Genomic DNA, 70183 nt, shown 5'->3' on the forward strand with positions numbered 1-70183 from the left:
GCGATGAACGTATGTGAGCTCACTCTTGCTGTCTCACACCCCCCCACAGGTCAAGAACAGGTACCGCAAGATGAGGCGCTTGGAGGATGTCGTGATGTGTTCGTGAGAGGTCTAGGTCGTCGTCTCCCAGTCAACTTTGGGTTGCTGGACCGTTGTCTCCTTATAATGTAATTATTTATTTATTTATTTTGTATAGAACTCTTATTACATAGTAAAGATGTGACATTCGATCCTGTGCCACTATGCATCATATGTGTGAGACTTGGTCCCAGCACACCTGGTGTTTATGTTCGTGCCCGGGCTTTGGACCCCTAAAACCCGGGTGTGACAGAAGTGGTATCAGAGGAATGTTGACTGTAGGACGAAACCTAGATAGAACTGGACAACCATTGTCTACTTACCTTTGCTACTCTGATTCTTTTTCTAAACTTTCCTTAATCTTTCTCATCTAATTCCGCTTTACTCTGATTATTCTTACCTTTTCATTCTAAAGACAAATGTGGATTTCACACTTTGAAATCATGTGCCTAAAGTGACTTTAGGAATAGGAGACCTACTCTTAAGAACAAAAACAAAACTATTTTTATAGGTATTTGTATGCTTGAATGTTTGTTCTTATGATACTTGTTTGATTTGGATCTTTGATCGAGTGTGATTAGTTGTGGAGTAATGTCCACAATCACATCTGCATATACATATAGAAAAAAAACGGTTATAAAAATATCTAAATGAACTAGGTTATCCCTCATCAAAGAATCTAGCCTAGCAAAATCCATTTTATCTTGAAAAAGTCTATCCTACACTCATAGATCCATCTTATCCTAAAAAAATAGATTCTCATCTTATCTTGAAAAGATTTATCTTATCCTAATAGATCTATCTGACCTTAAAAGATTCTACCTTATCCTTATGGATTCATCTTACCCCAATAAGCATATTTATCCCCACGCTAGTGTAACAACCATGATCTAGCCTAAAATAAATAAGATCTTATCTAGTCAAACTAGTCACACCAATCTAACCTAGATCTGATCTAATCTAAAGTGACTTATCAAACATGTTAGATAATACTGATGAAATAGATTAGACTCTACTCCTATAGAACGAGTCTTAACTTAGTTCACCCTGCACTAAATTAAGAATGACAGATCGACTTGGCCATATGCAACTACCTTAACCATCCAATAGTTGCATAACCCCACAATTTTAACCTAGCAAGAGATTCTAACCTACCTACACCATACAATCCATCCTACTCACATATGTCCTTAACTCGGATGACAACTCCAAGAAATAAAGGCCAAAGAAGACCAACCATGTCAAAGAAGGATAAGCATCAACTCAAGACTTCAAAGATCAAGTTGAATCGCCAGCGGAATCAAGATCCATAGTTTAGGATGAAGTCTTTCCTTATTATACCCTTGTCGCAACCTCTACTTGCCATAACCGTACCTGACCAAATGAATATCTAGACATACAATATTCATATCATCTACTAACTGTTAAAAAAAACTTGAACAAAACTTTGATTCTCAAAACCAAATGAGAAACTAAAATTCTAGACCAAACCTATTATATCCCTTTTCTTACAAATCTCGAGGACGAGATTATTTTTAAGGGGGGTAGGATTTGTAATACCCAGAATTTTAAATCATAAGAAGAGGTAATGACCTTGTGTGTATTGACTATACCTGCTATCACATGTGAATAAACATCATCCAAAAAGGGATTAAATAACCAAAGACACCTAGATAAATCATGCATCATGCCGAGTTTTATTTGATTGCGCATTTGCAAATAATAAAATAAATGTTTCATTAACAATGTATTAATGGATCCATGGAATTTAACCCCTAATTGGAAAACAAATCTCTAAAGAAAAGTGGAAAGGGAGAAGAGAGGTACTAAAGAGAAAATATATAAAATAAATATTATAAAAGTGATACTTGTATACTCAGATTATGTGAAATAATAAATCCACAGTGAATTGGAATTCAAAATTTGGAATTCAACAGAATTATGAATAAAAGAAAAAACAGAAAATAAAAACAAAAGAAAAAGGGAAGGAAAGCTCAACTGGGCTCTAGACCTCATTTTCGGCCCAGTACACCTTCGCGCGGCCAGAGCCAGACATGCACCGCGCGCTGCCTGTGGGACCCACATCCTAGTGGAACAGCCTGATTCCACTTGCGCCCGCGCCTGCGCGGTGTTTCTCTGGCGCGTGGGACCACTGGTGCAGCTCGCTCTTCCTCCTCAACAGAAATCGCGAGTTCCCCGGCGAGCTCCTCTCCCCTTTTCCGTTGACGCCGTTGCTAGCTGGGCACCTCCATGGACCATATAACGGTTGCGCTCTCCCTTCCCTTTCCCCTAAACCCTCCTGTGTCGTTGCATACGCCGAACACAACTCGCCGCCACCACCCGCCATGGAGCCCTGTGTTCCGCCGTCGCTGACTTGAGCCATACGCGTCACCCGAGCTCCGGGTAGGGGTCTAGGGTCTTCGGTGGACACCGTTGATACTCACCGAGCACCAAGCGCAACAATTGATCGACTGCATCATCGGCGATTGCTCGCCGTCGCTGCGCTTCCACCGCCGCCCGCAGCTCACCGTGGACAGCTTCCCTGGCGCCATCTCTGTCTCCGGTAAGCCCCTCCCTAGGTTCGTCTCATCCTCTGCTTTGATTATCACCGGTCCAATCCCTGTTGTGGGTGCTTCGGGTGGGGAGATTTGATGCCACCGGTGTGCACCGCCGTGCGGTCTGTACGCGCCGCCGTGACTCGGTGCGGAGATAGGAGAAGGCCTCCTGGCCGTTGGATCGGAAAGGAGCGCCTAGGATTAGATCTGGGGGTAACCATTGTGCACCGTTGATTGGCATATCCACAGTTGTGGGGGAATCTGTCGCGTACCGCTTCGTTGTGGGATCTGGGCCGTCTATTCCAGATCGGGCGGATCCAACAGGGCCTCGGCTACTTAAAATCGGGGTCGTAGATCTGTTGATGAGCGCTCGAGATTGAGTGTAGGCGTGGCCGTTTCTGGGAGCGTAGGATCGCGATCCGACGATTGTGAGCGGGATATCAAGTCATAAGACCATAGATCTAATCCTAGCGGCCAGGTTTGGATCGGACGGTCAGATTCAACCCGTACCCCTTCGCGATGGTCATTTTTCTAAAGAGTCCTCGGAAAATAAGAAAATAGAACCCGCCGTCCCATATTGATGTTCACTGTGTCTAGGATAAGTTACCAGTGAGTCCCTGCAGTTTTCAGTATTTGATGCCCCGTCCAGAGAGTTATAAAATCAAGAAAATAAATTGAAAAATGAGTTTTTAATATAAAAACAATTCATATAATTTGTATAATTCATAGAAAATGCATATGAACTCCAAATTGGTCCATTCCAGTTCCTAAATTTTTGTAATAATATTGTCTACCCATTAGTGCCTCTGTTCTGACATGACAAACACATTAAAATTATTCTTTCACTTAATCTTGTATTAAGCACATAAAACATTAGAAAAATCCATAACTTAAAATATATAGCCCCAAATTTAATGATTCCAGTTCCTGTGATCTTATTTTAATGTCTAGATTATTACTGTGTATTTTATTTACATGCTTGGTGTAATGTTAATTTTGCCTATACAATGTTTGTTTGTATTGCTACGACTAGAGCGAGGACACGTGTCATCTGAAAAGCAAGTTGGTACCTGGATTCTCAAGTCCCAGGCAAGTTGTGCCCTTGATCACTTCTTTTTACCCACTCATGTTCTAATTAATCATAATGATCTGCATAGGTTAATTTTGATGGGTCCCAATAGGATACCCTAGTTTGTCTATCTTTATACCTTGTTTACCACTGAACTTTCTGGGTAGTACTTGCTAGTGCTATATGTGGTTTTGGGTATGGAGATACCTTTTATTCATGATTATATCTTTGTTATCAGTTGTTATTTACTGTTCATGATAAGATCATTATGTTAATTGGAACATGGAGAACCACCCGGGAAAACAGTGCTACCACAAGGGTTTATGGGACGCCCTTGGCTGATTAACTAGGAAAGCTAGTGGAGGGCTACCTTACCCGAAAGGGGCAAGGGCAGTAGGGGAGTGGTCAGTGTAGGGAGGTCCTTGGGTTGATTTTGCTGCGATGGCGGTCAGGCAAGAACCCTGCACTGGAGCTTCCTATAAACTGTAGCGGGTAGTCTGAAGCTAGTGGAACTTTGTAAAGGCCTCGTAGTGGTACCCTGCCTCGCTTCCTTGGTAGAGGTGTATGGAGTCTGATCAACTCCGTGGCAAATGGGTAACACGACTTGTGGGTAAAGATGCGCAACCTCTGCAGAGTGTAAAACTGGTATACTAACCGTGCTCACGGTCATGAGCGGCTCGGACACTCACATGATTAAATTATGGAACTTAAACTCAATTTGTCATATGCATTGCATCGCAGGTGAGGTTGTTACTTTTGTTCTACTACTTAATTGGGTTGGTATTTACTTATACTTAGTAATTGCTAATAAAATTTTGACCAACTTTAAAAGCAATGCTCAGCTCTAACCATCCTCTTTGGTAAGCCTTACACTTCACGTGAGCTCCCACCTTTGGCGAGTTCATGCACATTATTCCCCACAACTTGTTGAGCGATGAACGTATGTGAGCTCACTCTTGCTGTCTCACACCCCCCCCCCACAGGTCAAGAACAGGTACCGCAAGATGAGGCGCTTGGAGGATGCCGTGATGTGTTCGTGAGAGGTCTAGGTCGTCGTCTCCCAGTCAACTTTGGGTTGCTGGACCGTTGTCTCCTTATAATGTAATTATTTATTTATTTATTTTGTATAGAACTCTTATTACATAGTAAAGATGTGACATTCGATCTTGTGCCACTATGCATCATATGTGTGAGACTTGGTCCCAGCACACCTGGTGTTTATGTTCGTGCCCGGGCTTTGGACCCCTAAAACCCGGGTGTGACAGGACCCGTCGAAGAGGAGCATCCAGTGGGGCTCGGTGAAGACCGGACCCCTTCGCTTCGCAGATGTGGGGCCCGGATCGGGGTCCGGGCCCCCAGGGGCGCATGGGGGTGGAGTCCACTCCGTGATGAAGTCGGTCAGGACCTGACTCTTGATAGCGTGGTGGGGCTGGAAATCCAACTGGAACTCAGCGAGCCCTGCTGCCCATTTGGCGATGTTGCCAGTGGCGTTTGAGTTGTGGAGGATGGCCCTCAATGGAAAGGACGTCACCACCACAACTCTGTGTGCCTGGAAATAGTGACGCAACTTCCTGGACGCAACCAGGACAACATAGAGGAGCTTGTGTGTCTCGAGGAACCTGGTCTTTGCTTCATGGAGGGCCTCGTTGACGTAATAAACTGGCTTCTAGACAGTCCGGGCGCCCGACGCTGGTTCTAAGTTCTCAGGTCCCTGCCCTTCTGGTGTCGCCCTTTCGGTGACTAACACCATGCTCACTGCTTCCGCAGTCGCCGCAATGTACAGGTACAACGGTTCCCCTGGCTCTGGAGCGACCAGGATCGGCAGGGAAGTTAGGTGTTGCTTCAATTCTTGGAAGGCTTGCTCCGCCTCTTTGGTCCAAGTAAAAGGGCTAGATTTCCGTAGAAGCTTGAAGAAAGGCAGTGCCCTCTCAGCCAAACTTGAAATGAAGCAGCTAAGGGCAGCCAGAGATCCCGCAAGCTTCTGGATGTCCTTGACACGAGTGGGAGGCCTCATTATCTCGATAGCCTTGATCTTTTCTGGGTTAGCTTCAATGCCCCGGTATGAAACCAGGAAACCCAGCAGCTTTCCTGCGGAGACGCCGAAGATGCATTTCTCCGGGTTCAGTTTGGTGCGGGTTGCCCGTAGCTTGTCGAAAACCAGGGTCAGATCCTCCACTACGGTCGACCCCTTCTAGTCTTGACCACGATGTCATCGACGTAAACTTCCACCTTGTCCCAGATCAGATCCCCGAAGGTCTTACTCATCGTCCAAACAAATGTTGGCAAGGCATTTTTCAGACCATAAGGCATCACAACATAACAGTACAACCCATCTACCGTTACAAAAGCGGTGTGCTTCCTATCCTCCCTAGACATCCGGATTTGATGAAAACCGGAGTAGGCATCCAGGAAAGACAAAAAGTCTCACCCCGAGGTAGAGTCCACGATCTGATCTATACGTGGAAGTGGATATGGGTCCTTGGGGCATGCCTTATTCAGGCTGGTGTAGTCGATGCACATCCGGAATTTCCTGTTCGCTTTTGGCACGATGACCGGGTTGGCCAGCCACACGGGGTGATGGACCTCTTTGATGAAGCCGGCGTGCAACAGCTTCCGAACCTCCTCACGGATGAAGTCCTGCCGCTCCAAGGACCGCCTCCAAGGCTTCTGGCTTACCGGCTTGGCGTCCGGATAAATCTTCAGATGGTGCTCAATCACCTCCCTGGGGATCCCAGGCATCTGCGACGGCTCCCAAGCGAACACGTCGGCATTTGCTCGGAGGAAGGTGACGAGCACGAGTTCCTATTTCTCTCCCAGATTTCCCGCGATGCGGGTGGTCCGGGATGGGTCTGCGCCGACCTGGATGGTCTTTGCGGGCCCGCCGTCTGCTTCGGTTAGCTGCACCTTCGGTGCTTTGGCACCGGAGGTTGAGGGGCTTTTCCCTCCACCGTCCGACCGAGCGGTCTCGGCCGCCAGGGCGTGTAGCTTCTCAACGGCCGCCAGAGCGGCGGTGCGGTCGCCCCGCACGCTGAGGACTCCCGCGGGGGATGGCATCTTGAGGACCAAGTACCCATAATGGGCAATGGCCATGAACCGGTACAAAGCCGGTCTCCCGATGATGGCGTTAAAGGGGAGGTTAACCTCCGCGACGTCGAACTGGACATTCTCCGTGCGGAAGTTTTCCTCCGTCCCAAATGTAACTAGGAGCGCAATGCTCCCGAGGGGATACACGGGTTGCGGGCCTACTCCGGAAAATGGGCGGGAGGGTCCCAGCCGGGACCCCGGGATTTGCAGCTGCCTGAACGCCGCATGGCTGATGACGTTTAGGCCAGCCCCTCCATCGATCAGCACGTGATGCAGTCGCATATTGGCGACAATGGGGGCGGTGATGAGCGGTAGTACGCCGGCCCCCGCCATGTTGTCGAGGCAGTCGAGTGCCCCGAAAGAGATGGTGGTGCTCCTCCATCATTGGTGCGGAGCAGCTTTAGGGACTCCTGGGACTGTCGACAGGACCTCCCGTCGCAGGGTCTTGACACTCTAGGGGGAGACGAGCTCTCAGCTTCCGTCGTACATGACATACAGCTTCTTGCGGCGGTCGTCGTCGTTGCCGGAGTCGGTTTCTTCGGCGAAAATGTCCTTAAGGTTTCTCTCGGGCGACTGGTAGCCGAGGTCCTGTCCCCCCACAGCCGCAGCCCTTTCGTCGGCCTCTTCCTTGTGAAGCCAGCGACGAGGCAGCGAGCTGTCCTTGGAGGACTGCTCGCGCCGCTTACTGACGCGCCTTGCGAGTTTGATAATCTCACGGCAGTCTGCGGCACTATGGTGGCTGTTGGGGTGCACTGGGCATGTGCTGCCGTTGCCTTCTTGGGGCCGTGAGCGCTTGTTGCACTTACCCTGGCCTCCAGCCGCAGCAGTGATGACTGGAGCAGCAACCTGTTGCTTCTCGCGGCCGCGACCCTTGTTCCTCTTTTTCTTTTTGCCATCGCCCTGGGCATCAGCATCCAAACCGCCCGTCTGGGTGACCCCAGCTTGTGGCGCCGAGTGCCAAGCACGGCCCTCAGCGGCCCTGGCACATTTATCAGCCAGGGCGAAGAGTGTGGTGATGTTGTCCACATCGCGCGTGGTCAGCTTCTCCAGCATCTTTTCATAACGCACCCCCTAACGGAAAGCTGCGATGATGGAAGCATCTGAGATACGAGGGATTGTCCCGCGTACCTTGGTGAAGCGGGAAATGAACGCCCGGAAGGTTTCCCTGGGTTCCTGCCTTACTGCATGGAGGTGTGCTTCTGCACCATGCTGCTGGTAGGCGCTGGCGAAGTTTGCCATGAACCACGCACAGAGCTCTTCCCAAGAGTATATGGACCCTGGGGCTTGGTTCATGAGCCAAGTCCGGGCTGGCCCAGTCAGAGCCACGTGGAAGTAGGTTGCCATTACGGCGGTGTCTCCACCTGCCGCTGTAATGGCGGTGACGTAGACCTGCAGGAATTCTGACGGGTTTGTCGTACCGTCGTACTTTTCTGGCAGGCGTGGACGAAACTTGGTTGGCCACGCTGCCGCGCGGAGGTGGTCCGTTAGGGCGGCGCAACCTACTCCGGCCAACGGAATGATCGTCTGGAATCGGGCATCTCTTGGGCCCTGCGGCGCGTTCGCGGTGAAATCTTGCTCGAGGTTGTGACCCCCGAGGCTCCGGCGGCACTCACATGCCCTTCCTAAAGAGAGACGGGCATTCTTGCCCGCCTGCCTGCGGTTGAGCTCGTCCCGTAGGTCTTCTGGTCTCTCCGGGGGGACTTGTGTATCTTCTGCTGCTCGTCTGCGATTGAGCTCTGCTCGCAGATCTTTGGTCGGCGCAGCCCTCACCGAGGGTGAGCGCACCAAGGCCGACGCCTCGTACTGGCGTCAGGACGATTGAGGCCTGGGCCTGACCGAGCCAATGTGTGCTATACCAAGGAGGCGATCCACGTCGTCGCGCCATTGTCCCATAGCCCCCAACGAGGCTGTGGAGCTTGGTGGGTGACGTAGCAACTCCCTGGCTGCGGAGAGCGCTCCGGCGGGAGCGACCCCCGATGGAGTCCGGGACGCCTGCGCCAGTGTGTTGCCGTGCGGGGCGCACAGCTGCGGCATTGGGCGCTGGGCAGTCGGAATTCTGCGACGTAGCGGATGCGGTTCCCTCCTCCAAGAGGAAATCTTCGGAGGTCTCATCTTGGTGCTCGGCGATATGGACCATGATGTCAATCGAGTAACAAGCAAAAATCTAAAAGCCTATGCCTGGCGCGCCAAATATCGGAGGGTAAATCTCTCCGGCCGGGTGTCGGATTGCACCCGCCCTAATTCCTAAAATGAGGAGGGGCCTAAGCGCCTTGCTTGTTACGAGGTTGGTGGATGAACACACGAAAGCACACGAGGGTTTAGAGTGGTTTAGGCCGGCGGGGCGTAACACCCTACTCCACTGTGTAATGTATTGTGAGTCTGAGCCTGCCTCTGAGCTTGGGTCTCTTTGTAACGCCGCATGCCTCCCCTTTTATAGTTGAAGGGGGGCATGCACAAAGGAACTGAGCCCCGACATGTGGGCCTAGGGTCATAATGAATATAGCGCTCGGGACTACAAATATTTGCTGCTAGGGCAATCTCCTTGTGTCCTGTCACCCGAGATCTGTGTATCTTTGGCGTGCAGGGGAAGCTTCTTGCAGAAGGGATAATGAGCGCGATGCGCCGCATGGCACGGGCGCATTGTTCGATGATAGATTGGACAGGCGCGTCGTCTGACGTTGTCTGCCAGCGGAGTGGACTGGACACATTAAATGCCGAGGGGCACATCATCCGTCGGCTTGGTGGCAGGCGGCGCGTCCTCTCCGCAATAAATGCGGAGACCGCGCGACCTCAGTGGCCTGACGTCAGACTCCGTCGGTCGGCTTATGTCATGAGCCACAAGCCACGCGGCAGCAGCGGGTCTCTGTCCGAGCGGGGAGCGTGGTGCAAGCCCCGGACACGTGCCAACACCGGACCCCTTCCAGGGCGGGGCCCGAGTATTCCCTGCCCCAGAATCCTGGGACCCGGTGGTTATCTGTCCGGACCCCACACAGAAGGGTCTGGGATCCTTCTCGGAGGTCCGCTCGTTATGCACGGGGTCCGGTGCTTTCCACGTGGCAGGCCCGGACCTACTGCGTGTATCCGGAGCACGCTTTTTCCCTTGGCCGTATGGCGACCCCAAGGCGGCTGATGTTGCACGACGGTAAGCCGTTTGCCACGTAACTAGAGGCTTTACCGCCGGCACGACGTCTATACCTTGTAACCAGGGATACCCCTGTTTCAAGATACCGACATGTTTAACAAAAAAAAAAGTACTAACGTTCAGTAACTAAGGGGTCCTCTGATTTTGGGGTCCGGTGCGGCCTCATACTCTGCAGCCCTCAGTTACGGTGCCCTCAGTATAGACGATATGCAGCCATAGCCTAATACGTGGAACCAGCAAGTCTTGATCCTTGAGTGATCAAGCTCCAAACTAATTAGAACTCGTCACGTTTCCACCGCTGACGAGTCCGGCTTCCCATGCTTGGGGCTTGGGCCCTCCAAGTCCAAGGTCAGTCCCACTTGTCAACGGTCTATGCCTTCCGCCGGCTAGAGTATCGTACTTCGCTGTTCGCTCTGTGCACAGCGCACCGCCTATCGCACAACAGCGGGCTAGAATCGTCCAGGCTCGCGGAATGCAATACGGTTTTCTGCTACCATCTCGGTCCCGCCGTTTACCTCCAGCGGTCTCCCGAGAGTAGATCCTGCACCTGGTCCACGATCCCGACACTGTCGAGCTCCGCACAGATCTGCCGAAACGGTCTCACGAGTTCATCCACCGGGTCCAGGTGCGCTTGCAGTCGCTCACGCCGTCTGCGTGGCCGAGACGTTTAGCGTGCAGGCCGTTATTTCTGCCGTCACCGAGCCCCTACGTTCCAAGTCCAACCAACCCATTCCCCAATTCAGTATCAGGCCTTTGCGAATTGCGACAGCGAGAGCGGGAAGAGGAAACTCGAAACTCGGCGAGCGGGATGGCAACCGGCCCGGAGCACGTGGCGGCGGCGGTCGAGGAGACGCCGGAGAAGAAGGCGGCCAGCACAACCGAGCTCCCCGCACCCTCAGGCTGGACGAAGAAGGTTTGCCTTTACTTCCCGCTTGGCCGGCCCCTTCCAATTTCCCCGCATGCTCTCCGCCCGCTGCTTGCTTCGGGCCCGGGTGTTGCGGTTCCGAGGACTCCAGGGGCCTGCTAGCGCTCGGATCCGTGGGGTTCGGGCTCCGTCTCTGCGAATTCCGTTGCGGTTCTTCCTCACCGAGCGGTCGGAGCTGGGGGCGTCGAGTTCTAGGGTTTCGGGCTCGATTGATTCATGTCGTTCGCGGGGGCGTTTCTTGTTTTGCTTAGTCTTAAGGTCATGCGAACACAGCTATAGGTTAGGAGCTTGATTTGAGCTCACTGTTCGAGTTTGTGATTGGCTTGCAACATCCGAGTCCCAACCCGTGTGCGGGTGCGAGTGCGAGTGTAGTAGACTGGAGTTTTGTAGCTCTCCCTATTGCAGCATCTGATTCTGAGTCCATTTCTGTAGATGTATTAGGTTCTCCATGCCGTTGCCCGTTGGATTGGGAGCCGATTTTTAGCTGTAGTCCGGGATGCTACGTTTGCCCTTTGTTTTTGGACGAACAGAACATGGCCGTTTTTGCACTGTACAAGTAACTTTAGACTTTATAGCTCTTGATAGTGTGTTTTAGTTCTTATTTGGTCCTTACAAAGCAGTATGGGTGGATCCTAACATTGTTTGCCATCGCTGTGCAATCTATTTTATCTCATGTTATGTCTCTTAAAGCCTGTTCGATGTTCCAACTTCCAACTATGGGCTATCCTCGGGACTCAGGTGATTTGATTGGATAAGTTTCTATGATTCTAACTCCAGCAATTTCTTAAATTTATGACAATTTAAGGAAGCCTCTGTTCAATGCTTTCTTTCCTAACTCCTAAGTTTTAATCAGCGCTATACAACAATGAGTTGGAATGAAGCAGCATAGATGAACTTGATGCAGGGAATTTTAGCTTTTAAAACAATGTCTTTTTTCTTGAAATGGCGTCAAAACAAAGTTTGTCGTTTTCCTCGGGTTTTCTTCAAGAAAATCATGAGATTTCTTGCTGCACACGCCTGGAAACCTCAATTCTAAGCCACCAGTCAGATGCGAATAGGTCTAGTTTCTTTCATTTAAAGCCTTAAAGCCTTAAAGGAAACTGGAAATCATGGGCTCACCTGTAATCCTCTATACTGGCCTTCTCTGGTATGTGGAATGCAAATAACTTCATTGTAGATTTAGTTAGATTGTAGGTTTTCTAGTCATGTGTTGCTTTTGCTTATTTGTACGAAAAATTGCTTCCACTATTGTTTTCTATGGTACTTTGTTTGGTGGTTTGCCGAGTCTTGGTTAATATTTGAGTTGGCTGGCCTGCATTGATGTATTTTGTTCAACTGATATAGATAGATGTTATTAAGAGACAATATCTCAATGACCAGCGTTAATGGAACATTGTGCATTGACTTGTGTTGGTCTGTTGGACACCAGAGGCCATGTTCTATGCCACAAAGGATATATGGAGGTTGATGCAAGCAATCCGTTTTGGTACTCATTGGTGAAAGATGATGTCTCGGGGCGGGCTTATGGGCGACACAGCTCTAGTGCTTGTGAGATCAAGCTAGTGGCAGCTCTGTGCTTTTAGTCCTTTGATCTTGTAGAGTTAGGTCAGCCACAACAAATGAAGAGGTGGGCTGTGTGGGCCAGTAAATGGTAGCCTATCTCGCCCTTCTTTCTGGTTTTTCTTCTATATCCCTTCTTAATCTTGCATTATTGAATATATAATTACAGTTAAGGCTCTAATCTGTATCCTCTTCTAATATACTAAGGAAGATGCAGAAATGTACTTTTTAATATTCCTTACATGTATATAGTAGGTTTAAGAAAGGAAGATAACAGTAATATTTGTTAGATGAATCTCTGTACCTATTTTTGTATAGTACACTGCATCAGACACTGCACCTGAGTTGGACACTTACACCTGCACCTGTGATCCGCCAACACTGACAACTTGACTAGACTATACCCAATCGATCATGAGTTCATATGGTCCTTAGCAACATTTTAACTTATATTGACACCTTCTTTCTTGATTTTGGCTTATTTGGTTATATGATTTTGACTTATTTGGTTATACTGTGTACCTTCTTTGATTTTATTTAGTTTATGTGTGAAAGCTTGGTGCCTTCAATGCTCTTAAGGCGGCAAGGCGAGGCGAGTGACCCCCTTTCAGCCGCCTAGGCGATGCCATATAAACATATTAATATAAAAGTTAACTAAAAATCCAGAAGCAAATCAGACATTAATATTGCCAGTTCTTAGCATGTAATACAATAATAAATGGTTCTACTAGACGACTAGTGCACAACATCAAGTAGTAAGATAGCAACTCTGAGATCTCTCATCTCTTGATGGGCATAAACTAGTGACTAGTGGCATAATATAACTTAATTAATCGTGATGCACCGCTGCTAGTGCAGGACATATGTAAGTAGTTTAAGTGCAGAAGCAGAACTGAAATCTCTAGTCAATGTCGTCTAGGGCCGCTGGCTTTCTCCTGCTGGTTTTCAAGTCATCTCTCATCTCCTTTCTAATTGGAGTAGTCATTGCGCATTTTTTTATGTCTAAAGCCACCAACTAGATATTGCTTCAACCTTTTTATCCCTCCACAAAATGAGTGACCACATAGGGTGCATGACACCACATCTTTGTTAGAAAGGTTTGTCCAGTAGCATACTTCGTCCCTGGTTCTGAACTTGTCATTGTGTTATCAACTGAGAAAACAAAGAATTGAAGAACAGAATAGCAGCCAGTATGATTAAAAACAGAGCAGCAGAGAACAGAGGGCAGGAAGAGCGAGAGAAGAGACATACAGTCGGTAGTTGGGCACCTTAACGAACATGGGACCAAGCTTCTGGCCGGTGAGGAGACAAGGATGAGCAATCCTCCATTTGTCCTAGCTGTGGACTGTGGTTCCGGGCAGACGGCGCAAAATCAACGCTGCATGTGGACTGGAGGACAAGGGGATGCGTCTGCGGGAACTTACTGTGGGGCGTGCAGGGAAGAAGCGGAAAGCAGGACATGTTGCCTGATTTTCTTCTCTCCTTATTCCATCTCTCCCGACCCCCTCTTCCCGCGTGTTTTCCTTCTGCATGTCCCACGTGATTTCCTTCCCACATGGCAGGCGCTGCACCCGCGTGGGAGTTTTGCTGCTGGGGCCCAGACCTTTTTCCCTGCATGCAAGGCGACCGCCGCCGTCTCCATGGCAATGCCCTGGATGCCTAACACGAAAGGTGGACGCCTAGGAAGGCAAGGCAGGGACACCATATCTAGGCGATCCTGGCATCTAAAGTTTTTTCTCGCCTGTAAGACTTGGTGACATCTTTAAAACACTAGGTGTGTGGCCTGTGGATTGTGGTGCACAGGAGCTGCTAGCCTACTAAGAATCTTCTTTATTTGATTTTGCATCTACTATGAAATAAAATGATAAATAAACAATTAAACATAATATGGAGTGTTCCCTAGCTGGCTGGATCCTTCACTTGGTTTTATAATGCTGATAGTACAGATAAGCTCCTGGGAACATCTTAGCACATTGTTTTCAAATTTTCTTCCATGAACTGAAATACAAACTTTTCAAGATTTATTGGATAGACACAATTGAATATGGTCCTACTCTTCTGGCTTAATCATTTTCTGAAGGTTGACAAAGGTCTTCCTCAGATGTGTTCATTTTCCAGTTGTCTAATTTTAGAATGACTGTAGCTCTGTCCCACCTGCGACAGTTAGCTTGCTCTTGTAGATGAATTTGTTGAAATGAATATACTTAGAAACTGGCACACCGTATTTCATATCTATAACAAGTTGGCCCTTTGCTATGTTTGTCATATTCTATCAGAACACCACCTGCAGGCAGCTTGAATTAGAGTTCAAATTGACCCATACCATGTTTGATTGCTTTAGTTTCATTGCATATTTTTAATGCTAACTTGTTCATGTTATATTGCAGGTTGCTCCAACTCGAGGTGGACGATTTGAGGTTATTTTTGTTTCCCCAACTGGTGAGGAAGTTAAGAGCAAGAGACAGCTAACCCAGTACCTGAAAGCTCATCCTGGAGGCCCTGCATCCTCAGAGTTCGATTGGGGAACCAGTAGGCATCTAGTTTCATCATTTTTTTGTCATCTCTTCTTAGTTCTCGTTTGGTACTAGTAGGTTTCCCAATATTCAATGTCTTGCTGCTGCCTCTAAAAAGCTTGTAAGCAGGTGATACTCCCAGACGCTCAGCACGCTTGAGCGAGAAGGTCAAGGCAACTGAGAGCCCAGAGGGTGAGAAGACCCCTAAACGGGGAAGATCAAGTTCTAAGAGAGGCAAAAAGGAGGAAAAAGAAGACACAGAGGCTGCAAATGAGGCTGGAGAAGATGGTGCTTCGGAGGAAGGTAAAGGTACAGATGTGGAGATGAAAGATGCTGAAAACGCTGAAGACGAGAAGAAAGAGGTCCCAAATGCAGATGCTGCAGAGAAGACTGAGGAAGGTGAAGATAAGAAAGAGGAGGCCCCTGCTGTAGATGCAGCAGAGAAGACTGAGGAAGGTGAAGATAAGAGAGAGGAGGAGGCCCCTGCTGTAGATGCAGCAGAGAAGACTGGTGAGAAAGAGGTGGCCCCTGCTGTAGATGCAACAGAGGAGACAGAAAAAAGCACCGAAGGCCAAGCACAGCCTAATTATGTTGCTGCCCCAGAATCTGAGTATAAAGGAGACGGAAAGCCAGGTGAATCCGAAGCAGCTCCCCTTGCATTTGTTGATGAAACAGCTCCCCATGTAATTATTGGTGAAGAGAAGAAAGAGGAAAATACTGAGAATGAGAACAGTCAGGCAGCCGAATCTGCCGTGCCTTCCCTGGCATCTTTAGAGGGAGAGAAGAAAGAGAATGGTGGTGCCCCTGAACAACCAGCCCTGCCTGTAGCTGAGACGAAGGCAGATGCTCCTCCGGCAGAGGCAGAAAAGGGGGCTGAAAATTCAGGCCAGCCGAATACCGGCTCTCAAGAACCGAAGGCAGCAAACTGCGACGAGGGGCAGATTCAACCTGGTGCCTCTGCTGTGAGGTGCACATAAGGGAGCTTGATCTCAGATGGGACTCTGTTGCGTTATGTCTTTAGGACGATACCTCGCATTTGCTTTGAGAATTGTAATCGTGGTTAACCTGACAGCGCTGTGTAGCACTAGGCTGCCCAGCACGTAGTTATCCTTTCGTTTCTTTTATAACGGTGGTGTTGCAGCATGGGTAATGGGCCGGCCTGTGCTGCCTCAGCCACCACTGCATACCCAGTGTAAGTGTAACTCGTTATTAGCGTGGTCGACATTGATCTGTGGAGAGGACTGCAGGACAGTACTGTCCTCGACAGCTGTAACGTTACGTTTTGTGTGTTCCCTTGTGTTATTGAACTTATATTATGATCCATAAATAAAGCCATAAGCGTGGCAGGGTCATTCCCTGACCACCTTCAGGCATCACCATTTGTTGGCCGTATTTACAGTACTCAGCTTGCTCAGAAGCATTGTTGCAACAGTAGTAGTGCTACCAAGCAAGCTAGCTGACTAGGATTAGGCAATGTTTGGTTTGAGGGACTAAAAATATTAGTCTCTCTATTTTAGTACTATTTAGTTTCTAAATTACTAAACAGTGAGACTAAAATATGGAGTAAATTGTTTTAGTCTTTAGTTCCTCAATGGATAACTAAAATGAACTAAACCATATAAATTCATCTTTTGTCTATTCTTTATTTTAGTTGCAATAATGACGTGAAAATACTAAGGTGTATTTTGGTCCTTTTATTATTCATTTAATGTGTTTTGAATATTTTTATTCTTTAGAACCTAACATGGTAGTGACTAAACTTTATTCTCCTAACTAAACTTTAGTCCCTGAACTAAATGAACCAAACGGACCCTTAAAAATAGTTTTGGTTGGTTTCAAATGTTCAGAATGGAAGCAAATCATCCGCAGTTATTTAACTCGCATTTGGATCAATGTGAGTTCAGTTCACCTGTGATCCAAATGCACCCACAGTGATCCAAATGCAGTTTTTATTTTTCACGAGTCGTTAAGGTTCTCTTAATACTTCTTCCGATTTTTTATTTGTCACATTTTAATTAAAAATAAACTACCGGTGACAAATATTGAGAACGGGGGCAGTAGTTCTTTTGGTGCTAGATGTTCAGCCCTAGCTATAGACTGTAAACCTCAGTTAACCGTTGCTCGCCTGTTGTTGCTTTGAACCCCTCCTTTCTAGCCGTTGCAAGGCACCCAACGGCGCACGCACCCTGGAGTCTGCGCCCCCACACCCAGAGAGAGAGAGAGAGAGAAACGTACAGACAAACCGATCCGCAGCCCCCTTTGCTTTGCTGCCCCATCCCACAGAATCTACCAACGGCCGGCAGCTGGCAGCTGCGACTTCCGAGTTGCGATCACAATCACACCACAAGGCCAGAGTCAGTCGGTGAGGTCAGTGAGAGGCGAAGGAGGAGAGGAGAAATGGGAGGGCTCAGATCGAGGATCCTCAGGACCTTGCAGTCCTTCCCCAACGCCGCCGCGCAGTCGTCCAACCTCCTCGCGCTCCCTCCCGGTGCCGGCCCCTCGGCCCAGCCGCCTGCGACGCCGTGCGGCCTCCTCCAAGAACCGGCGCCGCAGGAGGCGCTGGTCGATGAAGCGGGGCCTGCGCCCGAGGTGCCCGGCCGTGGAGGCGATGACGGCGGCGGCGGCGACGACGACAAGGAGAACGTCTCGCCGGGTATCACCACGCGTAAGGCCAAGAAGTTGAAGCTCAGCTCGGATCACCGTGACAAAAGCTCGGGCCTCGGGGCGGAGCCCGCTGATGGCGACACGCGCTACCGCCGGCCGGACCTCGCCTCGGCGACGCTCTTCGACCCGGACCTCCTCGCCGCCTTCCGCCGCGCCGTAGACGCCTACGCGCGGGCCCTCGAGATGGCCAAACGCCGCAACGGTGGCGAGGACGAGGACCGGGACGGCGGCGAAGGAGGACCGGGCGTCGCGGATGATCCCCTGGAGGCGTTCGAGCTGCGGTGCCCTCCCGGCGGCGAGCGCGCGGTGGTGCTCTACACCACGTCGATCCGCGGCGTGCGCAAGACGTTCGAGGACTGCGCCCAAGTGCGCCGCCTGCTGGAGGGTCTCCGCGTCGCCTTCCTGGAGCGCGACGTCTCCATGCACGCTGCCTACAGGGAGGAGCTCCGGGCGCTGATGGCGCGGGGGCAGGAGGACGCGTTCCCCGTGCCGCCGCAGCTCTTCGTGGACGGCCGGTACCTCGGCGGCGCCGAGGAGGTCGTGGCGCTGCACGAGCGGTCCCAGCTCCGGTCCGCGCTCCGCCGTGCGGCGCGGCGCGGCGCGGGAGAGGGCCCGTGCGCGGTCTGCGGCGGCGCGTGGTTCGTGGTGTGCGGCGGGTGCGGCGGCAGTCATTGGCTCCATGACGCCGGCGGCGGCGGCGTCGCGGCCACCGGCCGCGTGCCGTGCTCCGCGTGCAACGAGAACGGCCTCGTGCCATGTCCTCTCTGCAGCTAGCGGAAGCGTATAGTATGTGCACTTGTGCAGCAACTTGATGAGGGAGGCACATACAATTTTTTTTGTTTATTTTGTCTTGTGTACAATATTCCAATCCTCTAATCCATATTCGGTGTTTGGTTTTTCCGACTAAATCTTAGTCTGGGTATTTAAATATCAATTAGAGCATCTCCAACAAAAAAAAACTATATTTAAGTTTTAAGATTTGAATAGAATCTGATTTAAATTGTTTAGAGCCATAAAAACATTTGCACCTCCAATACCAATAGTTGACTTCTATATCATATTATTAGGAAATAGATCATGTCATTTAGTAAACAAAATGTTAAAAATGGTATACAAAACGAGGATAGGGTTCCAGCATATGTGGTCCAATATTTTTTGTGAAATACCAGGTCCTATAATTGTTTGATGATTTTTTGTGAAATAGGACTTTTGTTGGAGCAGATTTTTTGTGTTGGAGTCCTACATTTCAAATTAAGACCCCATTTATGACTCCCGTTGAAGATGCTCTTACAAGTACTAAATATAATTCAATTACAAAACTAATTACATAGATTAAAGACCAAGAAAAATTTATGAAGCCTAATTAATATATACTTAGAATTGTTTACGGTAGCGAATCATGGATTAATTGGGTTTAATATATTTGTCTTGTTGTTTAGTTCTCATCTGTACGGTTAGTTTTATAATTAGACTATATTTAATACTTTTAAATAGCATTCAAATATATTTGATATGACAATAATTAATATTTAGTAGTTGTATCTAAAAATTCGTTGTGAAAAAGCGAAAAAAAAATCATTGTGATTTTGTTTATTATCAAATATACTTTACATATGGCTTAATTTTTTAAATTTTCTCATGATTTTTTTGAATTAGATGAGTGGTCAAATTGAAGTTGAAAAAATCAAACGAATTATATTTTAAGACAGATGAAGTAACTATTAGGACATAGTTGTCATGCCCGGGTGACACTGCTGGGCTGCTGGCTGGTGTACCTGCATTATCAACCTCAAAAAATACTTAGCTAGACTGACCGAAGTCTTTTCTTCAATAACGGAAAACAGCGTTCCGAGTCTTCCGACCTATGCCCCTTTGGAACGCAGACGTTTCTTTCTTTCTGTTTTCTACTCTTTTTTTCAAGTGAAAAATAATTAATTCACGTGATATTCCTATAACTGCGTTCAAAAAGGCACCGGCCACTTCTGTCTGTTTCAAGTGGCTCTATACGCTTGTAGCCAGTAAGTTCTGTGATCACTTTGCTCAGCCACAAACGCTGCTTCCGCTAGAGTAGACAACAAAAAGGAATTAAATACACGGAAGCTTGTAAGAGTATGTCACGTAGGCGGCCAGCATAGCATGTACTCTTATGTTTATTTTTCTCTTTAGGGATTTTCATTTTCGAAAGAGAAATTAGTTCATTTTTTTTATAAAATTTCTTTAGAAATTAAGGTTTCTAAACTAGCTCTAAAAATAGAACCCCCCCCCCTTTTGTCTTTCCTGCGTCTCCTTCCTTTGCTATTGCAGAAGTTCACATGGCTGATGCCTCATGAAGTAGCATCATCGATGCCCATGATTTTTTTTAAGGGGAAGTAAATTTTAAAGGCTAAATATAAAAATACATGGCACGCTAGCAGCTAGCAGGCGCTATCAATAAGAAATGTTCATGTGTTTGATATAGATATACGTGGTACACCACATAAAGAAGTTTAGAAATACAAAAAAAATATGTTTACAAAGTTTAAATGACCGTCGGTCTATTGAGCTCATACAAAAAAATACAGTGGAAAAGAGAATTCACTGCACATTACTCTTTTTTTTTTTTTTGAAAATCACCGTGGGGTTTGCTGCACTACCTCTATATAAGGCGCGGTGGTGCACGCCGTGTTCAACACTAGAACTAACTCATCTCTTCCTCTCCATTGCATTTTCTTCTTCCTCCAAATACGTAACAAACTTCTACGTGAGCGCCAGGGCAGTTGCGCCCATGGGAAGGCATCCGCCTGTCGATGAGGCGATGGACTTCAACGGCAACGGACGGGACGAGGCAAACCCGAGCGGCTCTGAGGCGGGGAACCACAACGAGCACCGCGGCGACGACCCCTCGCGCGTTGGCCAGAGCCTGCCCGCCGATATCCGCCAAAATGGGCAGCCAACCCTCGGGGAGGAGATCACCGCGCCGCTGTGGGAGGAGTTCGAGGCGCTCGGCATCCACGTCCGCCGCTCCGAGCCCGTGTTCCCGCCGCGCCCAGGGTACGGCGCCGCGGGGACGCCGTACGTCGTCAGGGCCAACCTCTTCCTCGGTCGCCTCGTCGACGAGGCCCTGCATCAGTACAACGTAAGTGCTCGTACTCTCTCGTCCAGTACTTCCCGTTGTTGGTTTTGATCTGATCTAACCGAGCGTCATTTCCGTTGGTTCCCGTGTTTCGATGCACTTGTAGGTAACCATTTCGCCCGAGCCGACGCCCAAGGCCGCGTACAGAGAGATCATGACGAAGCTGTTGTCCGAGAACCAGCACACGGATTTCGACGGCCGCTTCTCCGTGTACGATGACGGTGACTCGCTCTTCACAGCCGGTGCGCTGCCGTTCGACACCAAGGAGTTCGAGGTCCCCCTCTCTGCAGGCGGCGACGAAAAGTACGTAAGCTCTGCTTCTCCTATCTCATGTGGTCCCTGCGGAGAGTGATGCAAATGCTCGACGAATTGTGCAGGATGGACAGGAAGTACAAGGTGATGATCAACCATGCCGCAACGATTAGTCTGCTACAGCTGAGGATGCTGTTAGCGGGCTATCCCACGGACATCCCCGCGCAGGCGCTCGTGGTCCTCGACACCGTGCTGCGTGACGTCTTCAACGAACGCAATGACATGGAGTAATTAACGAAACATTCAGTCTCTGATTATCTTACTATGTTCATGATTTGGGATGACAATGTTATTCGTCTCTGGGCTGTGAACAGATGCGTCGTGATTGACAAAAAGGATCGCACACTGGGTGTTGACGCATGGAAGGGGCTCTATCTGAGCATCAGGCCAACACAGAACTGCTTGTCTCTGATTGCAGGTCAGATAAGATATCACCTCACCTCTAAATCTGGGTTTTCCTTCTAGTTGTGTACAGTATGGTCAGAAAAACAGACAGGATGTTGAGATGGCAGAACTGGCAAATGGGAAATCTGGGTATAATTCTGTACTTGTTTAAGTTAATTTCATGTGGTTGGTGACTTTGTACAAATCATATTTAGTTCAAATCAAGTGGACACTGTAGTTTCAGGTGATATCTTGAAAGAAAATCTTGCGAGTGCACATCTACATGGTTGGTCATATTGCAGTTCAGATCTGTCTTTGCCGAATTTGTAACTTGCAGTAAATTTTCCATTGCAGACGTGTCCTCATCTGTATTCGTTCAACCCCTGCTATTGATTGAATTCGTTCAGAAGATCCTAAAGATAGATGCCGTGGATAGGAACTTGACTAAACCTGAGTATGACAAGGTATCCATGCTTTATCCTGCCTTGATACAGAATGCACTGTGCAAATCAAAACTTCAGATGTATGTTGCTTTCTGAATTTCAGCTCTTGAAGGCCCTCAGGGGTGTGAGGATTCAAGTCACACACAGAGATAATAGACGCCGAGTATGGTCAAAGAAAAAAGATAATAGACGCCAACTCTCTACGTACAGAGTTGCTGGCTTGTCAGTGAATCCTACTAATGATTTGAGGTAGGATTGTTCTCATTTTCATTTATGTTGAACTTTCAGAAATACATGGTACCATCAAATTCTGTCAGCGGCACTTCTTCTAATCAAATCTTTCATGATTCCTTTAAAACATCAGTTTTGAATCAAAGGTTGGAGTCACAACGACTGTGATTGATTACTTCAGAGAAATATACGGCCTGGAACTGAAATACAAATATCTCCCATGCGTCAATGCTGGCAGCGAGCAGGATCCAATCTATTTTCCTATAGAGGTTGGTAATTATGTGCTTCTCAACTTCAACATGATATCTTATTCTTCTGTACTTCTTAGCCTTCCACGCTCTTCTGCTATTTCCGAATGTAAAATTGAATTTCAGGTTTGCAAGATAGCTCCCAAGCAGTGTTACCAGAAGAAGCTGGAAGGTAGTCAGTTTTCTACTCCAAGGAAGTCAGCCTGGATCCATCCTGAAGCCGAGCAATCCTGTCCTCAGGTTCATGATCTCACTGCACTTTGTGTAATACTGTGTCACCTGCAAACTGATTAACCTGACTTCCACTTGTATTAGATTGTTGAGCAGAGGCAGTACAAACAAACCAAACGTGCAAATGAATTTGACTTAGAATTTGATGGCAATCTTACAACAGTTGCTGCTAGAGTTCTGCTGCCTCCAAATGTACTCCTGCTTCCATGAGTTATGATGTAATACTTTTAGGTCTGAAGAAGATTGTGATGGTCTTATATGGTTTCCTTTTGTTGCTGTTGTAGCTTAAGTATGATGATTCTGTATCACAGAAAACATGGTTTCCACTGGATGGGTACTGGAATATGAAAGACAAGGTATGTCATTAGCTCCTAAACCAATCTTAATGTTACAGCTTCATTGAAGATCCATTTTAGGAACCTTTCCAGTAGTGTCAGGCTATCATTTGCTTGCTATTATGTTCTTCATTGAAGTAATGAATCAAGAAGAAGTTTCTTTAATTTTCCATGAACTTTGGTGGTGCATATATTTGTTCTTAATCTATAACCATTGCTTGAATATTTTGTTTGCAGAAAGTAATAAATGGTGCCAAGATCAGAAACTGGGCATGTCTTAATTTTTGTGAAGATTTATCCAAGGAAGATATTAAGAAGTTTTGCTTTAAGCTGGCTGAAATGTCTCGTATTACTGGACTGGTAATATGCTTTTTCATCGTACCTTTTTACTGTCTCTAGGTCCAGACTGTCTTGCCTACCCTTTTTTTACTTTAATTTCAGGACTTTGCCGATTTGAAGCTCCCAATATTCACTGCACGTCCAGATCGAGTTGAAGATGGTATTCGTAGGTGCTATCAGGAAGCGAAGAACAAGCTAAGGGATCAGAAGATTGATTTACTGCTTGCTATACTACCAGATAAAAAAGACAGTTTATATGGTAGTGTCTACGATGTCAGACATAATTTCTTCACTTCTATTACATATATGTGATGCCTAATATCACTTCAAACCTCAGGAAATATTAAAAGGATCTGTGAGACAGATATTGGTCTTGTGTCACAGTGTTGTCGAAGGTCAAGAGTCTTAGTGAATAATAATCAGATATTGGCAAATATTGCTATTAAGATCAATGCCAAGGTAAACCTCAGCTTTGCTTCTTCATGTATATTGTTTTAAAAAACTGGCAGTTCAATGTGATATGAAATATTTACCATCTTGATAGGTTGGAGGAAGAATCTCAGTATTCGATGACGTACAGAAGAGTTTACCGGTTGTTTCAAATAAGCCAACAATTATATTTGGTGCTCATGTTTCTCACCCTTCTGTTGTAGATGGTTCTACTGGCCCTTCTATTGCTTCTGTAAGGTTTTCTTTTGTTTAGTGAATGGACTGTGACCTTTTCATTTTCATTTCATGAAACTAACAGATGCTGCTTGAGGTTTTGTTTAGGTCGTTGCATCCCAAGACTGGCATGAGGTGTCTAAGTATAATGGTGTTGTTCGTGCACAAGGTCACACTGAAGAGATCGGTGGCCTTGAAGACATTGTCAAGTAAGACCTTCAATCTATGTAGTTATTTGAAACGTGCATGCCACCACATTGGATTGCATTTTAATTTATGAAACCTTTGAAGGGAGCTCCTTCATGCATTTGCAAACGAGTCCAAGGAGAAGCTCCAGCAGCTGATATTCTACAGGTTCATATATCTCATTTTGTTCTGTGATGCCACCACATGAGTGCTTTTTCTCTCTATGTTCTTTTGTTATGTATTTGGTTACTAGGGATGGCATAAGTGAGGGTCAATTCAATCGAATTTTGGAGAAAGAAATCCCAGCGATAGAAAAGGTAAAGTGATCTGAGGACTGACGGCAAATAGTGCTGGCCAATATCATATTATGTTAGAACATTTGGTAACAGCTTTTTTTTCACCAGGCTTGGAACGCACTGTATGACAATGAGAAGCCACAAATCACCTTCGTTGTTGTGCAGAAGAGGCATAAACTGAGGCTGTTCCCCGTGGACGACAACTATAAGATCCGTTCTGCTAAGAAGAAAATTGTTGAGCCTGGTTAGAACTTAGAAAACTGTTCTGCTAAGATTATTCACAACAGTCAATTTATGGTATCCTGTTTCATAAGCCATCTTAACCACAAGTTCCTCGAAAAAATTGCAGGCACAGTGGTTGATAGTGAGATCTGTCACCCAGCAGAATTTGATTTCTTCCTTTGCAGCCAATCTGGTGGTATCAAAGTAAGATGTCCACAACATCACAATAACTTGACCGACTTCTTCCCAATTTGTATCCTAAGGAATAAAGATTTTGAATGTCTATGGAAATGCAGGGCCCAAGGCGTCCTGTGAGGTACCTTGTACTGCGAGATGATAACAACTTCACGGCAGATGAACTGCAGGCTCTCACAAATAACCTGTGCTACACGTAAGCATGCTCTTACTTGCTGCTTTCCCCCTCTTCTTTTTTTTTTTGCTGTCTGTGCTGTTCAGGTTCCTGACAGTTTGTCCTGTCTTGTCTCTCATCAGTTATTCAGGCGGCAATCGTTCGTTGTCGGTCGGTATGTCATTCTTCTCTGTATTCACAGATAATTTAACCTGGTTAAGCACGGCATACATCCAGACTGCAGTTGGTGTACTTCATAAAACTGGACGGTTCTGGTTGAATCTGTAATCTATACATCCATGCACAGAAGCAAAAGCAATTTTGCAATGTTAAAGTGATGCTATGCTGATTCTTTGTAATGGCAGCTCCTCCCGCATACTACGCCCAAAAGCTCGCACATCGGGCCCGCGTCTACCTCGCCAAAGGCTCGGACAATAATGCAGCTGCTGCTAATGGTGGTCGGAAGCAAATTCCAGAGATAAAGAATGAGCTGAAGGGGTCCATGTTCTACTGCTAGTCCTTTGCCTGCTGAACGGACGATGCATTGTTCTATAGTGAAAGACTTGAGTGTGCTCTGAGTCTCTGACTGACATCTGGAGAAGGATGGCATCTGCAATAGTCGCCGTGTTCTTTTTAGTACACTAGAATAAATGGATGTTTTTTGTGGACGCCCATGTTGAACTAGTTTTCTTTTCCAGTAAGTACTTCAGAATGAGTGAGATAAATATATCATTCAGCGTCTGGTGGTCTGGCATTGGAATTCAACCAGCATGGCCTGCCTTGTTATCCACCTGATTGGTTACCCGCATCATTTTGATGCTATTAACATTCACCCACCATACGTTCAAAATTATCGTATCTGACTGGCCTAGACAGCACCAGCATGTGCATGAACGTGCGGTCATCCAATCATGTTATGTGTTTCGGGCTTGTGGCTCTATGGCACAGCTTAGAGTTTCCTCAACCAAGAGAGAATGGGAGGTTGGTAACTTCAAGTTCTATCCAAATCCAACCTGGATTAAACTCTGTTGCTGCAAAAATTCAAGGCAGGGCAATACTATCCGATCGTCCTGCCAAAGTGCAAGTGTATGAATCTGCCATCACGAAGCCTGTCAGTCGTCTTCATCGTCCAAAACAAAGCCTCAAGCCTCGCATAAAAGATCCTAACAAGAATCCTAACAAGAAATGCTCCGGTCCAGAGACGACGAGCCGATGGCCCGATGCTCAGAAGATTGTGAGGGTCCGGTCCACAGCAAGTAAGAAGCTTGTGCATGCCCATGCGGCCATGCTGCCAAACCATAACAGGCCAGGGTCAGGGTGCACCGTGCACGAATCGACGGTCCTGGATTCAGCATCACTCTCCTGCAGATGGCGCAGCCAAAGTTTCCCTGGTTTAGCTGGACTTTGGTCCGAGATCAAACGCTAGTCAACTAACCTGAGCAGGGACAGGTAAAGTGTCTCGCAAATCATAGTCGAAAAATAATAGAAAGGAACACTTTTACGATTTTCCCCCCTTTTTCAGAAAATGGTTACAGTGACTTTTTTAAAAGGTAAAGGCCTCTGATTAACCTGACAGAGATTGTGTATCTCCTCTGCAAACTAGCTCCTAACAAGTACGTATGTGGCAATCAAAAAAGAATAATCAACTATGTGAGAACAGACAATAGAGCTGATTCACCCCCTGCCTCGGACCACCGCAGCGCCGGCCGGTCGCGGCGGCATGAGCGGACACTCCGGCCTCGGCGGCAGCGGCAGCAGTCCACCGCGGCAGACCGGGCACGTCCCGCGCTGCCGGAGCCACCAGTCGATGCGGCAGTCGGCGTGGAAGAAGTGGCCGCACGCCGGCAGCACCCGCACCATCTCGTCGCCCTCGGCGTACTCGGACAGGCAGATGGCGCAACAAGGCGCCTCCTCCTCGCCGACGCCGCCCGGCGACGCGCTCCCTGTCTTTCCGGCGGCCGCCTTCGCCTGGCCGTACGGCATGAGCGTGCCGGGCCCGAGCGCCTGCTCAACGTCGTGCACCGCGGCGGCGCGGGCGACGGGCAGCTCACAGGCGCCCGCGGCGGCGGCGACGATGGCGACGATGAGCACCGCCAAGCAGACCACGGCGGCCATCTCCAGCACAAAGGCCGCGTCGGAGGTCATGCCGTTTGCTTGCCTGATGCTGCGCGGTGACGAGCGGTTGTCTTGGCCGTTGGTGCACATCTGCCGCTATTACTGTTCGTGTTCTATATGTATATAAGCTCAGCTCGTTGACAAATGTTCATGCGTGTGACAACTGACAAGCCTCAGTTGTCGTCAGTCACAGAAGGAGAGGTGGGTTGTTCGCCGAAAGCCTCGGATGATTTCCTGCGTTCTTCGTCCGTCATGCCTATACATGTCTATACTGGGCCGGCCCGTTGGGCGGCACGTGGCTCGGCACGCGTTGGCACGGCCCATACCCGGCCCAGCACGACGGCGGCCGTGCCCGTGCCAGTCCGGCACGCCTCCCGTGCCGTGCTTGGGCCTCGATGCCGGCCCACGGTGAAGGCACGAGCACGGGCCTGGTTAACGGGCAGGCCCGACTAGAGCCCGGGTCGGCATTTACAGGGGAGAGAGGGAAGGGGTGCGAGGGGATATTTTCCCATTCCCAGTTTCCACGCGCCCCCTCGCATACGCGCCGCACTCGCCTGCTCACGAAACCCTAGCGGCTCTCCCTCTCCCCTCGCATATGCGCCGCCTGGTGCCTCCACTAGTCGTCTGCTCCACCGTCGCCGCCTTCTCCTCGCCTCCCGTCCCGGCGTTGACGGTTGCCGGCGAGTCTTCATCACTGTCCCGCTCGTCCGCTCCCCTCGTCTCTCGATCTGCTCGTCCGTAACTGTTCTTTCCTCTCCCTGTCGTTTCCCCTGGTAAGCGCTCCAGGAGGCAGGGACCGACCTCTAAGGTTTGGTTGCATTTTGAGGAAGTTACGGAGAAGCAGGGAGGTAAGGATTTCCGCCATTTGCCTTCACTGCAAGCACACCCTACCTGCTAAATCTTCTTCTAGAACTGGACACTTGATCCGTCACCTAGAACTTTGCCCCGCTAAGAAAGATAAAGAAAAAACTGGTAGATCTCAATTCATGCTTAAGTTTAATGCTAATGGATCTGTTGTGCACTGGGAGTACTCTCCATCTGTTGCAAGGACTTAGCTTTGTCGTATGATTGCTAGACTAGACCTACCTCTGTGTTTTGGTGAATGTAGTGCATTTCAAGAATATATTACTCGTGCTCATAATCCTCGGTTTGTTAAGTCCTCTAGGCAAACTACTGCTAGAGACTCAATTAGGCTTTTTAATGATTGTGCTGAACAACTTATTAATGTACTCAAATCTGTTTCATCTATTGCACTTACATCTGACATTTGGTCTGGCAAGGCAAAAGAGGATTACATCAGTGTTGTTGCTCATTTTGTGAACTCTGATTGGTGTTTAGAAAAGAGGTTGCTTGGTCTTAGACCAATTGAGGTAGCTCATACAGGTTATAACATTGCTGAGCGTGTTGAACTGGTTGCTAACGATTATGGAATTACTGATAAAATCTTTGCTATTGTGCTCGATAATGCCTCATCTAACAAAACTGCTATGGAAGTTCTAAAACCAGTGTTTTATGGTTACATTGGCCATTTGATTCCTATGCCTAGTAGAAATGAATATGATTTGAGTGCTATTTTCTTGTATCAGCGTTGTGGTTGCCATATAATTAATTTGATTGTTAAGAGCTGTTTGAAACGTTTGCAACCATATCTTGAAGATTTTAGAACTGCAATAACATTCTTAAATGCTTCAAATCAACGTATTGCTTCTTATAAACAATATTGCCTTAGTGTTGGTGTCCGTCCTCGTAAATTTGGAGTGGACATGGATGTTAGATGGAATTCCACTTTTCTTATGCTCAAACATTTGGTTCCCTATCAAAGTACTTTTTCTGTTTGGATCAGAACCAACCATCCTTGCAAAGTTGATGGGTCATTTTTACTGAGTGATAATCACTGGTCTATTGCAGAAAAGTTGTTATCTTTTCTTCAGTTATTCTATGATTCAACTGTGGCATTGTCTGGTGTTTATTACCCTACTTCACCCTTGATGTTGCATCATATTCTAAAAATTGCTAGGCATCTTAATGCATATGAGAACCATGAATTGTTAAGAGATGCAGTTGTTCCTATGAAATCAAAGTTTCTGAAATATTGGAGAGAAATACTCATTCTCTATGCATTGGCTTTCATCCTTGATCCTAGAGCTAAAATGAGAGGGTTTCATAAAGTTCTTCAGAAGTTATCTATCCTAAATGGTACAAAGTGTATTTGTGCCTTGCCTGGGCACGCCATAGTCGGGCCGAGCCAATACGTGCTCGAGTCGGGCTAGCCTGTCACGCACAGTTGAACATGTATAGTCATGCCTCATGAAAGGGAAATAGGCTTTAAACCTTTTCCTAAATGATTTTGGTGATTGAATGTCCAACACAAACAATTGGACTAATTAGTTTGCTCTAGATTATATGTTCTACAGGTGCCAAAGATTCAACATAAAACCAATAAAAAGAATAAGACAAGAGTCAAAATAAAGGAGCAAAGGGGCAACCGAAGGCACCCCTGGTCTGGCGCACCGGACTGTCCGGTGTGCCACCGGACAGTGAACAGTACCTGTCCGGTGCACCAGGGGACTCAGACTCAATCTCGCCACCTTCGGGAAAGTCCAGGGCCGGCGCGCTATAATTCACCGGACTGTCCGGTGTACACCGGACAGTGTCCGGTGCTCCAACGGAACGCGGCCTCAGGAACTCGGCAGCCTCGGGATTTCACGAAGTCTGCTCCGCTAAAATTCACCGGACTGTCCGGTGTGCACCGGACTGTCCGGTGTGCCAGCGGAGCAACGGTCATCTGCGCCCAACGGTCGACTCTGACAGTAAACAGTGCAGAACAGTACACGCGGTAGAAGTCAGAGCAGAGGATCAGAGAGGCACCGGACTGTCCGGTGTGCACCGGACTGTCCGGTGCCACATGAGGACAAAAGCCTCCAACGGTCGACCAGCTCCATCCCCAACGGATAGGGTGACGTGGCAGGGGCACCGGACATGTCCGGTGTGCACCGGACTGTCCGGTGCGCCCATCGACCAGCAGCTTCTCCAACGGCTACAAAATTGGATGGTGGCTATAAATACCACCCCAACCGGCCACTTCAAAGCGTGGGAGTCCAAGCAACATTCCAAGTCATCTAGTTGACATACTCAAGCCCTCCCAACCACCTATATTCATTGATCCATCCTATACACAAGATTTAGTCCACTACAACCAACACAAGTGCCACAAAAGAGAGAGCAAGCAATTGAGAGCTACTCAATTGAGTTTAGCCCTAGCGCCTTGTGAGATTCATTGAGAGATAGTGTGTGCTACATCTTTGTGTTCATTTGTGCGTGGAGTTTTCGACTCCCATTCGAACTTCCTCCAAAGTGTTGGAGGCTTGTAAAAGCTAGCAAGAGACACCAAAGATTGTGGTGGTCCTTGTGGGATCAAGAGTGATCCTTGAGAAGAAGAAGAGCTCGCCGATCCTTGTGTGATCGGGAGAGAGAGGGAAAGGGTTGAAAAAGACCCGTCCTTAAGTGGACTCCTCAACGGGGACTAGGCCTTCGAGGGCCGAACCTCGGTAAAACAAATCACCCGTGTCCATTGTGTTTATTGCTTGTGATTTGTTTGCTTTCCCTTGCTCTAAGTTTTCTTGCACCACTATTTGCTAACTTCATTTGGTATTGCTTCAAGGTAAATTTCCATTTAGTGAAGCAACACGTTGCAAGAAAGAACTTGTTCTAGTGCTCTTCTCATCTAAGGGTTCTTGCGTTGTTATTCTATAACTTATTAGTTGTATTGATTTATCTCTCCCGCATTATTTAGCAATACTCCTTTCAAGCAAGAATTTAGTTTCTATTCTCCGATATTTGTATATCTTGTTCTAACCACTAATCAAGGGATCTAGTTGGGGGATAAAGTTTTAATTTTCAGGTTCCGCCTATTCACCCCCCCTCTAGGCGACTTTCAATTGGTATCAGAGCTAGGCACTTCATCTTGAGTCTAACAACTCGAAGTGATGGCTCGTAGAAGATCCCAAAAGAACAAGAAGACTCCTCCAACGAACGCAACTCAAAAGGAGGTAACTCTTGAGATATTATTTGATGATTGTTCTAATTATGATTCATGGTCTACTAGTGTGATAAACGCCTTTAGAACCATACATCCTCAATTAGAACAAATTATTGACAAGAGTATTTTCCCCTCTAGTTTTAATGGAAAAATTAATTCCGAGGAGGATCAAAGATGTTATCGCTTAAACTATCTAGCTTTTGACATCTTAACTAATTCTCTTAGCAAAGAAGATTATCATGCCTTCATATCAAACTATAACGAATCCATTCCCGATGCGCATGATATTTGGACTAGAATTAAAATCAAGTTTGATGAGTCCAAACATAATAGTTCATTTGATGCCTCTACTTCCTTTAGTTTTTGTGATACTAACCCTTGCAAGGAAGAAGGAGAAAATGAACGATGGAGACCAAACGATGAATCCACCTCTCCAAAAGGTTTGTCTTCCCATTTCGATTCCCACATGTGTTGTGTGGCTAATGAAAATGATAGCGGAAGCACAAATGAGGATGAGGAGGAAGAAAGAAGTTTTGTGCATCTCTACGCTCGCCTAAGCCAAGAAGATAAGGCGGTCATGCTCAAACTTCTAGAAAGAGCGAGAGAGCAAAGCGAAGCTCGTCAAAGGCTAGAAGATATTCTCTCCATAAAGATGCAACACTTTGACGAGTTGACTAAAGAACATGAGGAGCTAAAGTGCTCTCATGTTGATTTGGTCCAAAGGTATGAAACTATTTCAATTGAGCAAAATAACGCTTCACATTGTATCGCTCAATTAGTAAATAGGAATACCTTGCTTAAGGACCAAGTGGAAAAGCTAAAAATTGAAAATCTAGCTTTTCAAGAAAAATATGATATGCTCCTATGCTCTCATGAAAATCTTAGAGATGATCATATCATATTAAACATTGCTCATGAGGTTGTGATAGAAAATTTAAAATCCCAACAACCTCACTCGTGCACATGTATTCAAATTAATACTATATTACCATGTGCTAATGCTTGTTGTTCGTCGACAAGCAAATCTTCTTTTGAGCTAGAATCTGCAGGAACAAATGATGATTCATATCAAAAGCTCAAAGAAGAAAATGAGAGGCTAAAGAAGAGCTTGACACAACTTAAAGGGAAATGCATTGCCCAACCTTCCCAAGATAACCGTGATCACATGGTGAAGAAGCTTGAGACGGAAACAACCGTGGCATGCACTACATCCCTTGAAGAAAATGTCAAGGATTTGAGGTCTGCCAAGAGGAATAAACAAAAGAAGAAATTCAACACCTCCTCCAAAAGCCTCAACCACGCCTCCACAAAAGGTAACATCCAAGGTAATGATCAAGCCACACTTCACATTAAGAGGTGTAGTGAATGCTTTGAAGAGGGGCACTTGATTAGGTCATGTCCCTATATTAATGGCTTGATTATTAACAAGGATGATAGACTTTGTTTTAAATGCTCCAAGAAGGGACACTTACTTAGATCTTGTCCCCATTTAAAACAAAGAGGCATAGGGTTAGAAAAGGAAATTTTTACTAACCATGTAGCAAGCAACAAACAAGGAAAGAAGAAATCTTCAAAACTTGGAAAACGCCTATGCTACACATGCCGGGAGAAGGGACATCAATGCAAAGATTGTCCCATTGGTAAAAATCCCACTCCTAACTTGTCATTAGATTCATATATAACTAGGCAACCCAAGATTGCAACTTGTGCGAGAAAGGTAACAAGTTTACCAAGCGCTAGCACAAAGGACACTTGGGTTCCTAGATCTTTGTATACTAACCTTAACGGACCCATCAAGCGATGGGTACCAAAATGTGCTTGACAAGATTTGCAGGAGAAGGAGATGGTATGAACCTTTGGGGTGCTTGAGGGAGTTAATTCAATTCTTATCAACTCAAGCTATCAATCTTCAAATGATCTACATATTCAAGATTGACCCAAGGTTATTTCAATATGTTATTCAAAACCCATATCATCTCGGAGAAGATATTGATGTTGTAGGAATTAAAGAATTATCATGTGCGGAATTTCAAAGCCTACAACATGGAGGAAAGTCAAAGGATGGTAACATTTATATTCTTAAGTGCAATTATCTTAATTTGTCATGTGTCTTGTGTAGTCACATAGAAATAGAAAGCACTTAAGGATGTTTTAAAATTATGTCATCATTCTTTGAAGAAATTCCTTTCATATGGTGGATTGTGTATTTATCAATTCTATATTATGACAATCTACATGTTTTAAATTGTTGCAATTTTTCATGGCATGTTTTTACATTAATTATTATTGCCATGTTCTAGATATAGAGAGATATTTCATGTTCTTAAAAGAATAAGGTGTCATGTAAGGAATTCAAATACTTAGGACACTTATAAAAGGAAAAATTCTCTCTATAGCTAAAATGTGAGACTAATGTTTTTATCTAAATAATTTAAGTAGTCTCACTTGTAGAGATAAATTTCTCTATGGAAATGCGTAATCCATCATGACAAGAAAAATCAATCCGATGATTCATGTTGTATGTCTTATTGCTTCAATTGGATATGATTCTTCTACATTTATCGCTTTCCATATCATAAATTAGATTCATTCCCCTAATCTTAAAGGATTGGTTATGCTTGTTTTATAAGTTAAAATTGAGCATAACATCTTTTATGGATAATCTAGTTCATGCTATGAAGTTTCCATGCTTTTAGTAATCCAATTTTTCATTCCTTATCAAAATGATTACAAAAAGGGAAACTAGTGCTTGTGTTGCTATTAACATTTCTCTTGAGCCTACTTATGAAAATCTACAAGAGAGAAAGTGCAAGATTAAAGCCACAAGCCTCAAAAGGGTACTCTTCACCCAAAAGGAAGAAAAGTGAAAGCAAAGGTATGGGAACTCATCTCTTAAATTTAGTTCCCATCAATGATTGTTCACTCTAATTATATCTTTGTGAAGAAATAGATTCTTTGTTAAACTTAAATTGGCTAAGATATGCATTCAATCTCATTCTCATTAATGCACTTATCCATTAGAATCTATTTCATACCTTTGCTATAAATGTTCTCATATTGACTTGTTTTTAAAGTAACGATTAATAAACTCAATATGAAGAAGTAAATTCCTATGATTGATCAAATGGTTAAATAGTGCATATTCCTCTTTTCCTATGATATGCACTAATGCTAAGGATTTTACTTCTTGTCTGTGTGACTTGTGGATGATGAATTTTGTATGCTAATTATCTAAAGTAATCATCCTTCACCATATACTCCCTTGCGCTATTAACATGTCTCTTGAGTATTTTCAATAAGTTTGGAAGGAAAAAGAGACAAATATAAAGGGAGGACACTCAAATGAAAAAGAAAGAACATCAAGGACAACAACACCTACTTGGACAATAAGGTTTTCACAACAATCAATGGAGTGGTTGTAAGCATTCTAAACCCTTTTTCATTATGGAGTTACCCGGCTTAAGGTGTTTACTGCAAAATTTATGAGCCTTGATCAAGATGTATAATGATTCTCCTTTTATGTTCTTAAAATTGAATGCATTGAAATCAATTCTCTCAATTACTTGATGCATATCTTTAGGGGGAGTCCATTATTATATTTTGATTATGTTGAGACTATTGCTTTATCTTAGTAATTTCATATAGTCTCTTGCTTGAGAATAATGTTTCTCATATAGTATGCTACTTCACATCAATCAAACTTGTTAAAGTAATATCGCTTTTATCAAGGATTGTTGCTTTCATTTCTAAAAGTAGCATGCTTATTGGATTCTCCTATTTTTAAGCTTGATTATTTAATGCCGTTGTTGTTTTCTTGATCGCATATTGGTTGATCATTGAACAACTTCAAGTATCACTTATCTTCTTAGTCCCTCATGTAATTTTAATTATCATCTATCTTGATATGCACTAAGGAAAAAGGAGAATTCATGATTCATTTATGCAACTTGTGATCCATTTGATATATGCTAACAATAACTTGAAAAAGATCACTAGTTGTAGAACTCTCTCTTGTGCAAAGTATTTCCATATATTGTCTTTGAGTATAGGTCTTAAGCAACTAAGACTAAGGACAAAGCACAATGAAGAGAGCGTCTCTATGAGAAGGTACAAAAGGGTAAAACCACTTCCTTTCATTTAAACTTGTACCTAAATCTTCCTCTTATATACACTCTTTGCATATCTTGTATAAAAGGAAGAGAAAGCATGACCTTTGCATTTATCCCTGCTTCATACCTAGTTTAACCTCTTAAAATTTCACTCATGCATTATTGCATCTTTGCTAAAACTAGATGAAGTGGTTCGATTGTCAAAGAGCTTAAAGCTTAACCTTGTAATGAGGATAAGCTACCTTTGTTCCAAAGGTGGATGGTCCTTAAGTCTCTTTGAAATCTTTAAAGGAAAATGCTTAAAATGTTTGCAACATGCTTTCATAAGTACATAAACTGTCTTGAGCATCACTCATATACTATGACACAATGCACTTCACTTTCTCTATGATATAGACTTGCTCTCATTAACCTAATTATGTGCCCTTGGCATTTAAGGCCAAAATATGTATTCCTCTCAAGGCACATGTTTAGGGGGAGAAATCTATATTGTATAGAACTATGATCATGCTTAATTGATATATCTCTTGATCATATCTCTTTCATTTTGGTACAAATGCATATATCCCATTATTCCCGTACCATGACTACGACTAATATGTTTCCAAGTATATTACCATGCTAAAGTCGTAGATTGAAAGGGAAATGGAGTCTTCGGCGAAAACAAAGGCTTCCACTCCGTATATCATACTTCGCCATCACTCCAAGCAACTCTCTATTCCTTGGGGGAGAAACGTACATCAAAGAAAAGGACTTCGTCTCTGGAAGAGAGTAAGAGCCCAAAGCTAAAAGACCGGACTTCGTCTTTGATATAATCTTAACTCATTTATTTATGCCCAAAAGAGGAAGAAATTACTTCAAGGGCTCTAATGATTCCGTTTTTGGCGATTTATGCCAAAAAGGGGGAGAAATAAGCCCAAAGCAAACGGACCGCACCACCACCACCAAATTCAAAAACTTAGTGCTTTCCAAAAGTATTTATCATTTGGTATCCTATTATGTTCAAAAGGGGGAGAAAGTAGTATTTCAAAAATGGTATATCAAAACCCTCTTGAACACTAAGAGGTGGATCTCTTTTAGGGGGAGTTTTGTTAAGTCAAAAGAAAAGCATTTGAAACAGGGGGAGAAAATTTAAAATCTTGAAAATGCTTTACAAACTCTTGTTCATTTACCTCTGACTATTTGCAAAAGATCTTTGAAATGGATTTACAAAAAGAATTTGCAAAAACAAAACATGTGGTGCAAGCGTGGTCCAAAATACTAAATAAAATAAAGAAAGAAAGCATCCGTGCATATTTTATGAATATTGGTTTAATTCCAAGTAATCTTTGCACCTATTCTATGCAAACTAGTTCAATTATTCTCTTATATATTTGCTTTGGTTTGTGTTGGCATCAATCACCAAAAAGGGGGAGATTGAAAGGGAAATAGGCTTTAAACCTTTTCCTAAATGATTTTGGTGATTGAATGTCCAACACAAACAATTGGACTAATTAGTTTGCTCTAGATTATATGTTCTACAGGTGCCAAAGATTCAACATAAAACCAATAAAAAGAATAAGACAAGAGTCAAAATAAAGGAGCAAAGGGGCAACCGAAGGCACCCCTGGTCTGGCGCACCGGACTGTCCGGTGTGCCACCGGACAGTGAACAGTACCTGTCCGGTGCACCAGGGGACTCAGACTCAATCTCGCCACCTTCGGGAAAGTCCAGGGCCGGCGCGCTATAATTCACCGGACTGTCCGGTGTACACCGGACAGTGTCCGGTGCTCCAACGGAACGCGGCCTCAGGAACTCGGCAGCCTCGGGATTTCACGAAGTCTGCTCCGCTAAAATTCACCGGACTGTCCGGTGTGCACCGGACTGTCCGGTGTGCCAGCGGAGCAACGGTCATCTGCGCCCAACGGTCGACTCTGACAGTAAACAGTGCAGAACAGTACACGCGGTAGAAGTCAGAGCAGAGGATCAGAGAGGCACCGGACTGTCCGGTGTGCACCGGACTGTCCGGTGCCACATGAGGACAAAAGCCTCCAACGGTCGACCAGCTCCATCCCCAACGGATAGGGTGACGTGGCAGGGGCACCGGACATGTCCGGTGTGCACCGGACTGTCCGGTGCGCCCATCGACCAGCAGCTTCTCCAACGGCTACAAAATTGGATGGTGGCTATAAATACCACCCCAACCGGCCACTTCAAAGCGTGGGAGTCCAAGCAACATTCCAAGTCATCTAGTTGACATACTCAAGCCCTCCCAACCACCTATATTCATTGATCCATCCTATACACAAGATTTAGTCCACTACAACCAACACAAGTGCCACAAAAGAGAGAGCAAGCAATTGAGAGCTACTCAATTGAGTTTAGCCCTAGCGCCTTGTGAGATTCATTGAGAGATAGTGTGTGCTACATCTTTGTGTTCATTTGTGCGTGGAGTTTTCGACTCCCATTCGAACTTCCTCCAAAGTGTTGGAGGCTTGTAAAAGCTAGCAAGAGACACCAAAGATTGTGGTGGTCCTTGTGGGATCAAGAGTGATCCTTGAGAAGAAGAAGAGCTCGCCGATCCTTGTGTGATCGGGAGAGAGAGGGAAAGGGTTGAAAAAGACCCGTCCTTAAGTGGACTCCTCAACGGGGACTAGGCCTTCGAGGGCCGAACCTCGGTAAAACAAATCACCCGTGTCCATTGTGTTTATTGCTTGTGATTTGTTTGCTTTCCCTTGCTCTAAGTTTTCTTGCACCACTATTTGCTAACTTCATTTGGTATTGCTTCAAGGTAAATTTCCATTTAGTGAAGCAACACGTTGCAAGAAAGAACTTGTTCTAGTGCTCTTCTCATCTAAGGGTTCTTGCGTTGTTATTCTATAACTTATTAGTTGTATTGATTTATCTCTCCCGCATTATTTAGCAATACTCCTTTCAAGCAAGAATTTAGTTTCTATTCTCCGATATTTATATATCTTGTTCTAACCACTAATCAAGGGATCTAGTTGGGGGATAAAGTTTTAATTTTCAGGTTCCGCCTATTCACCCCCCCTCTAGGCGACTTTCACCTCAGTTGAGTAGTAGCTGTTGTTCGAGGGACCAAAAGGAAACTTTTGTTTCCGACTCTGTCTTTTTTTCCCCTGCCCCGATCCGATTGTTAAGGTTGATAGAACGCGGAGAGAAGAGAAGAGGACCGCTGCGGTCCGGTCAGTCGTCAGCGGCAATCCGAGTTGCTGTCGTCAGTTGGAGGAGTTTTCATCATGATCTCCTTGCTGGCTCTTTCCAAATATGAGGGCGTTCCTGGTTGCCACTTGCCAACAAGATGCGGGTTAGGTGGAGTTGTTCTCAGAGATCCTGTGTACGTGACCTTGAACCCTGTATCCTATTGCTGGCTGCAGTGCAGCGCGTCGGCCATTGCCATAAGCCCAGAATCCAACAAGGAGCAAAAGAGCCGACACGAGAATTGAGAGACAAAAAAAATAGAGAAGGGGGTGATTTTTCCGCCTCTCAAATAAATGTTTAGTTTATATGGACTAATTATATTTTATTTCGTTTTTCACTAAATTGTTAAATATGCAAACTAAAGCTCTATTTTAGTTTCTGTATTTAAAATTAGGGACTAAAATAGAATAAAATAGATTGACTAAAAATTAGTCACTAGAAATCAAACACATCTTTAGTGGGTTGTTATCTTTCATAACAGTAAAGTGGGTAATATAAATGGAAAATTTAAGGTCATGTTTTTTATATGATTTTTGCCTATTGTCGTCCAAAACATCCATGTCCTTGCACCACATGCGACTATGAGATCTGATGTTTCCTTTTTTAGATGAAAAGTGTCTCCACTTTTATATCTAAAAAGCTTAGGTAAGTGATGCTAAATAGTCAATTGAGTAAGTGATGTTATATTTTTACGTTAATAGATACATGTATATGATATGATGTTGTAAGTTTGACTATAATAAAATAATTTGATCACACACTAATTGTCCTAAGTGCTTGAACGTAGGGGTAAAGTCTTTTAGGATTGCGCAGTAGTAGTACTGCCGATTTTTTTGTTGTCACCAAGTCGATACAGAAGATGAGGGAGGAGGACAGAGAGGAACTTTTGCCTCTGAAATAATGTGCCAAAGAATACTCTATTGGCCTGATTGGATGTCTGTATCCGGACAAGCAGGCTCGGGTGACCCTGTCTGACCTAATACTGTATTTTTCTGCGTACGAGTGGATGCAACTAAATAGCTATGAAATGGCTTATTTTGTATCCGCTCATGCAGGCTGCGTCCCTCTTGTACAGCCAACTAAACATCAGCTCAGAGAGAGTCAACGCATACGGTGGTCCAACATAAGACGGTGCGAGTAACCAAACATACAGTGTAAGATCCCACTGTGTAGCACACACACTACTGTCTCACTAACGCGAGCCCACAGTGGCGCCGCCGGATCGCGCCGGCAACGGCGGGCACTCGGGGCGCGGCAGTGTCGCCCACACCTCGGCCCGGCAGAGCGGGCACGTCCCGCGCGCCCTGAGCCAGGCGTCGACGCCGCACTCCGCGTGGAAGAAGTGGCCGCACGCCGAGACCACCCGCACGAGCTCGCCCGCCCTGCCGCCGGCGAACTCCGACAGGCAGAGCGCGCAGCGCGGGGCCTCCTCGTCCGCGGCCGCGCTCTTCCGGGCGGCCGCCCGCGCCTGCTCGTACGTCATGAGCGTGGCGTCCCCGAGCGCGCGCTCGACGTCGTGCACCGCGGCTGCGCCGCCCGGCGGTCCGCCGCATGCGCCCGCGGACGCCGCGGCGACGATGGCCACGATGAGCGCCGCGAGGGCGGCCGCCGCGGCGACCGCGATCGCGGAGGTGGTGTCGAGGCTCATGCTGGCAGTCGCGGAGGGCGCGTGTTGACTTTCTTGGCAAGCTCGGCGCGTTCTTGTTCTTGTTCTTACTGCTGGTGGTATATATAGTTAGCTCTGCTCGTCTCACCGGGGAGACTGGGAAAGAGTGGAGAGAGCGATGGGTGTTGTTGTTCCAAGAAAGTTACTTCCTCCTTTTTTTTTTCTTGCTGCGCGGCAGTTGTATTAACGTCAAAACCTGGGTAATTCGGAGGGCCTTTCCATCGCCGCGCCTTTTGCTTTTGCTTCTTCACCTCCACACGGCAGTGCCGACCGCAGTGCAGGGCCTTCCCGTTCTCTAGAATGTGTCGCGGCTGCCGGCGTTTTGTGCGGTCGTTGGATGATTCCGCGAAACCTTGAGAAGTCCCATGTCCGGATCCACCGTGTATCTCATGCAGCAGAACCGGCCCTGCCCCCTGGACATGTACGGAGGTCGGCTGGGGGCTGGGGCCTGAGGAAACTGACCAAGACAAAGGGCAAGCTCGACTATTTGAGTGGAGTGGTGGGCCATCCATTGTGCGATGAGTGTTGTATGGACATCTTCCTGGCGACCTTGCGAGTGAAACTGCACCGTACTTCCCTCGAGAAAACGGGGACTGGAATTCAGAAATGGAACCACCTGGCCCTTGGGCACTTTCGCCTGCATCTCCTACGACAACGATGGCCACAGCTTGTGGACTGATTACCGGACAATCATTGTCAGTCACAGGTAGAGGTAGGTCAACATACAGAATAGTTGCAGATATTCAGTGGCACGAATGGTTAGCGCTTAGCAACGGGTGTGTATTGCCAGTAATAACCGCTCCGGAGCAACGTCCCCTTCTCCTTGGTGTCCCAACAAACAGCGGTTTCCTTCTCTTCTCTTCCGTTTCGCGTATTCTATTCTGCCATACCCAACAGCGGTGGGCATCCAGGATGGGGACGCTCGGCGCGGCGGCCATGGCCACGCTCCTAACCGCCGTCGTCCTTCTCACCGTCCACGTGCCGCTGGCCACGGTGGCGACAGACCACGTCGTCGGGGGCTCGATGTGGTCCATCCCGCTGCGCGACGACCTGTACATGGCCTGGTCGAACAACAGGACGTTCTACGCCGGCGACAACCTCGGTGAGCGTTCTCTTGCATTGGCTGCCGTCTGCCGAGTCGATGATGCTTACGATACAACAGCACTCTCTAGTGATGCCGCCACCGGCTCCCCGTTCAGTTTTCAGGTTCCAGATTGGGTTCTACGACGTGGTGCAGGTGTCCAGGAGGGAGTACGAGGACTGCACCACCGACGACCCCTACAACAACTTCCGCGTCCCGCCCGCCGTCGTCCCGCTCGACTATAAAGGCGTGCGCTACTACGTCTGCAGCGTCGGCAACTACTGCAAACTTGGCCTCAAGTTCCATGTCACGATCCAACAAGGCTAGACTGCTCACCGTTATGTTACGCTCCACAAATGACTATTGTTTCTTAGCAGCACCTTTATAACCTGTAAAGGACAAATTATCAGGCATCATCAATCAGGCCATTCCAAGCTTGTTGATTAGCAAACTACAGGCGTTACATGAAAATAAATGTACCAACGATGTCATTCAGACAGCAATGCAACAGACATTGCACCCAAATGTGCGTTATACCGTAGCATTCCAGACATTCAAGTCCCCCTATATATCGAAACCATCACTCTAGCAAATCCCACAAACAGAAGTTAAAAGGTACCCAGCTATGCCTGGGTAGCATTTTTTATGTTGCAGCAAAAAAGGATACATTCCCCGCTTGCGAGGTCGATTCAGCTTCCTATTTCCCAGCTCGGCGACAGCAAAACCAGAGATCACTCCCATGCTTTAAGGGCACCACCCCTCCCAATTGCCTTGATGATAGTCTGCTTACTGTTGCGCGCACTGCACTCTCTGGGCTCCGCCCGGCATCTCGTCGTCCTCCTCGTACGCCTCCTGGGCAGCGTGAGCTTGCTTCCTGCGCATCTCTTCCTCGATGTTGTTCACATCATGCATAGTCGTCTCCTCGCATTCATCTATCTCCATGTCTGTCAGCTTGGATGAAGGCCTTGGTGGAAGTACTGTCTCGAGAGCCTTGCACTGCTCTGGTGCCAACGAGTCAGGGAACTCCACCGTGAAATGGATGTACAGCTTCCCCTTCATGAAAGGCCTCTGGTAAATTGGCATCCCCTCATCATTAATCGCCTTGAATTGGTCTGCTCAAATTTAGCAGACAAGGATTACAAATACAGTTGCAGAAGTGAGAATTGAGATCTATAAGAAAAAAAGGGGGCTTACCAGGTTTAACAACTTCACCAGGGTCTGATTTGATGAGAAGCTGCCTGTTGTCCAGATGTGTAAGAACAAATTGGAACCCACATAGTGCTTCGGTCAGAGACAAGGTGTGCTCATAGAAGAGATCTTCACCCTTTCTTTTGAATTTGGAGTGATCCTTCTGCTGGAGGACGAATACAATGTCTCCAGTGACAGTATCAGGCTGCGAGTAACATAACACATCAGAATAATTTTCAAATCATAAAAAAGTAACCTCTACATCTTATCACACCGATGCTTAAACAAGCATACCGCTTCATCAGCTTCACCAGGGAAGGTGATCTTCTGGTTGTGTTGCATCCCCTTCTCAACATGAACCTCAAGAACCTTCTTCTCTTGAATGACCTTCTCACCCTTGCACCCTGGACAGCGGTCCTTCTCATTGATGCTCTCTCCAGTCCCCTTGCACTCATTGCAAGGCTGCTGCATCTGCTGTATCATGGAAGGGCCCAGCTGACGAATAGTGACTTTCATGCCTGAGCCCTGGCAACCAGGGCACCTCATTGAGGCACCAGACTTCGAGCCCTTGCTGAAAAAAAGACAAAAGAACGCTCAACCAAAGTTATTTTAAAATAAAATGATTCGATTAACTGGTAAGGGCAAACAAAACTAACCCCTTGCACTTGGAGCAGATGACATTGCGCGAAAGAGAGAGCTTCTTTGAGGTGCCATTGTAAAGATCTTCCAGAGAAACTTTAAGTGGGTGAACTACATCTTCTCCCCTCCTTTGCCTTCTTCCCCTGCTGCTTCCACCACCTCCTGCAAATAAAACAAATAAAAGCCAGTCATTATCACATTTGATAAAGGAGCGTACCAAAAAAACAGTCACAAATGAATATGGGTACAATACCTCCAAAAGAGGGTCCAAAAAATGATGAGAAGATGTCAAATGGATCAACATGGGATCCTCCACCGCCCATTCCTTCCTTAAGGGCATCTTCACCATACTGATCATAAATCTCACGTTTCTCTGGATCACTCAAAACCTCATAGGCTTGTGCGAGCTCCTTGAACTGAAATAAATTAAAAATAAAGATTTTACTCTACAAATCATGAATCAAAAAAGAAATTTAGCTGACAGACTGAACTAGTTGAAGAGAACATATATCTTTACATCCGTCACTTCTATATATGTTTTTTTATTAAACAAAATCATCATTGTATATAGCAGCACTATTATGGTATACAAAATAAGCAAGAAATAGAACAATCATATAGCCTGCAAAAACAATATTACTGGCTCAAATAATGTGGTGGAAACACATGTAACATCTGCAAAAAAAAAAACACGAGTTTTAATACAAAAGGAATACAGCCAATGATCTCCAGGTGATTATACCAAACAAGCAAACCTTCTAAGCTTCACAAGATAAGAAAACACACAATATGCTACATAACAGACAGAAAAAGCCTAGGAACATACAAAAGGGCAATCAAGGTAAAGCAAACAGATATTGAACAGCTCCTGGATGACCACAGATACCTTGCTGAAACAAGGTGACAAGGATAGGCTTCCCATGAGGCCATGATTATATAACACAACCATTAGAGTAATAAATATCTGGAGAAATGAATTATAACCACCATGCATCTTGGTTACCATGTAACTGAGCAACCTGCAGCACAAAATGAACAATGCAGGCACTACTAAAAAATCGATGAAAACCCCCAACTACAAATGTTTGCACCTGAGCCAGCTGCGACGTTGCGTCGTTGCCTGTCATCGAAAAAGAAATACTAGCCAATATACATGTGCGAGGTGAATCACAAGTTCATAACACATGACCGCGAGAACCGCACATGGCATGCAAGCTAAAAAACTGTTCGGTTTCACCTGCTTAGGATTCTGACCGCAGCAAGCACACGGAGATGGTTCTCGCGAATCCCCTACGCAACTAAGGTCGCAATCATGGTACACATGACCGCGAATCGACCACCACAAACCAGCGCATGCAACAGGAACTACCAATCGCGGCTTGTTACCTACAGAAGCATCAACGAATCTACCGAGGACGAGGAATCCAAACCTAAACATCAAGACCAACATGCAACCCTTCCTGAGGTAAATCTACCAGACGCGAAGGCTGCCGAGAACCTCGATCTACCGCAACGGATCACGCCAGATCGGATCAAGGCCAGATCGCAAGAGGGGAGAGGGGGTGGTCCGGACCTTCTCGGGGTCACCGCCCTTGTCGGGGTGGTTCTTGATAGCAGCCTTGCGGTAGGCCTTCTTGAGATCGTCCTGGGACGCCGACTTGGGCACCCCGAGGATCTCGTAGTACTTGGTGTTGTCGCTCTTCTTCGGCGCGCGCCCGAACATCTTGCCTTTGCCTCCGGCGGTGCCGCCGCCGCTCGCCGATGTGGGGTACGACCTCGCCGCCGCCGCCGCCGCTCCTGCGGGGGAGTGGGGTGGGGAGGAGCAGTAGCGGAGGGGAAGGGAGGCGGCGGTCAAAGCTGGTGGCCCAGCGGAGTTAGAAGCGAAGAGGGTTTGCCACTGCCGATACGCGTTGGCTAATGTAGTCCGGCCTGTACGCCAACGCTGCAGCGGACGCGTATTCTCAGTGCTGAGCTAGCAGAATGGGTCACGCCAAAGCCGCAGAATGCGCTTCGCTGAACTGGACAACGACGGCTTTGCTGAAATGGGTGTTCACACGCCCGAAAATGCTCGTTTGGACAAGCTCTCGCCTTCTCACTCGTGAGACCTCGCTGATCTCTGATTAAGGACTTTTTGTTTGAGATTATAATTTATGTAGATTATATAATCCAATGTAAATAAGCTAGTGGGGAAACAAACAAGCAACTTATCTAATAAAATTATATAATTTAGCATTTGAGATTATGATAATCCTATAAGCTCATCAAAGGGTGCTTATTTCAGCTTATTTTTTATAAAAGACTCACTACTCATGACAAGTTGATTAAAATTACTTTCAATTGTCATCAAGTATGATGCCACCGGACCCAACCCTCAATAGACGATAGGATGCCACCAGCCGGACCTCTTCTCCACTTCAAACCCTAGCCGCCAGCTACAACATCAACTCGATTCTGTGCCACCATGGATCCCAACGACGCCGAAGATAGCCTTTATGAAGCTTGGGAGCACCGAAATTTGTTGTTGCGGCTTGAGCTCATCTTCGATTTGAGCGTAGACCATGTCGGCATGGAGGAGGAAGGAGACGTCTGCAGCCTTGACGTGGGTGACGGCTTGGGGCATGGCGTTGGACGCGGCGGCGGTGTATCACGGGGGCATAGAACTACCGGCGTTGGGCGTGCATCAACCAGCTTGGGGCGTGGTGTTGGGCGCGGAAGTACTGGTAGCCTGGCGCGAGGCACCGCGGGAGGCACCGACGTTGGATGCAGCTCTGTCTCTCTCGAGTCCAGCACTGGCGCACCTACAGGTACATTCCGTTGGTACTTATTGCCTCTGTCCGCGCGGCCGGATACCCTTGTCCCAAACCAATTGTCCCAGGCCGGGCCGAGGGGCGCGAGAGCTTCAGAGCGAGCGAGAGAAGTAGCCGGGTAGGTTAGTGTGGGGGAGGACGGACGGGACGTTGGTACCTTGCGTCTCCAACGCGAGGCGGACGGTGTACCCGTGCCGGAGGAGGCGGTCGACGACGGCGAACCCGACGAAGGAGATGCCGCGAGTGACGCACACGGCGCGCGCTGCGGCCCCTCTGGCATCGCCCTGGGGAGCGCGCTTGGCGTCCGCGTGGCCAGCCGAGCGGTGCCACCCGCCCGCCAGGAGCGCGGCGCGCAGCTCGTCCACCTCCGCCTCAAGGCTTTGCGTGCTCCGAAGCACGCCCATGCCTGCTGGGCTGGCTCCCTCGTCTGCTCCTGCGCTGCTGCGGTAGTGCGTCTTGGTGTTAGTAGATCCAGGGGGCACAATACAATGCTCGTCAGTGCTCAAACCTTGATGCATTTATATGCAAACTGATGAATTCTGCTACTTCGGAAAAAATAAAATCTACTAACATTCGTGACGAAATATATTTTGGTAGCAAGTCTATTTAGAGATATATTTTTGTGAATATTATTTGTGATTGTTATGTTTTATTTTCATATGCTAGGTGTTCCTGCAGATGGACTACCACCATTGGGGATAGGGCATGGTTGTGGAAAGTGAGCATCACAGGGTTCACAGGGATCTATTCGTTCAGTTTGTGGACGTGGGCGTGGCCATGTGAAAGTCGCCTAGAGGGGGGTGGATAGACGGAATCTGAAAATTATAAACTTAAGCACACACTACAAGCCGGGGTTAGCGTTAGAACAAATATCGAGTCCAAAAGAGAGGGGAAAACAAATCAACCAAGAAATAAAGCGGATGAACACGGTGATTTGTTTTACCGATGTTCGGTTATAAAGAACCTAGTCCCCGTTGAGGTGGTCACAAAGACCGGGTCTCTTTTAACCCTTTCCCTCTCTCAAACGGTCACCTATACCGGATGAGCTTTCTCCTTAATCAATCGGGTCACTTAGACCCCGCAAGGACCACCACACTCTTGGTGTCTCTTGCTTTGATTACAAGTCACTTGAGAACAATAATGAGGAAGAAAGAAAGCGATCCAAGAAACGGGAGCGCAAAGAACACGAACAAAACTCTCTCTCAAGTCACTAGGTGAGTGGAATGATTTTTGGCACTTGGAGAGGCTTTGATTCTTTTGATTTGTGTCTAGGAGTGAATGCAATAAATCTTGTATTGAATGTGAAGTGCTAGAAACTTGGATGCTTGGAGTGGTGGTGGTTGGGGGTATTTATAGCCCTCAACCACCACATAGCCGTTGGGGATGGCTGCTGTCGATGGGCGCACCGGACAATCCGGTGCGCCAACCACGTCATCCAACCGTTAGGGTTCGGGAGCTTCTGATCGTTGGAGGCTTTGTCTTCTAGTGGCACCGGACAGTCCGGTGCGCCTCTGGCGACTGCTCTGACTTCTGCGCGCACTGTTCGCGCAGTGTAGCGTTGCAGGCGTCCGTTGCAGTCGACCGTTGCGCTGGATAGCCGTTGCTTCGCTGGTGCACCGGACAGTCCGGTGGCACGCCGGACAGTCCGGTGAATTATAGCGGAGCGCGCCCTGAGAAACCCGAGAGTGGAGAGTTGAACGTTGTATGGTCCTGGTGCACCAGACACTGTCCGGTGGCACACCGAACAGTCCCCCTTTGTTGCTAACATAAGCTTTGGTGCTAACATAAGCTATCTCGACATCCCCCTTTGTTGGTGATCCCTCAAAAAATGATACTGAATGTCTATGTGCTTAGTGCGGCTGTGTTCAACGGGATTATCCGCCATGCGGATTGCACTCTCATTGTCACATAGGAGAGGGACTTTGCTCAATTTGTAGCCATAGTCCCTGAGGGTTTGCCTCATCCACAGTAATTGCGCGCAACAATGGCTTGCGGCAATATACTCGGTTTCGGCGGTAGAAAGAGCTACTGAGTTTTGTTTCTTTGAAGCCCAAGACACCAGGGATCTCCCCAGAAACTGACAAGTCTATGATGTGTTGTTCCTATCAATTTTACACCCATCCCAATCGGCATCAGAATATCCTATTAAATCAAAAGTGGATCCCTTGGGGGTAACAAAGTCCAAACTTAGGAGTATAAACTAAATATCTCATGATTATTTTCACAACCCTAAGGTGAACTTCCTTAGGATCGGCTTAGAACCTTGCACACATGCATACGGAAAGCATAATATCCGGTCGAGATGCACATAAGTATAGTAAATATCCTATCATCGACCGATATACCTTTTGATCTACAGATTTACCTCCCGTGTCAAGGTTGAGATGCCCACTGGTTCCCATAGGTGTCTTGATGGCTTTGGCATCCTTCATTCCAAACTTGTTAAGAATGTCTTGAATGTACTTTGTTTGGCTGATGAAGGTGCCTTCTTGGAGTTGCTTGACTTGAAATCCTAGGAAATACTTCAACTCCCCCATCATAGACATCTCGAATTTTTTAATCATGATCCTACTAAACTCTTCACAAGTAGATTTGTTAGTAGACCCAAATATGATATCATCAACATAAATTTGGCATACAAACAGATCTTTTATAATAGTTTTAGTAAAGAGTGTAGGATCGACTTTTCCGACTTTGAAGCCATTAGTGATAGGAAAATCTCTTAGGCATTCATACCATTGTCTTGGGGCTTGTTTGAGCCCATAAAGCGCCTTTGAGAGTTTATACACATGGTTAGGGTACTCACTATCTTCAAAGCCGGGAGGTTACTTAACATAGATCTCTTCCTTGATTGGTCCACTGAGGAAGGCACTTTTCACGTCCATTTGATAAAACTTAAAGCCATGGTAAGTAGCATAGGCAATTAATATACGAATTGACTCAAGCCTAGCTACGGGTGCATAGGTTTTTCCCTCATCCTCCACCTGGTATGATTATTTTAATGCAATTTAATTTTGCGTTGTTCATAATTAAAAATTGAGTGTCTCATATTTGTTTGAAAATTTTTAGGAAAATTTTACCTTGTGGATTCGGGGTATCCAAACCAAAAGGGCTATCTTGCTCCATACAAAGGAGTGAAGTACCATTTACCAGAGTTTAGAGCGGGACCACGTGCAACTGGGAAAAAGGAGGTATTCAACCAATTGCACTCTTCTCTTCGTAATCACATTGAGCGTTCTTTCGGTGTATTGAAGATGAAGTGGAGAATTTTGTTGGACTTGCCAAGTTATCCGATATTGAAGCAATAAAAAAATAATACATGCATGCATGGCTCTACAGAATTTCATTCGAGATAGTAAAATAGCCGATGATGAGTTTGATCGTTGTGATCATAACGAGAACTATATGTCGATTCCTCCAAGTCATCACAATGTTGAAGGCCAATTGGGAGACGAGGAGGGAGATGTGAATAACTGTCGAGATCAAATTGACAATGCACTATTTGATATGAGAATGTAATTTTATATTGAGTACTTTGGTTTGGACAAAACATGTATGAGTTATTTGTCTTTTTTAAAATTTCGCATTAAGCAATTGTTGGACAAAACGTGTATGAGCTATTTGGAAAAAAGCATGTATAAACGTGTATAAATTGTTGTGTATAAACTGATGTAGTGCCAACAGATGAAACCAGACAAGTAAAACAGCCAAGGGTATTGTTGTATTTGTATGCATGTGAATAATAAGCCGAGTCCAAATAATCTGAGCTAACAAACTGCAGCACCTAGCTTATTTAATCTAGAGCAAATAATCCAGATTATATAATCTACATTATAATTTAGATTATATAATCTATAAGTTGAAACAAACAGGGCCTAAGCATGAGCAGCAAACGGCGCCAGTTCTCCCATGAACTCTCCCTCGTCCAGCCCACTCTCCCTCTCCCGAGACTCCCACTGTTTGTACCTTCGCTGCAACGCTCTGGTCTCGGTGATGCTGTTGGTCTAGGATTAATTCGATGATGCAGCATAAAATATAAAATTCAGATATACTGATAGATAGTATACATGATATTAGAACAGAACAGATCTAAACTATCTTAACAAAATTAACGCATAAAAAACCGATCACGAATCTAACCATAAAACCATCGCAATAAACTGGAAATGTAGATTTACTTACAATGATTTACACGAGGGTTGGTGAGGAACCCGACCGGACGTGCGCGAAGCACTTTTGAGAAACATGACTCGCCGGCACCCGTATAGGCGTCAAAACGTCGGCGGTGGTTCGTAGACACCGCTCTCTCTTGATCTGCTGCACGGCAGACGAAGGGACGACAGGGCAAAGAAGCGGTGGCGCAGAGAATTGAGATGTAGAAGACGAGGGGGTTTTGTTTTCCGTCCGCCCGCCCCTAGTCTAGCGGACATCGTCATTAAATAGAGGATCAGTCTGGACTAGATAACGGTTAAAACTGCTAAATTCCAGGAACCGCCCCCTAGAATATCTCTACGTGCAACCACTCGAAGATCTCATACGTAACGTGCGTGTCTATTACTTCCGGTTGATGTGGCAGTCTAGGTGTTGTATTCGATAACCAAACAAACAAAAGGCAAAAATTAAACTGTCGTTTCGAACACGTCACGACGTGACCAGGCATGGTCGCAAGTCATGTTCCACTACGATCTACTCGACATGATCTTCATTCCGTTGCAATCAATCTTCGATTAGAGTAAGAAAGTCCTAAGTTTCTAGTGTTAATTTTTATTTATCTATTCACCCCCTCTATATGTCATCTAGATCTGTGTTCCTCGCAAAGGGAACTTTCAAGTTTTGATTCTAGTTTTTTGCATGTTTTTGAGATGGCAGTTTGTTATAATCAATCGACACTGGATTAATTTATAATGTGATATGCAGTTTTTGGAGTCCCTTGGGGTTTGAGTTGAAATTGGGATCAAGCCACAGTGCTCTCTCGAGTAGAGATTTCTTTGTGGTTCCCATTCACCCCCTCTGGTCGCCTAACCAGTCCTTCAACCTATTCACTTAACCATGGCAAAATAGACCAACTCCTAGGTTTTTCATCTGACGGTCACGTGCTCTTCACGAAGTTGCTTCGTCTCAACACACCCTTCGTGAGTAGCGTACCGGCCCTCCTAGACATTGGGTGGTTTTGAGGCTCAACCACTGAAACCTTCATGAGTAGCATACTCCATACGTGTCCCTCACATTCTGGACATGTGTCCTGTGATAGTCGCCTAGAGGGGGGGGGTGAATAGGGCGAAACTGAAATTTATAAATATAAACACAACTACAAGCCGGGTTAGCGTTAGAAATATAAACGAGTCCGCGAGAGAGGGTGCAAAACAAATCCCAAGCGAATAAGCAAGTGAGACACGGAGATTTGTTTTACCGAGGTTCGGTTCTTGCAAACCTACTCCCCGTTGAGGAGGCCACAAAGGCCGGGTCTCTTTCAACCCTTCCCTCTCTCAAACGGTCCCTCGGACCGAGTGAGCTTCTTTTCTCAAATCAAAGCCGGGAACAAAACTTCCCCGCAAGGGCCACCACACAATTGGTGCCTCTTGACTTGATTACAATGGAGTTGTGATCTCAAGAACAAATGAGAAAGAAAAGAAGCAATCCAAGCGCAAGAGCTCAAATGAACACGGCAAATCACTCTCACTAGTCACTAGGGCTTTGTGTGGAATTGGAGAGGATTTGATCTCTTTAGTGTGTCTAGAATTGAATGCTAGAGCTCTTGTAGTGGTTGAGAAGTGGAAAACTTGGATACAATGAATGGTGGGGTGGTTGGGGTATTTATAGCCCCAACCACCAAAAGTGGCCGTTGGAAGGCTGTCTGTTCGATGGCGCACCGGACAGTCCGGTGCACACCGGACAGTCCGGTGCCCCCTGCCACGTCATCACTGCCGTTGGATTCTGACCGTTGGAGCTTCTGACTTGTGGGCCCGCCTGGGTGTCCGGTGCACACTGGACAGGTACTGTTTGATGTCCGGTGTGCCAGCATGGGCGATTCTGACTTCTGCGCGCAGAGGGCGCATTAAATGCGCGGCAGAGAGCCGTTGGCGCAGAGAAGACCGTTGCTCCGGAGGCGCACCGGACAGTCCGGTGCACACCGGACAGTCCGGTGAATTTTAGCGGGCTAGTCGTTGGCGTTTCCCGAAGCTGGCGAGTTCCTGAAGCCGACCTCCCTTGGCGCACCGGACACTGTCCGGTGTACACCGGACAGTCCGGTGAATTATAGCCGAGTCGCCTCTGGGAATTCCCGAAGGTGAAGAGTTTGAGTCTGAGTCCCCCTGGTGCACCGGACATGTCCGGTGGCGCACCGGACAGTCCGGTGCGCCAGACCAGGGGTGCCTTCGGATGCCCCTTTGCTCCTTTGTTGAATCCAAAACTTGGTCTTTTTATTGGCTGAGTGTGAACCTTTTACACCTGTATAATCTATACACTTGGGCAAACTAGTTAGTCCAAAGATTTGTGTTGGGCAATTCAACCACCAAAATTATTTAGGAACTAGGTGTAAGCCTAATTCCCTTTCAATCTCCCCCTTTTTGGTGATTGATGCCAACACAAACCAAAGCAAATATAGAAGTGCATAATTGAACTAGTTTGCATAATGTAGGTGTAAAGGTTGCTTGGAATTGAGCCAATATAACTACTTACAAGATATGCATGGAATGTTTCTTTCTTATACAACATTTTGGACCACGTTTGCACCACATGTTTTGTTTTTGCAAATTCTTTTTGTAAATCTATTTCAAAGATCTTTTGCAAATGGTCAAAGGTAAATGAATAAGAGTTTGCAAAGTATTTTCAAGATTTGAAATTTTCTCCCCCTGTTTCAAATGCTTTTCCTTTGACTAAACAAAACTCCCCCTAAAGGAGATCCACCTCTTAGTGTTCAAGAGGGTTTTGATATATATTTTTGAAAAGCTAATTTTCTTTTCCTTTTGAACACAATAGGATACCAATTGAAAAATACTTTTTGGAAAGCACTAAGTTTTTGAAATTGGTGGTGGTGCGGTCCTTTTGCTTTGGGCTCATTTCTCCCCCTTTTTGGCATGAATCGCCAAAAACGGAATCATTAGAGCCCTCGAAGTGCTATCTTCCTCTTTGGTCATAAATAAATGGGTTAAGATTATACCAAAAGAGAAGTCCTTTACATTGATGCTCATTTCTCCCCAAAGAATAGAGAGTTGCTTGGAGTGATGGTGAAGTATGAGTTACGGAGTGGAAGCCTTTGTCTTCGCCGAAGACTCCAATTCCCTTTCAATGTACCTATGACTTGGTTTGAAATAGACTTGAAAACACATTAGTCATAGCATATATGATCAAAAGTGTAAATGAGCTATGTGTGCAATCTAGCAAAAGAAGTTGCGAGAATCAAGAATATTGAGCTCATGCCTAAGTTTGGTAAAGGTTTGTTCATCAAGAGGCTTGGTAAAGATATCGGCTAATTGATCTTTAGTGTTGATGTAAGAAATCTCGATATCCCCCTTTTGTTGGTGATCCCTAAGAAAATGATACCGAATGGCTATGTGCTTAGTGCGGCTATGCTCGACGGGATTGTCAGCCATTTTGATTGCACTCTCATTATCACATAGCAAAGGGACTTTGGTTAATTTGTAACCATAGTCCCGCAGGGTTTGCCTCATCCAAAGCAATTGCGCGCAACAATGGCCTGCGGCAATGTACTCGGCTTCGGCGGTGGAAAGAGCGACCGAATTTTGCTTCTTTGAAGCCCAAGACACCAAGGATCTTCCCAAGAACTGGCAAGTCCCCGATGTGCTCTTCCTATTAATTTTGCACCCTGCCCAATCGGCATCCGAATAACCAATCAAATCAAATGTGGATCCCCGAGGGTACCAAAGCCCAAACTTAGGAGTATAAGCCAAATATCTCAAGATTCGTTTTACGGCCGTAAGGTGGGATTCCTTAGGGTCGGATTGGAATCTTGCACACATGCAAACGGAAAGCATAATGTCCGGTCGAGATGCACATAAATAAAGCAATGAACCAATCATCGACCGGTATACCTTTTGATCCACGGACTTACCTCCCGTGTCGAGGTCGAGATGCCCATTAGTTCCCATGGGTGTCTTGATGGGTTTGGCATCCTTCATCCCAAACTTAGCAAGAATGTCTTGAGTGTACTTCGTTTGGCTAATGAAGGTGCCTTCTTGGAGTTGCTTCACTTGAAATCCTAAGAAATACTTCAACTCCCCCATCATAGACATCTCGAATTTCTGTGTCATGATCCTACTAAATTCTTCACATGTAGACTCGTTAGTAGACCCAAATATAATATCATCGACATAGATTTGGCATACAAACAAGTCATTTTCAAGAGTTTTAGTAAAGAGTGTAGGATCGGCCTTTCCGACTTTGAAGCCATTTGCAATAAGGAAATCTCTAAGGCATTCATACCATGCTCTTGGGGCTTGCTTGAGCCCATAAAGCGCCTTAGAGAGCCTATAAACATGGTTAGGATACTCACTGTCTTCAAAGCCGGGAGGTTGCTCAACATAGACCTCTTCCTTGATTGGTCCGTTGAGGAAGGCACTTTTCACGTCCATTTGATAAAGCTTAAAGCCATGGTAAGTAGCATAGGCCAATAATATGCGAATTGACTCAAGCCTAGCTACGGGTGCATAGGTTTCACCGAAATCCAAACCTTCGACTTGGGAGTATCCCTTGGCCACAAGTCGTGCTTTGTTCCTTGTCACCACACCATGCTCATCTTGCTTGTTGCGGAAGACCCATTTGGTTCCTACAACATTTTGGTTAGGACGTGGAACCAAATGCCATACCTCATTTCTAGTGAAGTTGTTGAGCTCCTCTTGCATCGCCATCACCCAATCCGAATCTTGGAGAGCTTCCTCTACCCTGTGTGGCTCAATAGAGGAAACAAAAGAGTAATGTTCACAAAAATGAGCAACCCGAGATCGAGTAGTTACCCCCTTATGAATGTCGCCGAGGATGGTGTCGACGGGGTGATCTCGTTGGATTGCTTGGTGGACTCTTGGGTGTGGCGGCCTTGGTTCTTCCTCATCCTCCTTTTCTTGATCAATTGCATCTCCCCCTTGATCATTGCCATCATCTTGAGGTGGCTCATCTTCTTGATTTTGCCCTTCATCAACTTGAGCTTCATCCTCATTTTGAGTTGGTGGAGATGCTTGCGTGGAGGAGGACGGTTGATCTTGTGCTCTTGAAGGCTCTTCGGATTCCTTAGGACACACGTCCCCAATGGACATGTTCCTTAGCGCTATGCATGGAGCCTCTTCATTACCTATCTCATCAAGATCAACTTGCTCTACTTGAGAGCCGTTATTTTCATCAAACACAACGTCACATGAGACTTCAACTAGTCCAGTGGACTTGTTAAAGACCCTATATGCCCTTGTGTTTGAGTCATAACCAAGTAAAAAACCTTCTACAGTTTTAGGAGCAAATTTAGATTTTCTACCTCTTTTAACAAGAATAAAGCATTTGCTACCAAAAACTCTAAAGTATGAAATGTTGGGCTTTTTACCGATTAGGAGTTCATAGGATGTCTTCTTGAGGATTCGGTGAAGATATAACCGGTTGATGGCGTAGCAGGCGGTGTTGACCGCTTCGGCCCAAAACCGGTCCGGTGTCTTGTACTCATCAAGCATGGTTCTTGCCATGTCCAATAGAGTTCGATTCTTCCTCTCCACTACACCATTTTGTTGTGGAGTGTAGGGAGAAGAGAACTCATGCTTGATGCCCTCCTCCTCAAGGAAGCCTTCGATTTGAGAATTCTTGAACTCCGTCCCGTTGTCGCTTCTTATTTTCTTGATCCTTAAGCCAAACTCATTTTGAGCCCGTCTCAAGAATCCTTTTAAGGTTTCTTGGGTTTGAGATTTTTCCTGTAAAAAGAATACCCAAGTGAAGCGAGAATAATCATCCACAATAACAAGACAATACTTACTCCCGCCGATGCTTATGTAAGCAATCGGGTCGAATAGATCCATGTGGAGTAGCTCAAGCGGCCTGTCGGTCGTCATGATGTTCTTGTGTGGATGTTGGGTTCCAACTTGCTTTCCCGCCTGGCATGCGCTACACACCCTGTCTTTCTCAAAATGAACATTTGTTAATCCTAAAATGTGTTCTCCCTTTAGAAGCTTGTGAAGATTCTTCATCCCAACATGAGCTAGTCGGCGGTGCCAGAGCCAACCCATGTTAGTCTTAGCAATTAAGCATGTGTCGAGCTCAGCTCTATCAAAATCTACTAAGTATAGCTGACCCTCTAACACACCCTTAAATGCTATTGAATCATCACTTCTTCTAAAGACAGTGACACCTACATCAGTAAAAAGACAGTTGTAGCCCATTTGACATAATTGTGAAACAGAAAGCAAATTGTAATCTAAAGAGTCTACAAGAAAAACATTGGAAATAGAATGGTCAGGAGATATAGCAATTTTACCCAATCCTTTGACCAAACCTTGATTTCCATCCCCGAATGTGATAGCTCGTTGGGGATCTTGGTTTTTCTCATATGAGGAGAACATCCTTTTCTCCCCTGTCATGTGGTTTGTGCACCCGCTGTCGAGTATCCAACTTGAGCCCCCGGATGCATAAACCTACAAAACAAATTTAGTTCTTGACTTTAGGTACCCAAACTGTTTTGGGTCCTTTGGCATTAGAAACAAGAACTTTGGGTACCCAAACACAAGTCTTGGAGCCCTTGTGTTTGCCCCCAACAAACTTGGCAACGACCTTGCCGGATTTGTTAGTCAAAACATATGATGCATCAAAAGTCTTAAATGAAATGCTATGTTCATTTGATGCATTAGGAATTTTCTTCTTAGGCAACTTGGCACGGGTTGGTTGCCTAGAACTAGATGTCTCACCCTTATACATAAAAGCATGATTAGGGCCAGAGTGAGACTTCCTAGAATGAATTTTCCTAATTTTGTCCTCGGGATAACCGGCAGGGTACAAAATGTAGCCCTCGTTATCCTGAGGCATGGGAGCCTTGCCCTTAACAAAGTTAGACAAGTTCTTAGGAGGGGCATTAAGTTTGACATTGTCTCCCCTTTGGAAGCCAATGCCATCCTTGATGCCAGGGCGTCTCCCATTATAAAGCATGCTACGAGCAAATTTAAATTTCTCATTTTCTAAGTTGTGCTCGGCAATTTTAGCATCTAGTTTAGCTATATGATCATTTTGTTGCTTAATTAAAATCATGTGATCATGAATAGCATCAATATCAACATTTCTACATCTAGTACAAATAGTGACATGTTCAATGGTAGATGTAGATGGTTTGCAAGAATTAAGTTCAACAATCTTAGCACGAAGTATATCATTCTTATCTCTAAGATCGGCAATTGTAACTTTGCAAACATCAAAATCTTTGGCCTTAGCAATCAAATTTTCATTCTCTAATCTAAGGCTAGCAAGAGAAATGTTTAATTCTTCAATCCTAGCAAGCAACTCATCATTATTATCTCTAGGAGTGGGAATTGAAACATTACAAACATGAGAATCAACCTTAGCATTTAAACTAGCATTTTCATTTCTAAGGTTGTCAATTGTCTCACGGCAAGTGCTTAGCTCACTAGACAATTTTTCACATTTTTCAACTTGTAGAGCGTAAGCATTTTTAACCTTAACATGTTTCTTGTTTTCCTTAATAAGGAGGTCCTCTTGGGAATCCAAAAGGTCATCCTTTTCATGAATAGCACTAACCAATTCATTTAATTTTTCCTTTTGAGCTATGTTAAGGTTGGCAAAAAGGGAACGCAAATTATCTTCCTCATCACTAGCATTGTCATCACTAGAGGATTCATATTTAGTGGAGGACTTAGATTTAACCTTCTTTTTGCCGTCCTTTGCCATGAGGCACTTGTGGCCGACATTGGGGAAGAGGAGTCCCTTGGTGACGGCGATGTTGGCGGCGTCCTCGTCGTCGGAGGAGTCGCTTGAGCTATCATTGGAATCCCATTCCCGACAAACATGGGCATCGCCGCCCTTCCTCTTGTAGTACTTCTTCTTCTCCTTTCGCCTTCCCTTCTTGTCGTCACCTCGGTCACTGTCACTAGATATAGGACATTTAGCAATAAAATGACCGGGCTTACCACACTTGTAGCAAACCTTCTTGGAGCGGGACTTGTAGTCCTTCCCCCTCCTTTGCTTGAGGATTTGGCGGAAGCTCTTGATGACGAGCGCCATTTCCTCATTGTCGAGCTTGGAGGCGTCTATTGGTTGTCGACTTGGTGTAGACTCCTCCTTCTTCTCCTCCGTTGCCTTGAATGCAACGGGTTGAGCTTCGGATGTGGTGGCATCATCAAGCTCGTTGATCTTCCTCGAGCCTTCGATCATGCACTCAAAACTTACAAAATTTCCGATAACTTCCTTGGGGGTCATTTTAGTATATCTAGGATTACCACGAATTAATTGAACTTGAGTAGGGTTAAGGAAAATAAGTGATCTTAGAATAACCTTAACCACCTCGTGGTCATCCCATTTTACGCTCCCGAGGTTTCGCGCTTGGTTCACCAAGGTCTTGAGCCGATTGTACATGTGTTGTGGCTCCTCCCCTTTGCGAAGCCGGAACCGACCGAGCTCCCCCTCAATCGTTTCCCGCTTGGTGATCTTGGTGAGCTCATCACCTTCATGCGCGGTCTTGAGTAAATCCCAAATCTCCTTTGCGTTCTTCAACCCTTGAACTTTGTTATACTCCTCTCTACTCAAAGATGCTAGGAGTATTGTTGTTGCTTGAGAGTTGAAGTGCTCGATTTGGGCCACCTCATCCTCATCATAGTTCTCATCCCCTACGGATGGTACCTGCGCACCAAACTCAACAACATCCCATATGCTTTTGTGGAGCGAGGTTAGATGAAATCGCATTAAATCGCTCCACCTAGCGTAATCTTCACCATCAAAAGTTGGTGGTTTGCCTAATGGGACAGAAAGTAAAGGTGTATGTTTGGAAATGCGAGGGTAGCGTAGGGGGATCTTACTATACTTCTTGCGCTCTTGGCGTTTAGAAGTGACGGAGGGCGCATCGGAGTCGGAGGTCGATGTTGATGAAGTGTCGGTCTCGTAGTAGACCACTTTCCTCATCCTTTTGTGCTTGTCGCCTTTCCGATGCGGCTTGTGGGAAGAAGATTTTTCCTTCTTCTCTTTGTGGTGAGAAGAAGATTTCTTCTCCTTCCCTTTGTTGGAGGAGCTCTTCTTCTTCTCCCTCCTTTTGGTGCGGGACTCTTCCGATGAAGTGCTCCCGTGGCTTGTAGTGGGCTTTTCGCCGGTCTCCATCTCCTTCTTGGCGTGATCTCCCGACATCACTTCGAGCGGTTAGGCTCTAATGAAGCACCGGGCTCTGATACCAATTGATAGTCGCCTAGAGGGGGGGTGAATAGGGCGAAACTGAAATTTATAAATATAAACACAACTACAAGCCGGGTTAGCGTTAGAAATATAAACGAGTCCGCGAGAGAGGGTGCAAAACAAATCCCAAGCGAATAAGCAAGTGAGACACGGAGATTTGTTTTACCGAGGTTCGGTTCTTGCAAACCTACTCCCCGTTGAGGAGGCCACAAAGGCCGGGTCTCTTTCAACCCTTCCCTCTCTCAAACGGTCCCTCGGACCGAGTGAGCTTCTTTTCTCAAATCAAAGCCGGGAACAAAACTTCCCCGCAAGGGCCACCACACAATTGGTGCCTCTTGACTTGATTACAATGGAGTTGTGATCTCAAGAACAAATGAGAAAGAAAAGAAGCAATCCAAGCGCAAGAGCTCAAATGAACACGGCAAATCACTCTCACTAGTCACTAGGGCTTTGTGTGGAATTGGAGAGGATTTGATCTCTTTAGTGTGTCTAGAATTGAATGCTAGAGCTCTTGTAGTGGTTGAGAAGTGGAAAACTTGGATACAATGAATGGTGGGGTGGTTGGGGTATTTATAGCCCCAACCACCAAAAGTGGCCGTTGGAAGGCTGTCTGTTCGATGGCGCACCGGACAGTCCGGTGCACACCGGACAGTCCGGTGCCCCCTGCCACGTCATCACTGCCGTTGGATTCTGACCGTTGGAGCTTCTGACTTGTGGGCCCGCCTGGGTGTCCGGTGCACACCGGACAGGTACTGTTTGATGTCCGGTGTGCCGGCATGGGCGATTCTGACTTCTGCGCGCGCAGAGGGCGCATTAAATGCGCGGCAGAGAGCCGTTGGCGCGGAGAAGACCGTTGCTCCGGAGGCGCACCGGACAGTCCGGTGCACACCGGACAGTCCGGTGAATTTTAGCGGGCTAGTCGTTGGCGTTTCCCGAAGCTGGCGAGTTCCTGAAGCCGACCTCCCTTGGCGCACCGGACACTGTCCGGTGTACACCGGACAGTCCGGTGAATTATAGCCGAGTCGCCTCTGGGAATTCCCGAAGGTGAAGAGTTTGAGTCTGAGTCCCCCTGGTGCACCGGACATGTCCGGTGGCGCACCGGACAGTCCGGTGCGCCAGACCAGGGGTGCCTTCGGATGCCCCTTTGCTCCTTTGTTGAATCCAAAACTTGGTCTTTTTATTGGCTGAGTGTGAACCTTTTACACCTGTATAATCTATACACTTGGGCAAACTAGTTAGTCCAAAGATTTGTGTTGGGCAATTCAACCACCAAAATTATTTAGGAACTAGGTGTAAGCCTAATTCCCTTTCATCCTGCCAGTCCCCGACCGCGTCGGTAACATGATCCGCTCTGCCATGTCCTCGCGCTAGTGTGTGTCCCAAGTCTAGTCACCACGGCTAGTCACCTGATTTCTCCAGTCCCTCGATCAAGGCCCAACTCTTGTCTTTCGCCGCTCCCAGTGGTGTACTGGTGTTCATGTCTCTTAGCTTGGTGATGCGTAGGTGGGGAGTCCAAAGACTGTGGCCGATGGTGAAGGTCATTTAGATTCATGCTGATATACTAGAGCAGTGAAGGACGATTGCTAGGTCTTGACTGAGGGACTATAGAAGTTGGGTGACCAGATGCAATGATTGATACCTTAGGACATCAACCTGCATGATGACATGGTCATGCGGGTCATGTTGTCAACATGGTTGGGGACTAGCGAGACACATTGAAAGTCGCCTAGAGGGGGGTGAATAGGCGAAACCTGAAATTTATGAACTTAAAACACGCACTATGCCCAGTGTTAGTGTTAGAAATAATTTGGAGTGCAGAGGATAGTTCTCCTTGTTAGGAGTTGCTCAATCAACGCGGATAACTTTGGGAGCCAACTCAGATCAATATGAGTAAGGGAACTTTAGTGAGAGGAAGGGAGGGGAAACAAATCGAGTGGAGATCAACATAAATGAACACGGTGATTTGTTTACTGAGGTTCGGTTCCAAAGAACCTAGTCCCCTTTGAGGAGGGCACAAAGGTCGGGTCTATTCCAACCCTTTCCGTCTCTCAATTGGTCACTTAGATCGGTTGAGTGCTTCTCCTTAATCACATGGGTCACTAAGACCCCACCGTAAGGATCACCACACAATTAGGTGTCTCTTGCTTGCTTTACAATTCACTAAGAAGGTTGAGAAAGAGATGAAGAAAGCACGATTAGGAAAACCAAGCAACAAGAGCGACAAATAACACACGGATCACACTCTCAAGTCACTAAGCACTAATGATCACTTTGTCTTAATTGTGGGACTTGGAGAGTTTGGAAGCTTTGAATGTGTCTTGGAATGGATTGCTAGCTCTAGTATTGAATGTGAATGAGTAGAGTGCTTAGATGATGTGAATGGAGGTGGTTGGGGTTATATTTATAGCCTCCAACAACTTCATAGCCGTTGCTCCTTTTCTACAGACCGTGGACGGTCCGCGTCCCCTGTCCGAACGGTCCACACCTGCACATCAACGGCTGAAATCGCAACGACCAGCAGTAACGGCTATAGTGCATTTAATGCATCGCCAAATCTCAGATAAAGTAGTCATGGATGGTCCGGCCGTGCTAAGAGCACCTAGAGGGGGGTGAATAGGTGATCCTGTAAAATTAAACACTAAATAGCCACAAAACTTAGTTATAGAAGTGTTAGTGCGACTAAGTAGTTTTGAGGCGAGTTCTTGTGGACAAAACAATCACATAGAAAGCAATCACAAGAGACACACGATTTTATCCCATGGTTCGGCCAAGTAACACTTGCCTACTTCCACGTTGTGGCGTCCCAATGGACGAGGGTTGCACTCAACCCCTTTCAAGTGATCCAATGATCAACTTGAATACCACGACTTTCTTCCTTATAGTCTTTCTCCCGTTTGTGAGGAATCTCCACAAGTTGGAGCCTCTCGCTCTTACAATAAAGATCACAAAGAAGGCACAAGAGTAAGGCTAGGAGAGCAACACACACAACACACAAATCCGCAGCACACACACGCACACAAACCAAGACTTGAGCTCAAAACGTAGCACAAAGAGTTCACAACTCGAACGGAGCTTAAATCACTAACACAATCGATCAAAATGTGCGGAGGCGGAGTATGGGAGTCTTAGAATGCTTAGTGAATGCTTAGATGGCTCCTCCATGCGCCTAGGGGTCCCTTTTATAGCCCCAAGGTAGCTAGGAGCCGTTGGAGGCCAACTTGGAAGGCAATTCCTGCCTTCTGTCGAGTGGCGCACCGGACAGTCCGATGCGCCACCGGACAGGTCCTGTAGACGGTCCGGTGCGCGATCTCCTTCCAAATTTGGTATATCCGACCGTTGCTCCTCTGGGCTGATTGGCGCACCGGACACTGTCCGGTGCACACCGGACACTGTCCGGTGCACACCGGACAGTCCGGTGCACCAGCTGACCGTTGGAGCAGTCCACGTGTCGCGCGAAGATTGCGCGGCCGACCGTTGGCACTAGCGACCGTTGGCTCACCGGACAGTCCGGTGCACCACCGGACAGTCTGGTGAATTATAGCCACGTCGCTTTGATGCTTTTCCCAAGAGCGATGAGTTCGTCGTGGATGACTCACCGGACAGTCCGATGATTTTTAGCCGTACGCCGTCGTCGAATCCCGAGAGCAGCACTTTCACCGGAGACCAGCCTGGCGCACCGGACACTGTCTGGTGCACCGCCGGACAGTCCGGTGTGCCTGGTCAGTGTTGTTGTTGGCTGAACCTTTGCCAACCCTGTTGGGGGTCTGCTTCGTAGCCGAAGGTCCTGTAAGAAGAAACACATTCGGAAGATCAGCATGGAAACAACGCCGAAGCTACCTTCCAGGGAACTTCGGTATAACGACATGCCTAAGACGAAGGGTTGCACCGACTTAAAGATGAAAAGACAGATTGACTCATGATAGTTTATGTCATGGTTGTAATCGATTGTAAAGGGTATAAATATAATTTCACACAGGCTGCACCCTGTGCCTATAAATAGATGAACAGTACTCCCGTACTGTTCACGCTGATTTGTACTCGCTCGTGCATCATACTTGTTCTTTCTCCTTCTGTCAAGCCGAAGGTACAAATATAATTCTATATTATTTCTATTTATCCATGACAATATAATAAGAGATGAGTTAATAATATCATACGATTATTCATATTGTTTCTTATATTTTACATGCTTCTTCTTTCATTATCATATACTGCGATGATGAAGGTATGTCCTTCATGACCTTCGTCTGAAGATCATTATATCCTAAGGGAAATAATGCTTCGAAGGACGAAGGGCTTTAACCTTTAACATTTTGTGTTGCCTTGTTCTTAATTCATAGCATTTGAGAACAAGTCCCCAATATTAGCGCCCACCTCCGGTGAACTCACTTCCACTTTTGAGCTGATGGCTTCGTTCAGCAACCAAGCCGAAGCATCTTCTACTACGAAGCTAGTGTTTCTGATAATAGGTGGCTTAGGTTCAGAGTCGGCTAAAAAGAAGCAGAAGAAGGAAGCACAGAGAAGGGTACAACATGTTAGGGTGCAAGGACCCTTCATCAAGTCAAAATGGTCCCACATCCCAATCACTTTCTCCTAGGAGGACCTTCAGCTCAAAGATTACCCTCATAATGATGCTATGGTCATATCTTGTGTCATTAAGGGATTTCTGGTCCATAATGTTCTGGTTGATACAGGTAGTGCAACGGATATCATATTTGCTAAGGCACAATGCCGGTGACCTTCGGCTTTGTTCATAACACAAGGACTGAACAGGTTGTCTTTGACATTGTTGACATGGAGTATTCCTATAATGCAATCATTGGTCGTGGAACACTTAATGCTTTCGAAGCGATACTTCATCCAGCATATCTATGCATGAAGATACCTTCAGAACAAGGGCCCGTTACTGTTCATGGCAGTCAAGAAGCTGTCAGGAAGGCCGAAGGAAACTGGACAGATTCAAAGACAATCCATAACATAGATGGAGCCGAAGCCTGCGAGCAGTATCTATACTACTTATTAAGGCAGTAAGTTCTGTCTTTCCGATTCCCCCATCCCTCCATTCTCATGTTCGGTCACCATTCCCTGTTTCCTTTCTCATTCCCCCTCCCCACAAAGCCCATTCCCATTCCCACGTACATCCCACGCCTAGCTAAAATTAAATTTAAAAAACACAAATGACCCCAAGGGGATTCGAACCCGCGACCCCTCAAGCAAATGTGCTCGTAGCTACCACTACACCACATGTGTCTTTATGTCTACATCTATTATAGTAAAAACATATACTACATCTCTCCTGAAGCCCACCTACTACCCTTGCACAATGTGTAGTAGTAGATAAGTGTCACCGTGATTATTAAATTATATTTTTGGATTGAGGGAGTAGTATTTAAAGAAGAGCCTTGCATGCAATTTCGTTTGTTTGAATAATGTTTTCAACTTAAATTCCTTTTTTTGCATGTGTGACATTTATTCACCATAATATTTTTCCATGGATCTGACTTATGAGTCATTTTCATAAACCAATGCCAAAGATGAATTCATGTTTCTTACTTGGAAACCCCGAACAAACACCACTAGCACGAGGCACTCGCGTTGGCGTCGCTCATCGATGACGAGAAGAAGCTTGGCGACTGTTAGTTCGACCTCTGGAAGTAGTCCTACGTGGCCGCATGCGTCGCTGTGTACGGAAAGCTCCGGCGCAGCCGCCGCTTGGACGCGGTCTAGAGCGGCTGCACCACGCTGTCCATCGTCAAACAGGGGGACCTCATGGTCGTCGCTAATGCCGCCGACTCTCGGGTTGTTCTGGGCACCGCAACCGATGACGGCGCCATCACGCCGTCCAGCTCATCATCCACCTGAAGCCCAACCTGCCACGTAAGTCGCTACTGACTGGCCATGAATTCTTGTGTGCTAGGATGACGGTCATTGCTGCTGTTGTGTGAGTGTCCTCGAACAAGATGTATATAGAGGAGTAGCACATCCGGTGGTGCAACGACTAGGTGTACTACCTCATCGATGAGCCCGGGGTGCACTTCATTTGGCAGCCCATCCAAGAGTCATCGGTACTCACCATGTTGCGCGCGTTCGACGACTACTATATCAAGGATTGTAGCGTCATCTTGGCGCCGGAGGTGACGTAGAGGAGGACCGACAACAATGACCACTCGCCATCGTCGGGGTAGCTTTTGTGTCGGTCTGCCTTTAATTCGAAACACTTGCCTTTTTGTTTAAGCAAGCGTGTATGGTGGTGCGTGCCTGATGACTAACGATATACGACGAAACTTCTACCAGTAGGTGTGGCACGTGCTCTCCAGTGATGAGACCATGCAAATCGTGACATATATCGAAGTCTGCATGATACTGATGGTTGCAATGTAGTAATGAAACAGCTAAATTAAAATAACAAAATTTTTGTATGGCTAGGATCACAAATGGATTATGAAACATTTTCTTATAACAATATAAGACACATTTTGTATATAAGTTATCATGGTATTATATGTTCCCGTTGCAACGCACGGGCACTCACCTAGTCGATACAAAAGAGAGAAGGCTGCTTCGGCGGATCAGCCGAAGCCTATGCTTCTATGTGAAGATATAGCAGAACAAAAGGTACTACTGGGGTCTCAGTTATCTGAAGAGCAGGAAAAGAATTTGCTAAGATTTCTATTCAACAACAAAGATGTCTTTGCTTGGTCAGCCAATGATCTTTGCGGTGTAAACAGAGATGTCATTGAGCATTCACTCAATGTGGATCCATCTTTCAGGCCAAGAAAACAAAGGCTTCGGAAAATGTCTGATGACAAAGCTGAAGGTGCTCGGAACGAAGTGAAGAGGCTTCTTAGCGCTGGAGTTATCAGAGAGGTCAAATACCCAGAGTGGCTAGCTAATACTGTTATGGTGAAGAAGGCCAATGGTAAATGGAGGATGTGCATTGATTTTACAGATCTAAACAAAGCTTGTCCAAAGGATGAGTTCCCATTGCCAAGAATAGATTCTCTAGTAGATGCAGCAGCTTCGTCGGAGCTCATGAGTCTACTAGATTGTTACTCAGGCTACCACCAAATCTGGATGAAGAAGGAAGATGAGCCGAAGACTAGCTTCATAACCCCCAGTGGCACATATTGCTATCTTTGGATGCCTGAGGGGCTTAAAAATGCTGGAGGAAGCTTCAGCAGAATGACAGCCAGAGTCCTTCATTCTCAAATAGGCAAGAATGTGTTGACTTATGTTGATGATATCATAGTTAAAAGCACAAAGCAAGAAAATCACATTGCTGATTTGCAATAGACATTTGCCAACTTCAGGCAAGCTGGTTTGAAGTTAAATCCAGAAAAATGTGTTTTTGGGGTAAAGAAGGGCAAGTTCCTTGGATGTTTAGTATCAACGAAGGGAATTGAAGCTAACCCAAGCAAGATTGAAGCTATCCTTCGTATGGAACCGCCAAGCACAAAGAAAGGAGCTCAACGACTGGCAGGTAGATTAGCATCATTGAACAAATTTATATCTAGATCAGCAGAAAGAATTTTGTCATTCTTTGAAATACTAAAGTCAGCCGAAGTCTTTCAGTGGGGTCCGGCTCAACAACATGCCTTCGAAGAGTTGAAGCAATATTTGATTAATTTAACAACGTTATCTCCACCTTCGCTAGGGGCTCCATTGCTCTTATATGTTGCAGCTTCACATTCTGCAGTGAGTGCGACACTTGTACAGGAGAAGCTAGATGGCCAAGTCAAAAAGCAAGCTCCAGTGTACTTCGTCTCCGAAGTTTTGAGTCTGTCAAAGAAAAATTACACAGAATTGGAAAAGGTGCTATATGCTGTGTTAATGGCCTCCAGAAAGCTTCGACATTATTTTCAAGCATATCACAATATTGTTCCTTCGTCACAGCCTCTGAAGGATATTATGAGGAACAAAGAAGCTACTGGAAGGATTGGGAAATGGGCTGCAAAACTTAATGAATTCACCATTGACTATGTGCATAGATCCTCAATCCAGTCCCAAGCGTTAGCAGACTTCATCGCTGATTGGACGCCAGGGGCTCACGAAGAAGAAGTAAACAAAGATGTTGAAGCTTGGACAGTGTTCTGCTATGGTTCTTGGGGAACCTTCGGTGCAGGAGCGGCTGCGGTCCTAGTAGCACCTTCAAAAGTCAAAACATGTTATGTAGCCAAGCTTGATTTCAGTTGCACAAATAATATTGCTGAGTACGAAGCACTTCTGTTGGGGCTTCAGAAGTTAAGGGCAATGGGAATAAGAAGGGTCATTCTGAAAACTGATTCTCAAGTTATCTCTGGCCATGTGGACAAAAGTAGCAAGGCAAGAGATCCGAAGCTTGAAAGATATTTGGATACCGTTCGAAGGTTGGAGGCTTCTTTCGAAGGTTTTTCTGTCAGGAATATTCCAAGAGGTGAAAATGAGCATGCAGATTTACTAGCTAAATCGGTGGCCCAGGGGCTCCCTCTACCTTCGGAAGTATTTTTTGAAACAATAAAGGCACCTTCGGTTGAACTCATGGAGAGAGCAGTGCTTACTATTTCTCCGGTACATAGTGAAGATTGGAGGACTGAAATTATATCTTTCCTCCAAGGTAATTGTCTTTCAGATGACGAAGCTTATAATAAGAGAATGGAGGCAAGGACAAGACCATATGTGTCGGGTACCGTAATTAGGGGTACCCCCAATGCTCCTTAACCTGGCTGGAAAACATCCTCAAAACAGACCATAAAGACCGGTAAGCGCGGTTCAAAGTCGAAGCCTCAGGGACACGATCTCGTCTCGCCCGAGCCCGGCCTCGGGCAAGAACAGTAGTCCCGGACGGATTCACGCCTCGCTCGAGGGCCTCCTCAGGCAGTGGGCGCACCCTCGGCTCGCCCGAAGCCAAGCTCGGGCAAACTTTGTCGTGCAGCGACCTCGGCCAAATCACCTTACCAACCGACCGTATCGCATGCGCATTTAATGCGGGGATCGTCTGACACCTTATCCTGACACGCGCGCCTCAGTCGGCAAGGTCAAAGTGACCGCAGTCACTTCGCCCCTTTACTGACCGTTCTGACAGGAAAACAACGCTATTAACCCCGTTCCGACTACTGTGCCAACCACCAGGGTAAAACTAACGACAGTAAGTCACGACCTCCCCCGAGTTCAGCCTCGGGCGCAACAAGGAGCTCCGCCTCGCCTGACCTCAGGCCTTGGCCTCAGCCTCGGCCACGGGAGAAGGTCTCCGCCTCGCCCGACCCCAGGCCTCGGCCTCGACCTCAGCCTCGGGAGATGGTCTCTGCCTCGCCCGACCCCAGGCCTCGGCCTCAGCCTCAGCCTCGGGAGAAGGTCTCCGCCTCGCTCGACCTCGGACCTCAGCCTCGGGAGGAGTCTCCGCCTCGCCCGACCTCGGCCTCGGGCCGACTACGCCACTGGGGATACATCATTACCCTACCCCTAGCTAGCTGCCTTAGGCTACAAAGGAACAAGACCGGTGTCCCATCTAGATTACCCCGGTAACAGGTAATGATGGTTCCCCGCGTGCGTCCATGACGTCGATGGTTCTCAGCTCCCTACGGAAGCAAGGAAACGTCAGTAGGACCCCGAGCCACACCGTCAGCTATGCTTCTACAGGGCTCAAGCACTTCTCCGACGACCACGTTAGCACATGTACAGGCCTCAAGCACTTCTCCGATGGCCACGTTAGCACATGTGTAGGACTCAAGTACTTCTCTGTCGGCCACGTTATCATATAGCTACACCCCCTTTGTACAGCTGGACCATCTCCTTGTATCTATAAAAGGGGATGTCCAGGGCCTTCCAAAAGGAGGCAAGCAGAGGCAGGCAGAGTGGGAGAAACGCAGAGGAGGCTAACTCGGACAGCTCACCTCAAGGCCGAACTCTCTCCCTCTCTCTCTCTCGCGACGCTTGTAACCCCTACTACGAGCACCCCGGTGCAAGATAATACAAGCCTCATCCCCCCTCTTGTGTTCCATCTTGCATCAACCTATCTGGGCAGGGACACGCAGCGACAAATTCACTGGTCGGTCGAGGGTCCTCGCGGGTCCAAAACGCTGACAGTTGGCGCGCCGGGTAGGGGACTGCTGCGTGTTGACAAACACTTCCCCCGTTGAGTTCCAGATGGGTAGCCTTCAGCAGCCTCTTCAGCCCGGGATGGTGCTCTGCTTCGGGAGTCTCGAGTTCATGTCCCGCGACGGCAGCTACGACATGGTACTCCTCCCCTCGCGGCACGATAACAACGACGGTCGTCGGCTCGCCCGGCGGCGGCGAGCTAGACGACGACATCTCCCCGCGGCAGAAGAGGAACATCCGGGTTTGCCCCGCCACCCTCCTCGCCGGAGGAGGAGAAGACGGGGCAACCATGGCCAGGCAGGAGGCAGCACCTCGTCGGCTGTCGGACCAGAGCGAGCCGACGACGCCGACACCCCTGCTGGGGACATGTCGGGTGTTGTCCTCGCACCTGAGACAACGACGGGTGTCGCTTCCCAGCAACGTGCCAACCTCAAGCGGACTGATGACGCCGGCACCCTTGCGAGGGACTTGTCGGACATTAGTCTCGCACCTGAGATAACGACGCACTCCGTCCCCGATGCGACTTCACCATCGTCCATCGACCAGGAGGTACCATCAGTCTTCCACCCTGTTCCCTTTAGATTCAGCTTCGATCCACCAAGCAACCCCGCTTCGGTGAGCGCTTTCGTGAGGGCATATCCTGACCTTCCAGGGTACCATATGTGCAACCTGGGACCGACTGACGGCGGTCTCAACCTACGGACCCGCGGGTTCCGGGGAAGAGGACGACCCCGACTTTGGTTGGGATTTCTCCGGACTTCATGATCCCAGTGCCGTGCGAGACTTCATGTCCGCATGTGACTACTGCCTCTTCGGTTGCTCTGACGATGGCCACAACCTTGACGACGAGGGTTACGACCCAAGTCGCGAGTGTTTCCACATCGATCAGGGGGATCACGACGAGGACGACTGCCTCGGCATGCCAGAAGATGACGACGCCCCTGTGCCT

General features: G+C 46.6%; 6 protein-coding genes and 1 non-coding gene across 7 annotated transcripts; 4 read left to right on the forward strand and 3 right to left on the reverse strand.

Moving 5' to 3' along the window:
- Positions 1-10716: 10716 nt before the first annotated feature.
- Positions 10717-16301, forward strand: mbd115 (methyl binding domain 115). The gene is made up of 3 exons (NM_001111821.2): positions 10717-10841; positions 14801-14942; positions 15056-16301. The coding sequence occupies exons 1-3, from the start codon at positions 10737-10739 to the stop codon at positions 15901-15903; spliced, it is 1095 nt and encodes a 364-aa protein (NP_001105291.1). The 5' UTR covers positions 10717-10736; the 3' UTR covers positions 15904-16301.
- On the forward strand, positions 16076-18498 carry LOC103643684 (Glutaredoxin family protein). The gene is made up of 2 exons (XR_002749181.1): positions 16076-16087; positions 17082-18498. It is a non-coding gene; the product is annotated as a Glutaredoxin family protein (transcript).
- Positions 18499-20294: 1796 nt separating this feature from the next.
- Positions 20295-25669, forward strand: LOC100279313 (uncharacterized). Its single transcript, NM_001366066.1, has 22 exons — positions 20295-20705; positions 20809-21005; positions 21080-21241; positions 21329-21432; positions 21753-21862; positions 21945-22090; positions 22206-22341; positions 22447-22560; positions 22636-22743; positions 22836-22907; positions 23124-23246; positions 23328-23484; positions 23563-23684; positions 23770-23907; positions 23997-24097; positions 24180-24242; positions 24328-24391; positions 24479-24614; positions 24720-24796; positions 24889-24983; positions 25085-25116; positions 25307-25669. Exons 1-22 carry the CDS (start codon positions 20355-20357, stop codon positions 25456-25458), a joined length of 2760 nt encoding a protein of 919 aa, NP_001352995.1. The 5' UTR covers positions 20295-20354; the 3' UTR covers positions 25459-25669.
- A 752-nt stretch (positions 25670-26421) lies between these two features.
- LOC103643685 (RING-H2 finger protein ATL39) lies at positions 26422-27266 on the reverse strand. Its single transcript, XM_008666867.3, has one exon. It carries the CDS (start codon positions 27144-27146, stop codon positions 26616-26618), a length of 531 nt encoding a protein of 176 aa, XP_008665089.1. The 5' UTR covers positions 27147-27266; the 3' UTR covers positions 26422-26615.
- Positions 27267-39423: 12157 nt separating this feature from the next.
- LOC103645459 (E3 ubiquitin-protein ligase EL5) lies at positions 39424-41082 on the reverse strand. The gene has a single exon (XM_008668510.3). The coding sequence runs from the start codon at positions 40051-40053 to the stop codon at positions 39598-39600; it is 456 nt and encodes a 151-aa protein (XP_008666732.1). The 5' UTR covers positions 40054-41082; the 3' UTR covers positions 39424-39597.
- On the forward strand, positions 40662-41761 carry LOC103643686 (uncharacterized). Its single transcript, XM_008666868.3, has 2 exons — positions 40662-41173; positions 41271-41761. The coding sequence occupies exons 1-2, from the start codon at positions 40678-40680 to the stop codon at positions 41477-41479; spliced, it is 705 nt and encodes a 234-aa protein (XP_008665090.1). The 5' UTR covers positions 40662-40677; the 3' UTR covers positions 41480-41761.
- Positions 41762-41766: 5 nt separating this feature from the next.
- LOC100191411 (chaperone DNA J2) lies at positions 41767-45515 on the reverse strand. The gene is given in 6 exon segments (NM_001136845.1): positions 41767-42264; positions 42347-42545; positions 42635-42911; positions 42997-43141; positions 43233-43395; positions 44553-45515. Coding segments are annotated over 6 exon segments (1260 nt in total). The 5' UTR covers positions 44703-45515; the 3' UTR covers positions 41767-41938.
- Between the last annotated feature and the right edge of the window lie 24668 nt (positions 45516-70183).

This window comes from Zea mays, chromosome 1 (assembly GCF_902167145.1).
Source record: "Zea mays cultivar B73 chromosome 1, Zm-B73-REFERENCE-NAM-5.0, whole genome shotgun sequence".
NCBI lineage: Eukaryota > Viridiplantae > Streptophyta > Magnoliopsida > Poales > Poaceae > Zea > Zea mays.

Coding starts and splice junctions, on each gene's coding strand:
- mbd115 (NM_001111821.2), top strand. CDS start 10,737: ATGGCAACCGGCCCGGAGCACGTGGCGGCGGCGGTCGAGGAGACGCCG. Junction 10,842..14,800: donor CCTCAGGCTGGACGAAGAAG/GTTTGCCTTTAC, acceptor GTTATATTGCAG/GTTGCTCCAACTCGAGGTGG. Junction 14,943..15,055: donor AGAGTTCGATTGGGGAACCA/GTAGGCATCTAG, acceptor GCTTGTAAGCAG/GTGATACTCCCAGACGCTCA.
- LOC100279313 (NM_001366066.1), top strand. CDS start 20,355: ATGGGAAGGCATCCGCCTGTCGATGAGGCGATGGACTTCAACGGCAAC. Junction 21,006..21,079: donor TCTGCAGGCGGCGACGAAAA/GTACGTAAGCTC, acceptor CGAATTGTGCAG/GATGGACAGGAAGTACAAGG. Junction 21,433..21,752: donor CTGCTTGTCTCTGATTGCAG/GTCAGATAAGAT, acceptor TTTCCATTGCAG/ACGTGTCCTCATCTGTATTC.
- LOC103643685 (XM_008666867.3), bottom strand. CDS start 27,146: ATGTGCACCAACGGCCAAGACAACCGCTCGTCACCGCGCAGCATCAGG.
- LOC103645459 (XM_008668510.3), bottom strand. CDS start 40,053: ATGAGCCTCGACACCACCTCCGCGATCGCGGTCGCCGCGGCGGCCGCC.
- LOC103643686 (XM_008666868.3), top strand. CDS start 40,678: ATGGAACCACCTGGCCCTTGGGCACTTTCGCCTGCATCTCCTACGACA. Junction 41,174..41,270: donor CTACGCCGGCGACAACCTCG/GTGAGCGTTCTC, acceptor CTCCCCGTTCAG/TTTTCAGGTTCCAGATTGGG.